This window comes from Diaphorina citri, unplaced genomic scaffold (genome assembly GCF_000475195.1).
Source record: "Diaphorina citri unplaced genomic scaffold, Diaci psyllid genome assembly version 1.1 scaffold893, whole genome shotgun sequence".
NCBI classification, from domain to species: Eukaryota; Metazoa; Arthropoda; class Insecta; order Hemiptera; family Psyllidae; genus Diaphorina; species Diaphorina citri.
This window is the reverse complement of record NW_007378324.1, coordinates 44,984-117,072: the sequence shown is the minus strand read 5'-3', so window position 1 is coordinate 117,072 and position 72,089 is coordinate 44,984. Positions and strand designations below refer to the sequence as shown.

The window sequence follows — 72,089 nt, the reverse complement described above, 5'->3', positions numbered from 1 at the left end:
CTAGTGTCCTAGAGCTACCAGTGGCGTAGACCGAGTTCCTCCCCTAATCATCCAGTTGGTTTTCCTCCGTTCTTCGCCACCGTTCTTCATCGCCTGAAACAAGAAAAGGCAAAATGAAGAACGAGAGTATACGAAATTCAAATTTCCGACACATTTTATGAGCTCCTTATGACCCCTCGAGTTATTTACACAAAATACTCCCCAGTATCGTTTATAGTCTCGGACAGCGGGGTTTTCATCTTCGAAAAAAAAAAAAAAAAAAAAAAAAATAGGAAAAACTTTATAAAAAAAATCTGGTGTAAAAATCACACCACTTTCCTTATCCTAATTGATTATGCGAAAAACCGCCAAAAAAGTGGTCAAAATGCGCGCCAACCGTTGACCACCGATCTTGGACCAAAAGTTTCGTGTTGCCCAGTCTTGTCACATTCAGATACATAGCCAAATTTCAGAGTCTCTAGGCTCTTTCAACGTTCTCGAGATATTTTGGTTTACAGATAGACACAGAACACCACACACGGACAATGGGCTGGCAAACTTTGCTTAGGCTTTAGGAAGCCTCGAAACGGTTTTAGCTCTGTTAGCCACAAAAAAAAAAAAAAAAAAAAAAAAAAAAAAAACTGACCATCGAAAATTTCGAACGAATAGATTTTATTCTTACTTCCTATCAAGATAAGGAAAGTAAAAAGCTCTGTCCGTGTGCCTCGGCGCAAAGAAACATCAAGCGGACGAAGGATAACTTCGTTCTCGCCGCAGGCCTACACGTGGTTTTTACTTTCTATTTTCTCCTTATGGCTGTGCCGGGATGGCTCCGTTCTTATCCTTGTTTGTTTTCCTACCTATTCGTTTGGGGTCTAAAGATCCTTTTCAAGCACAATGGGCGGAAACGTGTGTCCGGTAATCAGCCTTATGAGCGTAAAAATTAAAAACAAAATTAGAGAGACGGCAACCACCCCCCCCCCTCAAAACTTTCGTCTGTTGCGTAACGGAGGGAGAAAAGGACTGGTGGAGGTATGGAGAAGAATAGGCAAATGGCAGAGAGAGAGGATGAAAGAAGACGTGTGTGCTGTGTATGAAATAGAAAGCCAGAAGAAGAGAAGGAGGAAGTGAAAGTAAGACGAAAGAAGTAAGGCAGGTATGAAATGAGAGGATGATGTGTAGTGATGCAAACAGGAAGAGGAGGAGGGGAGGAGACGGCAGAAAAAAGAAAGATAGCAGGATTCACGCCCAAAAAAATTTCGAAAAAGATTAAGCGGAGGAGGATTTGGTTTATATTTGGATTTTTGATGCAGGGAGGCGTCCTACCTATCTCTGTAAGATGCACTGGTGGTGGGAATTATGTCTTCCAAACAGGGAAGGAGGCAGGGTCTTTTCAGCCTACAATGGGGTCCCGGGGCCAATGTTAACAAAGAGCCTTTCTTCGCAGCCAGCAATTTTTACGCAACCCAAAGCGAATACTTACTAGGCAGTTTTAGCCTAAATTAGGAACAAGGACTGCCGGTTCCAGGCCCCCTCTTTAGGGAGTTCGGGTCTGTGGCAAAGGGGACGCGAACGACCCCCCCCCCCCCCCCCTGTGGATGGCCCTGGAAGAAGAAATTCTAGAAGGGGTACATGAAGGATGGAGGTAGGGTTAAATGGGATGAAAGGGGAAGAAGTCTCTCTTCTCATGTGACAAATACACGGGCTTTCATGGGTTCAAACAAACTTTTAATTTTCGAAACAAAATTCGCATCGTATTTTCAGTATTTTCCTAAATACATAACTTCCTCTTGTAGGAGTAGGACACGAACTTTTCGTTTGAGTACTATTTTGAGTTCAAGTTCAAATCGTTTCTAGATTCTACCTGTGTTGTGGATTGTGGACACCAGAGAATCTCTGGTGATGTCCTGATATAAAAAAAAAAAAACTTTCAAATAGCCGAAACACAACAAGCATCAGAAAACGTAGAAAGTTGGAAACAATTTTAAAATTTTAACTGATGAGCTCAGTTATGTTTCTCTTTGACCAAATTTGGTCCAGTGCTAAAACTGTTAAAAATTTACTTACTCTATGATGTGATGAAGTGCCACCTAAAGCTATGTCCACACTCCACAAATACCTAGTCGACGCCGTCGAACGACGAGGTGGAATCTATGAATATACATGTAATATGTTGTCGAGGCAGTGTACGGTTTAAGTCGACGTCGCGTCGACTATGACGTGTGGACACAGCTTAACGTCGTGGTACCTAAATGCAGTGGTACTAGAATTCAATGTACGTACACCGAAGATGAACGTTAAAAAGCCGCCCCCCTTTCTGAAGTGTGACAGTATGTAGATATTTTTACACCTCTCCTCCTTCCTCCATTCCTCTTACTCTCAGGTTTATGTAATTAATTGAAATGAAAAAAAAGCACAAAGATTAAAGGCCTTTTGCCCCCTCCCCCTTTCCTCTTCCTAGGCTTCCCTTAGCTCCCTTAACCCTCACCCTTTGTACCAACCCTACCCATTTCCTTCCAAACCCTCCCTAACCCCTCTATCCTTCTCCCTAACCCCTCTATTCTTCTCCATAACCCTCCCTATTATTTCAAAGAACAAATTACTCTCTGACTTCCTCTTTCGCCACCCTTTATGAAATTCCCTTCCCCTCTCCCCCTCTACTTCCCTTCCCCTCTTCTTCCCTCCTCCTTCCTCCCATCTTTCACACAGTATAATTTCACAATTTCATTACGATTGCCTACGTCGACAGCACGGCTGGTGGGTTTCCCTCACAAAAAGGGAAGAAAAAGTTTCCTTTCCCTTTCAGATATTCCCTCCCTCCCAGCTCGTTCATAATTCACATGCAGCATTGTTATAAAATTAAAATTACTTGAGAAACAAAAGTTAGCGGCTGAAAAACTCGCGGCAATACAGTGAATAGAGGGAGGGAGAGGGAGGAAACAATGAATTAGGTGGGAGAGGGACGAAATGAGGGTCGGAGGGAATTACAGGTTGGGGTAGACCATCAGGGAAGGGGACTCACACTCTTTCCTCAAATTTTCCTCCGAGTCATTGCGGTTGAATCATGGAAAATTCAACACTTCTGTAAACTGAATCACTCTCAAGAGGTCCTTCTAATTTTGAGGAGGTGTACCATTGGTAAAACATCCCCTAGGTGTGCCACCGTAACTGCTATGGTTTTTAGTGTATAGAGGGTTTCCCATTTACTCTTCATTCCGCGACAATCTACCCTCCTCCTTACATTAACCTCACCGTCACAAAAAGGGGAAAAAAGTTTCTTTTCCCTTTCAGATATTCCCTCCCTCCCAGCTCGTTCATAATTCACATGCAGCATTGGTATACAATTAAAATTACTTGAGAAACAAAAGTTAGCGGCAGAAAAACTCGCGGCAATACAGTGAATAGAGGGAGGAAACAATGAATTAGGTGGGAGAGGGACGAAATGAGGGTGGGAGGGAATCAGGGAATTACAGGTTGGGGTAGACCATCAGGGGAGGGGAATCACACTCTTTCCTCAAATTTTCCTCCGAGTCATGGCGGTTGAATCATGGAAAATTCAACACTTCTGTAAACTGAATCACTCTCAAGAGGTCCTTCTAATTTTGAGGAGGTATACCATTGGTAAAACATCCCCTATAGTGTGTCCAGATCAATGTGGCAGCAAAAAAATAGGCATTGTTGCCAAACATGTCACATGTGGAATTGTAGAGAATCTTTAAAAGGGGAAGATATATTGCACAGTGCTTCCTCCGACAGTGAAACAAAGTCAGGTAAGGCGATATCCACCTTACCTATTCTGGAATCCAACCTCTGAACTTAGAGCTACCTCTGCATTTTAAAAGAGAGAGTTTATCAAAAATAGTTGCAACAATGTAAGGATTTCCTGCAATCTGATTGGTTCCTTCATTTTGGGTTGATGACTCATTGCTGTCATATTGATCTGGATGAACTATAGGTGTACCACCGTAACTGCTATGGTTTTTAGTATATAGAGGGTTTCCCATTTATTCTTCATTCCGCGACAAGCTACCCTCCTCCTTACATTAACCTCACCCATGTTTACACAGGAGGGAGCGAAGGACAACAGTAGGTGTATGAAAAATAGAGAGACGGAAGGAGGGAGGGTGATAGAGAGAGTGAGAGAGGGAAACTTAGAAAGGGAGGGAGAGAGAGAGAGAATAGGCGAGGGAGAGATAGAGTTAGAGGTAGAGAGAAGACAGAGGGAGATTAAGTGACACAGATAGAGGTATAACATGATGGAATGAGTGAGAAAGAAAAAAAAAAGGGAAGTAAAGAAGTCAGAATAAGAAAGGTGGATGCATGGGAGGGAAGTGAGATATTAAAAAAGAAGGTAGAATTGAGAGAGAAAGATGCCAATGAAGGAAGGGAAAAGAATGGGAGCTGCTGGGGAAGGGGGAGGGAGAGAGAAAGAGAACGAGATGGAGAGATAAAAAGAAATGGGCGTTCAATTATAAAAAGAACATTAATTATAATCCTTTTCTTATTAGATTCTCCCTCCTTCCTCCGTCCTGCTCCTCCTCTTCCTCCTTCTTCTCCTCCTCCTCCTCCCAACCCCTCTATTTCGATTCCTACTCTCTATATTTTTCTATAAACCCTATTACTCTTCATGTCTTTCCTTAGCTCACCATTGTGTTTGCTAGCCTTTTCTTAGCCTTCTACCTACGCTACGTTCAGTAAATTCCGCTTCAATCTTGCCTTTGAATCAAATCCTTTAAGCTGAATGCTAATCAGAGAAGTCAAACTTTGGTTTACTTTTCTGGCGCAGCCTGCGACCAACCAACAACCCAGAAAACAACAAACGGAGCGCATTACCGTGCGCTCAGATGTTTAGAATGGCGCACTTTGAATCTGGAGTTTAGTTTAAAAGACCAAGTGAAATCGGAAAACTTCCCGAGTAGTTAGGTGTACGTATAATAATCCGGGAACGATATATCCCTGTCCAATCCCCTCTAAAATTGAGATGTAAGGTTAGATATATCCCCCCCTCCATTCCCCCCCCCCCCCCCCCCCCCAGAGCAATAAAACGACACTGCGTGCTACGCCGAAGCCGTTATGCTGGTATATTTCCTCATAAAACCTAAGCACCCTCTCTCATATCTCCCTTTACAAACGTCCCTCCTAAACTAAGCACTTTCCCTTCCATCTCTCTTTACATTCGAAAACAGTCCCTCCCAAACTAAGCACCCCCTCTCTATTTACATACTAAACCTACCTCCTTCCTCCCATATCCCGTGTAAAACACTAACACCTAAAAAAAAAAAAAAAAAAAATGTAGAGAAAGCTGTTTCGAAAAGTAAAAATGGGCTCGAAATGTTTGTACAAAAAGTGTTTCAGTTTTATCCTGTACTTTTCACTTAGTGTGTACACAACTCTGTCAAATCCTTCGTCTTGCTCACAGTATTTTACATATTGTGACAATATCTAGTCATAGTCAAATACAGTGGAACCTGTCTAAGTGGGACCCGTCTAAATTGGAAACCTGGGTAACTGGGAAAAAAATATGGGTGATATGGGTTTCTTTTGGAGTCCCAATTAGACAAGTTCGACTGTTGCAACAACCACCGTGTATCATCTCTCTTATCTTTAGTGGTAACCTCTTTGGTGGCTATTACCATTAATACCTTTTTTATATTTATAATTTTCTCCATCCTTTTCATTGTTAAACCTATGTATGTAGTATGTACTTTGTTTGATGTAAATAAATGAGGCCTGTTTAAACTGTTGGCATAATGGGACTTTTTAGTCTTAGCCGACAGTATAAATAAGGTATATTAAATAAATAAAATATATAAATTAAAGACTTAAATTGTATGTATGACTTGAATTGGATTCAAAGTCCATTGTGCTAACCATTTCCCTATCCTCTTTGAGGTCGTGGTTATGTACAGAGTTAGGCGTGGATATGCCTGTCCCGGTACAGCACACTAAAGAGATAGGAGCCTAACCCTGTACATAACCACGACCTGGGCTACTAGTGTCCTAGAGCTACCAGTGGCGTAGACCGAGTTCCTCCCCTAATCACCCAGTTGGTTTTCCTCCGTTCTTCGCCACCGTTCTTCATCGCCTGAAACAAGAAAAGGCAAAATAAAGAATGAAAGTATACGAAATTCAAATATCCGACACATTTTATGAGCTCCTTATAACCCCTCGAGTTATTTACACAAAATACTCCCCAGTATCGTTTATAGTCTCGGACAGCGGGGTTTTCTGCTAACCATTACACTACTAAGGTTGGCACCTTGTTTCACATGTTTCATTAGTAAGATCTTGTGTTTCCATATTAAGATATGACAAAGACCATGGGAACACTATAAAGATAATAACAAGAACTAAGGGATCTTGTTTTTCCTTTGTACGGTTGCGCTCATCCCAGCAGAAAGGCAGCAAAGTTTCCTTCCATGAGCTTTCCGCTTTCAGTACCGTGCTGTAGCTTACTGACGAAACTTCTTCGGGTCGAAGTATCGTCGCTCGCTTTCTATTCGCGTTTTTCGCCTGCGGAAAAATTTAAACCTCGTGTTTTTATCGTTAAATAAAAAGTTGTTAGTTTCTTCTTATCGTGTAACTATAACTACTGCTGTGTTTCCGAGGGATGATGTTTGGTGCAAAACATGGAAATGAGAAATAAAAAAATATAAAAAAAGTTACAAATATTATTTCCAGATTTTTCAACTCAGATAACGAATTACTTTTGTTTCTATAGTAAATCTCATTATTATACAATTTCGTTTTTTAATTTCTTTTATTTTTTCTGTTTTTAACAATATTTTTTCCTCCTCTCTGTTCCTTTCTTTTTTATCTTTATGACAAAACGTGTTCATTTAAAAATTTAATTACTTTCCTTTTTGTAACTTCAAAAAAAGCTTTTTAATTTTGAAGTAATGCCAAATGCTTTCTACTGGATTGCTTTTGCCCTATTTTGTTTGTGACGTAAATCGTAAAGAAAATCCGAGAGAAAATAGGAGATGAAAGAGAATGAAATTGTGTTTTTGTGTTTTGGTGTGAGTTTAGAAAATTGGAAAGCGTGTCCTTCCACTTTAAACAGGCGACATCCAATTGAATGTGTTTTCTAGGTTTACCGAGAAAAACGTATTGGAAATATGTACATTGTTCATACATAGTTGTATGTGAGTTGTGAGCTTGATAGCATCGTTCATTCGAAGATTCCAACGAGTAAGTTTTCCATCAGAGCAAGACAGCATTGAATGCACAAGTTCCCGATAGATCACTGAAGTTAAGTAACATTGAGCGTGGTTGGTATCCCGATTGGTGACCATTTTTTGGTTAATCGCGTGCTGCTGCCTTTTTCAGGTCCCACTCAGGTTGGGTGAGTTTTGACGGGGTGGGCAGCTTTTATCACCGCATGAAGGGTATAATCCTCGTCTCTAAAAACCCCAGCAGTTTACATTCAGTTTATTTTTTCCATTACTTAAGTGTTTTATTGAAAAGAGCGGAAAAATGTGGTTTTCTAAGAAAACTAAATACTCATCAGGAATTTTTATCTGAAATTTTGTCGGGAAATAAGTAAGAATCTGGAACTTGATTGCTATACATATAAAACATAAAACTCATTTGGAATTTTCATCATTCCATATGATTAGCAAAAGCAGGATGCGTAAGTCAACCCAATACGAGTATGTAGTGGTATGTACATACAAACATGGTATTTGTTTACTTCAAAAACGGATTTTGTATTTCTGTAAAGCAACATGATGTATAGAAAACATGATGGAAATGCTCATAAAAGATACCCACCTAAAACATATTCATGCAGCTCTCAATTCAATCCCGTTTCAGTAACTTTGATGGAAAAAAGGAGAAAAAAATAGTAAAACATATTCATGCAGCTCTCAATTCAATCCCGTTTCAGTAACTTTGATGGAAAAAAGGAGAAAAAAATAGACACACACACTGGCATTACTTCACTGAATACTGAACTAGAACGAGTGTTCGCAAATGGTGAATTGGGTTCCGATCTCCGTTTTATAGTCGAGTTGGGGGCTCACAAAAGACTTCGAAATTTCGAATTACTCGTATATTACATGCATGAGCCTAAATCTAAACCTTCATTGATTTCGAATTTTTATTGTTACGAAGGAAAACATGGAAAGCAATGTACCTAACCACACGCATAAATAGTAGATACTAGATACCTATACTAATTAATAGTAGTAAACATGTGTGAATTATATAGCTCGCCGTTTCTTCAACATCATAGATACGACAAGATCACAAGACGCAAGGTCTCGTTATTTTTCAAATTTTTAACGCACTCGAATGAAATCTCCCATCTCCCATCTACATACTAAGTTTCAATAATAAGGTATGTAGGACTTGTAGGACGCTTTCATGAGAGGATGGAAATGATGGAATGACCCCCTCACTTGGACTTAAACCCCCCTTGAATTTCATGATAAGCACTAAAAAAATAGAAAGTTAAAAAAGCACATTAGCATTTTAATAGCGCACATTGAAAATCTCAGGCACTTGCCTAGGGGACATTTAGTTTGTGGGCGTTAAAGTCAAAGGTACGTACGTACCTACGTCACTAGGTAAATACATCATCATTTTGCCTACCTATGGGACATTTAGTTTGTGGGCGTTAAAGTCAAAGGTACGTACGTACCTACGTCACTAGGTAAATACATCATCATTTTGCCTACCTATGTAGATGTAGGTACCTATAATAAAGCACTGTCCATTCATAGTCAATCAACCGTCGCATGTCGATCGACTGTGGGGACACAGCGTTAGAAAGCATGATAATCAAGAAGAGTCTACCCAAGTTACGGCCAACTCAAATCAGGACTTTGGTTCCATAATTTTATCTCGTGGTGAAAGTCTGGCCTACTCACAATCAAGGCCGATTTAGGACCCCAAGAAAACAGCATCGGATCAAAGATCCTTCGAAATATGAGAGAATAATGAATGATTTATACTCGTACGGGGGGGTACCCTATACCCTAGCCTAGTATGTACTAATTCTTTTGATATCATTCTCACATACCTACCGTCCTTTTTGCCCCTTTCCCATAACCGGCCCTGAATATCCGAACAGCATCAAGGAGAGAGAGAGGGAGAGAATGAGAGAATAATGAATGATTTATACTCGTAAGGGGGGGTACCCTAATATACCCTAATAGTATGTGGGTACTAATTCTTTTGATATCCTTCTCACATACCGTCCTTTTTGCCCCTTTCCCATAACCGGCCCTGAATATCCAGATTATACTATTACCTAGCATAAGTACTTAGTAAGTATAATAGAGTCTAGGTGCCGTTTTAGTATAAATGTGCTGATACCATTTCATTATCAAAAACAAACTTTCCCTTTCCCTCTGCTCTTTACCCCTCCTTCCTCTCTTTTACCTATTTCTTATCCTTCTCCCTTCTAACTTGGGCCTGGAAATTTTCTATTTTTCTCCTTTGGCAAAGGAGGTCTGGGGAGAGGTCAGAAAAATCGCCTGTTTCTCGATGTACAATATTCATATCGGATAATGCCCAGATCTTGAGATCACCTGTACAGTGGATGACTTAGCACGGGCAACAAATAAGCAGTCAGTGTGTCCCAACACTGGAAAGGATCAATTTAGTCATAACCGGACACGGAAAGTAAATTAGGCATCGGATAAACTTGGGCCTGGAAATTTTCTATTTTTCTCCTTTGGCAAAGGAGGTCTGGGGAGAGGTCAGAAAAATCGCCTGTTTCTCGATGTACAGTATTCATATCGGATACTGCCCAGATCTTGAGATCACCTGTACAGTGGATGACTTAGCATCGGCCAACAAATAAGCAGTCAGTGTGTCCCAACACTGGAAAGGATCAATTTAGTCATAACCGGACACGGAAAGTAAATTAGGCATCGGATATTTGCGGTAGCTTACCTTACTGTTTGGTGTCCTTTAAACCAGCTCCTCCAATGACTCTCAGTGGTCCCCAATTCAGCAGCTGACACTCCTCCACTTACACACCACGCTTGACGTGGCTTAACTAGAGTGTTCTCGAGCCTGGAACGTCATGGGCAAGTTTCCATACAGTTAGGGCACGTTCAGACCACCATAGCTACCTGAAACACAAACAAAAGCATGAGTTTTTGAGAACGCTAACTTTCTGCCGATTTCTGGTCAGAGGACTTTGTGAATTCCTTGGAGACCAATGATACAAACGAATAATTATGTGTATTTTGAAGTTGGAACTTTAGGTAGGCCTTACTTTCAAGTTTTCTAATCTAGGAACTTCAAGTTTAACCTAGTTTTTGAGAAAGAAAAGTAAAAAAATATTGGTATAGAGTGTTCTCGAGCCTGGAACGTCATGGGCAAGTTTCCATACAGTTAGGGCACGTTCAGACCACCATAGCTACCTGAAACACAAACAAAAGCATGAGTTTTTGAGAACGCTAACTTTCTGCCGATTTCTGGTCAGAGGACTTTGCAGTGGGCTTTGTGAATTCCTTGGAGACCAATGATACAAACGAAGAATTATGTGTATTTTGAAGTTGGATCTTTAGGTAGGCCTTACTTTCAAGTTTTCTAATCTAGGAACTTCATGTTTTCTAATCTAGGAACTTCAAGTTTAACCTAGTTTTTGAGAAAGAAAAGTAAAAAAAAATATTGTGTACCTATACCTATAATAAGTATTGTATGTTTTAAGAAAAAACTGTCGGCATCAATTATTCAGAGGCCACGACAATGAAAAAGAAAAGAAAGCTCTTTTTTTGTGTTTCACCTAACGCTAACCCTGTAATAACACTGGTTACTGCTCATATTGTGAATGTATACCTAAAGGTAATAATGTTATTTTTCAGACATAGACATAAGTAGCAAAAACAGAAGCACAGAAGGTATACCTTTACCTTTAATAAGTATTGTATGTTTTAAGAAAAAACTGTCGGCATCAATTATTCAGAGGCCACGACAATGAAAAAGAAAAGAAAGCTCTTTTTTTTGTGTTTCACCTAACGCTAACCCTGTAATAACACTGGTTACTGCTCATATTGTGAAAGCTTCTCTTTGCATTAAACCTAACTCTAGAAAACTGGTCACTGCTCATTTGTGACAGCTCCTTTTTGTAGCAATTTTCCACTGACGTGACTTCTAAACAAGTACCAGATCCTCAGTTGTCCTAAAGAGGCAGATGAGAGTGATGACTTGAGAGTACCTAGCTATAAATTTCCTTTTAATTTCTTAGAATGCATGTGGTGGCGTGATAATCAAATTGTGAAGTTATAGGAGGAGGATGTTAGATTACAAACTTGCTTTTTACAAAGTAATACCAAAGTTTTCACGCCTTTGCATCCTGTAAAAGTAAAAAAGTATTCGACTTTTGCGAAAGTTACTAAAGCACGATGAATCAACATGATTTTGACACGGCTTTTTCCCCCGCGTCAAAAAGGGAAAAAGTTTTTTACTCTCGTTTTCTGTTAAATCTAATTTTGAATAAACAGTTGACTTTTCATTACAATTAAAATTTAAAATACGAGTAGGTGTTGTAATTTTACAAATAGGTCAAGTGGTAGTTGTATAATTAAATAATAACGGTATGGAAGGTTTTTGATGTCAATGGTAAATCTTGATTCTATTAATTTGTGATATTTCGTCAATTAATTAGATTCAGAGAACTGACAGCATGATTATGGAATGATTACCTACTCTTGTCAACATGTCCACTAGAAATTAAATAAATTTGTCCCATTTTATTATACCTAATCAAACGTGTCAAAATTAAGTTAGTCAAGTGAATACAAAGGTCGCATAAATATATTCTATCTAGGGGCACGGTCGCGATTTCTCCAGTGGTAACGTCCTTGTTTGGCATGCAAAATGTCAAGGATTCGATTCTTACAATGGGCATTTACAATAATGTGCACTTGTACTTGTAGCAAAATAAGACGTAGATATGTATACTGTCAGTAGATAGATGACCTGCTGACGTAAATCTTGATTCTATTAATTTGTGATATTTCGTCAATTAATTAGATTCAGAGAACTGACAGCATGATTATGGAATGATTACCTACTTTTGTCAACATGTCCACTAGAAGTTAAATAAATTTGTCCCATTTTATTATACCCAATCAAACGTGTCAAAATTAAGTTAGTCAAGTGAATACAAAGGTCGCATAAATATATTCTATCTAGGGATTCTAGGGGCACGGTCGCGATTTCTCCAGTTGTTTGGCATGCAAAATGTCAAGGATTCGATTTTTACAATGGGCATTTACAATAATGTGCACTTGTACTTGTAGCAAAATAAGACGTACATATACTGTCAGTAGATAGATGACCTGCTGTTTGGGAAACTAGAGTACCTACCTATTGTGTCCCTCATTGGTTATCTGACGGGAGACATACTACAGGGTGGACATGCTATGACACAGACGCATAAATAATCAAATCATTTGTCCATCCAAATACTACCCCATCACCCCTGTCAGTCATATTTCTTTTATCTGATTTCCAAGTCGGAACACTGGGATGTGTCTGACATTATCTGACGGGAGACATACTACAGGGTGGACATGCTATGACACAGACGCATAAAAATAATCAAATCATTTGTCCATCCAAATACTACCGCATCACCCCTGTCAGTCATATTTCTTTTATCTGATTTCCAAGTCGGAACACTGGGATGTGTCTGACATTTATTATTATTATTTTATTTCTTTTTTCTCTTTACTTTAGTTTCTTGAAATTTATTTCTTCGTGTTACTTTTCTCTTGCTCCTATATTAATCATGAACGTTTCGTTGCTTTCTCAGTCTCTCGCGCTCTTTTGTTGTCTCTTCCACCTCTCCTTCTTGGGGGAATCTCTCTTTACTCCCTCTTTCGCGTCCCTCCCATTCCTGGTACTTTTCCAACGTTCACATTTTCTCCTTTTTGCTCTCTCCCATTCTCTCTTGTTTCATGTTCCGTCATTTTCACATTATTTATTATTTTCCTTCTCGCAGTTCACATCATTAATATTATTCAATTCCAAGTTTTTTCCACCCTCCTTCGTCGCTTTATTCTTCTATTTTTACACCCTCTGCTTTATTCGTCTCAAGAAACTCTTCAACTTCAAACGCTCATAGTTCAGAGGTTCAGACTGTTCAGAGATTCAGACTGTTCAGAGGTTCAGACTAGTTCAAAGAATGTGTGGGAAGGTGGAACCTTCAACTCTGGCAATACTTATCCTTAATGTTAGATCTTTAATGCCAGCCATTCACTATCAGGTAAATCTGATAGGTACGGCTGTAAAGGTCCACTTATCAGGCCTACCTGATGAGCACAAACACTATATCAGGTAGACCTGACAGGTACGGCTGAAAAGGTCGAATGTCAGGTATACCTGATAACTGATGAGGACACATACTATCAGGTAGACCTGATAAGCGTAGACCTGATCAGGTGTACCTGATAGTGAGTGGCTGGCCTTAGACCTTTGACGAAAGTAAAGGAGGTCAGAATCGCCAACTTTAGGTGGTATTTGTACATCTTCAAATTGGAAGTTTGTTGATTCAGAAATTACCTGGAAATTCCTATACTGTAACAATCCAACTCACCTGTTGAAGAGTGTTGCAATTCCTAGGAATGACCTAATGAGTAGGTAGAAACAGAAGACTGAAGATTGTTTCTTTGGTTGGTAAAAATTGCTGCAAGAAAGGGCTCTTTGTTAACATTGGCCCCGGGGCCCCATTAGGCTGAAAAAGACCCTGCCTCCTTCCTGTTTTGAACATATTCCACCACAGTGCATCTTACAGAGATAGTAGGAGGCCTCCCTCGCATCAAAAATCCAAATAACCAAATCCTCCTCCGCTTAATCTTTTTCGAAATTTTTTGGGCGTGAATCCTGCTATCTTTTTTTCCTGCCGTCTCCTCCCCCTCCTCCACTTCCGTCTTCTCCTCCATACCTCGAGTTTCTTCTCTTCTTCCTCCTCCTCCTCCTTCTCCTCTTCCTCCTTCTCCTCTTTCTTCTTCTCACCCCCTCCTCCTACCTCTTCCCTCTTCTCCTACAAACCTCCAGTTTCTTCTCCTCCTCCTCTCCCTCCATTTCCTTATTCTTCTCCATACCTCCACCTCCTTTTCTCCCTCGTTACGCAACAGACGAAAGTTTTGAGGGGGGGGGGTGGTTGCCGTCTCTCTAATTTGGTTTTATTTTTACGCTCATAAGCATGATTACCAACACACGTTTCCACGCCATTGTGCTTGAAAAGGATCTTTAGACGGAAAACGGAATAGGGAGAGGACGGACATCCCGGCATACATAAGAGAACTAATAGAAAGTAAAAACACAGTGTTAGCCTTCGGGAGAACGAAGATTTGGTTTTATTTTTACGCTCATAAGCATGATTACCAACACACGTTTCCACGCCATTGTGCTTGAAAAGGATCTTTAGACGGAAAACAGAATAGGGAGAGGACGGACATCCCGGCACACATAAGAGAAATAATACAGTGTTAGCCTTCGGCCTTCGGGAGAACGAAATTATCCTTCGTCCCTTGATGTTGTTTTTTCCGAGCACACGGACAGAGCTTTTTACTTTCCTTATCTTATAGGAAGGAAAATAAAATGTATTCGTTCAAAATTTTCGATGGTCAGTTTTTTTTTTTTTGTGCTAAAACACGTTTCGAGGTTCCTAAAGCCTAAGCCAAAGTTTCAGCCATTGGTCCGTGTGTGTGTGTCTGTGTCTATCTGTAAACAAAATATCTCGAGAACGGTAAAAGAGCTAGAGAGTTGAAATTTGGTATGTAGTCCTCAAATGTGACAAAGATGCAACACGAAACTTTTGGTTAAGATCGGTGCAACGGTTGGCGGCATTTTGACCACTTTTTGGCAAGCCAAAGTCGTATCTTTTGGTCCGTGTGTTTGTCTGTCTGTAAACAAAATATCTCGAGAACATTAAAAGAGCTAGAGACTTGAAATTTGGTATGTAGTCCTGAAATGTGACAAAGATGCAACACGAAACTTTTGGTCAAGATCGGTGCAACGGTTGGCGGCATTTTGACCACTTTTTGGCGGTTTTTCGCATAATTCAATAGGATAAGGAAAGTGGTGTGATGTTTACACCAGATTTTTGTTATAAAGTTTTACTCGATTTTTTTTCGAAGATGAAAACCCCGCTGTCCGAGACTATAAACGATACTGGGGAGTATTTTGTGTAAATAACTCGAGGGGTCATATTAAGGAGCTCATAAAATGTGTCGGAAATTTGAATTTCGTACTACTTTCATTCTTCATTTTGCCTTTTCTTGTTTCAGGCGATGAAGAACGGTGGCGAAGAACGGAGGAAATCCGCGAACAAAATCGCGAAATCCGCGAACATAATCGCCAAATCCGTGAACAAAATTGCCTCATGTTCCGTCATTTTTACATTATTTATTATTTTCCTTCTCGCAGTTCACATCATTAATATTATTCAATTCCAAGTTTTTTCCACCCCCCTTCGTCGCTTTATTCTTCTATTTTTACACCCTCTGCTTTATTCGTCTCAAGAAACTCTTCAACTTCAAACGCTCATAGTTCAGAGGTTCAGACTAGTTCAAAGAATATGTGGGAAGGTGGAACCTTCAACTCTGGCATTACTTATCCCTAATGTTAGATCTTTGAAGCCAGCCATTCACTATCAGGTAAATCTGACAGGTACGGCTGTGAAGGTCCACTTATCAGGCCTACCTGATGAGCACAAACACTATATCAGGTAGACCTGACAGGTACGGCTGAAAAGGTCGAATGTCAGGTCTACCTGATAACTGATGAGGACACATACTATCAGGTAGACCTGATCAGGTGTACCTGATAGTGAGTGGCTGGCCTTAGACCTTTGACGATAGTAAAGGAGGTCAGAATCGCCAACTTTAGGTGGTATTTGTACTTCTTCAAATTGGAAGTTTGTTGATTCAGAAATTACCTGGAAATTCCTATACTCTAACAATCCAACTCACCTGTTGAAGAGTGTTGCAATTCCTATGCAATTCCTAGGAATGACTTAATGAGTAGGTAGAAACAGAAGACTGAAGATTGGCACGTGACTTTATTTTAATTAGAACTCAGCACTACGGACAAATAAACGAATAAAAAATAGGTAGGTAATTTACATAGGATCATAGGAAAAACAATGAATAATCGAATAATGTAAATAAAGTTCAAAGATGCCTAAAAAATCACCACGTGGAAAAAAGTAGATTACAAGAAAAGAAAAAAAAGAGAGAAAAAAAAAAAAAACACCTACAAAACCTCCGAACCAATCGACCACGCCCGCAAAACTGAAAACTGTACTTTCTAGCCGATTCCAAAAAATGCAACGAAGGTAAAAGTTTACGGGGTAGAAATTTTCCTTGATTCTGATTGGCTGTGGCTGTCAGCATATCGTTTGATCCAAGCCAAATGCAACTCGTGGTTCTATACTGTTTTATAAGCTGCGTCCACACTTTGTCGATCCAAATCGCCTACCAATATCATGTCGGGGTCTATCAAAGGATTTTGGGTTGGAAAAAATGAAGTTTACTAGTGTTGAAACTGTGGAGTTTTTTAGGCAATGTCGATCGACATCTCACTTGTGCTCTGTTCTTATCTGAAAGAAACCGACAGAACAGATAAAAGTAGATTAACTAGACTCCAGACAAAACATTTTTTTTTTTTTTAAATGGCAGTTCTTTTGCTGGGATTTTAACCTAGATACACCCTAAAATAAAACTGTCCTCACGGTTATAGCTAGCAGTACTCCAGACAAAAAAATTTTTTTTTTTTTTTTTTTTTTTTTTTTTTTTTTTAATGGCAGTTCTTTTGCTGGGATTTTAACCTAGATACACCCTAAAATAAAACTGTCCTCACGGATATAGCTAGCAGTACGTGTTATCCAAAAGGTCACCCGACTAGATAATTACCATGCACAACGTTGCTTAACTCAAGTGGTACGTCGGTAAGTGTTGCATTCAGCTTGCTATAGCCTCTGACTAGAAACCTATCAGCTGACATCAAAATTATTTTTTTTCGAACCTACTTACCTAGGTGTCTATTGACAAAACAAAAGTGTGGAGTCGGCTTTATTCAGCTACCAAGTTCCTACTATTTTAACTAGACTCCAGACAAAACATTTTTTTTTTTTTTTAATGGCAGTTCTTTTGCTGGGATTTTAACCTACTCCCTAAAATAAAACTGTCCGCACGGATATAACTAGCTAGCAGTACGTGTTATCCCAAAAGGCCACCCGACTAGATAATAACCATGCACAACGTTGCTTAACTCAAGTGGTACGTCGGTAAGTGTTGCATTCAGCTTGCTATAGCCCCTGACTAGAAACCTATCAGCTGACATCAAAATTATTTTTTTTCGAACCTACTTGCCTAGGTGTCTATTGACAAAACTAAAGTGTGGAGTCGGCTTTATTCAGCTACCAAGTTCCTACTATCTAGATCAGGCTTGTCCAACCCGCGAGCTCATTTTTGCGGCCCGCGAAGGCCCGCCTAAAAAAATGAACGAAAATAAGAAATAACAGTAAATTTTGCGGCCCTCGGGTGCCCTAAGGTTGGACAACCCTGATCTAGATACCTAACTAGGGTGCATGTGATTCAAATTTTACCTCCCCTCCCCTCCCGAACGCACAGAAATTTATCTCTCGAATTTTTTCCTTGTTCGCACCAGTGGCGTGTGCTTGATGTGGTGCTTCTCAAAATTTTCTTTTTACATATTTTGTTCTTGTCAGTGCATTGTTGTAATCAGAACCAAAGAGACGGGTGTTCGAATCCCAGTAATGACATGAAATAACATAAAATTTTAGTCTTATACTATTCAACTATATTGGGTCCAAGTAATCCCAGTAGAGTTGTATTTTCGTTTCGGAAACGGAACTCATCCCCACGCCACTGATGACGTTGAGCGTGGTTGGTATCCGAATGCGTGATGCGTGACCATTTGGTTGTAGTATCCGTCATCAAGGTCTTATCGCTCTAGCGGTTTTGTATTTTCTAAAGTCTTCCAAATTCCTCGATGGAGCCATAAAAAGACAATGATTGAGAGAAGAGAGAGGGAGAGAAGAGAGAGAGAGAGAGAAAAGAAGAGAAAGAGAAAAGAAGAGAAAGAGAGAGAAGAGTCATGAATATTAAAAGGGAGGCAGCGAATGGGTGGGAAAGAGAAAAGTAGGTATAGGAGTGAGAAAGAGAGGGGGGGGGGTAGAGAAAAAAGCAGTAGTCATGAATATTAAACGGTTTGTAAGGTGGGAAGAGAGAGAGAAAGGAAACGGGAGAGAGTGCGAGAGAAAGAGGGAGGGAGGGAGAGAGGGAGAGAGAGAGAGAAGGAAAAGGTCAAATCCAAGATTCAAAATAGAAATCCAGAGGGGGGGGGAGTAACTCTCTCTCTCCCTCTCTACTTTTAACTCTCTCTCTCCCCCGCTACTTCCCTCTCTCTCTTTCACTTTCCAGCATTTTTTCTTGCTTTTTGTCTAAATTGGGTGCGAAAAGACTCTTGTTTTCTCTTCCGACAATGTTTATAGGGACAAAAAATAGGGCGTATTTACAACAGTCGGTGTAAAAGGGGTTTTACGAACAAGAAATGTTACTTTGCCCCTTGTTGGATGTTGTACCAAGTTCGAATTAGGTTAAAAAAAGTTCAAGATTTCTTTGGTCAAAATAAACTTAAGAAAAGAGTTCGCCGAATTTTTGGTTTCAGAGAAATTTAAAGGAGAAAGAGGAAAAGGAGGAGGAGAAGGAAGAGGAGAAGAAGGGTGGAGGAGGAGGAGAAAGAGGAAAAGGAGGAGGAGAAGGGTGGAGGAGGAGGAGAAAGAGGAAAAGGAGGAGGAGGAGATGGAAGAGGAGAAGAAGGAAGAAGGGTGGAGGAGGAGGAGAAAGAGGAAAAGGAGGAGGAGGAGGAGATGGAAGAGGAGGAGAAGGGTGGAGGAGGAGGAATAGGAGAAGAAAGATGAAGAGGAGGAGGAATAGAGGGAATAGAAGGAGAAGGAAGAGGTGGAGGGTTACGAGGAATAGAAGGAAAAGGAGGATGAGATGGAATAGTAGAAGGTGGATGGATAGGGGGATGAGGAGAGAAAGTAAGAGGAAAAGGAGATGACGGAGGAGGTGATGGGAAAATCTACATTTTCTTCATCTCTATTTTATACAAGGGCGGTGTTTTTCTCGCTGCTAGAGAGCAGAGAGAGAGAGAGAGAGAGAGAGAGCTGTGGAAAATGTAAATTTAAAAATTTGAACTCGAAGAAAAAGTAGAACTTTGCAAGAAGCAGAATGAATTTTTCCTCGTATGACTAGAAGACTACGCATCAGGGAGAAAATGATAAGATAACATAATAGAAGAAGGGAGGGAGAGAGAGAGGGAGGAAGAGAGAGTAAGGGGGAGAGAGAAACTGGTAAATAGGAAGATAGGTATTTAAACATTTTGAGAAAACATATTTACTTCTCAAAATTTAAGGACAGATAGATCAACACAATGTGTATCCGGGGGGCTCGCTCCCGATTTATTTCGGGAGAGAGTATCCTCGGATACGAGGATGGAGTATCCTGGTTTGGGTGAAGAGTGGTCCCCGTTCGATCAAAGAAGAGATGAGGCTTTCGTTTGTTCGACTGAATTTTTAATAAATCTTACTTTATTTATTATGAAAAAAAAAAAAAAAAAAATGCATATCCTACAAGATTTTATTTTCTTTTAAGTGTCAGGGTTCTCCTGGAGGAGCTGTTCCATCCAACCACTTTCCCTATAGGGCCCACCCAAGATATCATTCTTGGGCCCAATAGAGGGTTGGGACCTTATTATCTGTCTGAAGTCTGAATTTACCATCGACCATAGTACTAACTAGCATGTAAAGTTGTAGGTAAATACTCTGGGGTTCAAAGGACTTCCAGTCCAATAGTATCACCATTCTATTACCATTTACTACAATGTAGGATGTAAGTAGGTAACTTTATTACCAAAGTATTACAAAACCACTTGAGGTGGCCTAGTGAACATGCCTCACAGGGCGCGCAGGGCGTACCTGATAACTGATGAGGACACATACTATCAGGTAGACCTGATCAGGTGTACCTGATAGTGAGTGGCTGGCCTTAGACCTTTGACGAGAGCAAAGGAGGTCAGAATCGCCAACTTTAGGTGGTATTTGTACTTCTTCAAATTGGAAGTTTGTTGATTCAGAAATTACATGGAAATTCCTATACTCTAACAATCCAACTCACCTGTTGAAGAGTGTTGCCCACTCTGTTATGAATTCCCACATGCCAGCATGTAAATTATCTCGACAAGTTAGTGAGGTTACCACGTTCCTATTTGTTGAATAAAACACTCTGCCTGGCAATTTCCTCATTATCTGGCGACGAAGTAATGTATTTTCTTTGCGGAATTAGCATATAACATCGTAAACTTGCTTGAGGTGTTTTTGTAGGAAACCAGAGGGGGAGAGGAAGTGGAGGAGATGAAGAAGAAGGAGGAGGAGAAGAAGGAGCAGTAATAGGATAAAAAGATGAGGTTACCACGTTCCTATTTGTTGAATAAAACACTCTGCCTGGCAATTTCCTCATTATCTGGCGACGAAGTAATGTATTTTCTTTGTGGAATTAGCATATAACATCGTAAACTTGCTTGAGGTGTTTTTGTAGGAAACCAGAGGGGGAGAGGAAGCTAGAAAGTGGAGGAGATGAAGAAGAAGAAGCAGGAGGAGAAGAAGGAGCAGTAATAGGATAAAAAGAACGAATAAAAGGAGGAGGAACGCGAGGAAAAGAATGAAAGGAATGAGTAGGAGGAGAAAGAGGAAAAGGAGGAGGAGGAGGAGGAGAAGGAAGAGGAGAAGAAGGGTGGAGGAGGAGAAAGAGGAAAAGGAGGAGATGGAAGAGGAGAAGAAGGAAGAAGGGTGGAGGAGGAGAAGGAGGAATAGAAGGAGAAGGAAGAGGTGGAGGGTTACGAGGAATAGAAGGAAAAGGAGGATGAGATGGAATAGGGAAGAAGGAGGAGAAGAAGGAGCAGTAATAGGATAAAAAGGACGAATAAAAGGAGGAGGAACGCGAGGAAAAGAATGAAAGGAATGAGGAGGAGGAGGAGGAGGAGAAAGAGGAAAAGGAGGAGGAGAAGGAAGAGGAGAAGAAGGGTCAAACCTTTATAAAGACAAAGGAGCAGCATTTTTTACCACCCCCCACTCCCGAAAAAAAAAGAAAAAAAATTCTTGTACAGGGATTCAGGGAACAATGAATAACAAAAATTCTTTCAAATTCATAACTCCCCGCTACAAAAGTTTATGGGAAAATTTCGAGGAATATTATTAAAAATAGGATACACTCCCCCCCTCCTCCCCAAGGCACCAAGTTTTAGTCCCTATACCTGTATATTGCGGATTTATTGGGGTTTTTCTGGGAGGTGTATTTGATCCCGAAAATCAAGAGAATAGGTGTGAAGATGTGAAGAAAAATTAGGGAAAAGGAGGAGAAGGAGAAGAGGAGGGAGGAGGAGGACATGAAAAATAAAGAGGAGGCAAAAATAAATAGATATAGGTAGCAGACTTTAAGAGATGTAAATTGTAAATTTGTAGCACGTGATGTCTGTTGTAAATGTAAAGGAAAATGTTGACTCGTTTTGAAAAATATTGTAATTGAAAGTAAAAAATTAAATTTAGTTTGAAATGTTGACATCATTAAGAGCACGTGTATTTACCTATACCTATCTATATGATACGATACTGAAGAGAGAGAGGTAGAGAAAGAGAGGGGGGGAGAGAGAGAGGGACGGAGGAAGGGAGGGAGAGAGAGAGGGAGGAAGAGAGAGTAAGGGGGAGAGAGAAACTGGTAAATAGGAAGATAGGTATTTAAACATTTTGAGGAAACATATTTAATTCTTAAAATTTAAGGACAGATAGATCAACACAATGTGTATCCGGGGGGCTCGCTCCCGATTTATTTCGGGAGAGAGTGCCAAGATATCATTCTTGGGCCCAATAGATCCTTGTGAGGGTTGGGACCTTATTATCTGTCTGAAGTCTGAATTTACCATCGACCATAGTACTAACAAGCATATAAAGTTGTAGGTAAATACTCTGGGGTTCAAAGGACTTCGAGTCCAATAGTATCACCATTCTATTACCATTTACTACAATGTAGGATGTAAGTAGCTAACTTTATTACCAAAGTATTACAAAACCACTTAAGGTGGCCTAGTGAACATGCCTCACAGGGCGCGCAGGGCGTGCAGCCTGCAGCATGCTTTCCACTCTGTTATGAATTCCCACATGCCAGCATGTAAATTATCTCGACAAGTTAGTGAGGTTACCACGTTCCTATTTGTTGAATAAAACTCTCTGCCTGGCAATTTCCTCATTATCTGGCGACGAAGTAATGTATTTTCTTTGCGGAATTAGCATATAACTTGCTTGAGGTGTTTTTGTAGGAAACCAGAGGGGGAGAGGAAGCTAGAAAGTGGAGGAGATGAAGAAGGAGGAGCAGGAGGAGAAGAAGGAGCAGTAATAGGATAAAAAGGACGAATAAAAGGAGGAGGAACGCGAGGAAAAGAATGAAAGGAATGAGTAGGAGGAGAAAGAGGAAAAGGAGGAGGAGGAGGAGGAGAAGGAAGAGGAGAAGAAGGGTGGAGGAGGAGAAAGAGGAAAAGGAGGAGATGGAAGAGGAGAAGAAGGAAGAAGGGTGGAGGAGGAGAAGGAGGAATAGAAGGAGAAGGAAGAGGTGGAGGGTTACGAGGAATAGAAGGAAAAGGAGGATGAGATGGAATAGGAGAAGGTGGATGGATAGGGGGATGAGGAGAGAAAGTAAGAGGAAAAGGAGATGACGGAGGAGGTGATGGGAAAATATGATCAATTTTTGATCGCTGAAATCTCCATAAGAAATACACAGAGTGCAGAGACTGCGGGAGAGAAATGTTCCGCTCTCGACCAACTTTTTGAGTTTCGTTTATGTTTTTAGTTTGATAAATACAAGTTCGGCCATGCCTTTTCCAGAAGTTTGGCCATGCCTCGGGATGAACTAGCGGGCTTCCGGAGCGAAGCGACGGAATTCAGCTAGTCTTATATTATAAGAACAAGATCCATTCACTCATTCACAGTTCACATTTCACATTTCACACACTGATCGCTCTATCTCGAGAACCACACCACCTAGAAAGCTGAAATTTGGTAGGAATATTCTTTTTATGGTCTAGGTGTGCAATAAGAAAGGATTTTGCGAAAATCTACACCGATCCTGAGATATGATCAATTTTTGATCGCTGAAATCTCCATAAGAAATACACAGAGTGCAGAGACTGCGGGATAGAAAACTTTTCCTCGCTCGCCTAATATTTGAGTTTCGTTTATGTTTTTAGTTTGATAACTACAAGTTCGGCCATGCCTTTTCCACAAGTTTGGCCATGCCTCGGGATGAACTAGCGGGATTCCGGAGCGAAGGGACGGAATTCAGCTAGTATTTCTATAAACGCCTGACAACACAGAAATTATGCAATGTGCAACACACAATTGGAATAAGTGGATTAGTGGAGATGTCAAATAGGTACTTCTCTTCAGAAAAAAAGTAAATTTTAAAAAAACTCAATGGGAAATGAAATTTATGTAGATCAAAAATAACCCTGGGTCTTATTTTCAGTAGGTATGGTGCGGCTACTATTTAATACCAAAATGTTGAAAAAGCTCAAAATCCTTGACACTCTCCCCCACCCTTCAAATGGTTAACAGCGCTTGTCCTGAGATTCATGCATCTCTCGTACTCAAAAATGTTTCAATTTTCTTCACAAAGAATTCTCGTAGCAGGTAGGTAGGGTACCTATGCACACAGTTTTTAATTATTTCCATGGGGAACTGGTGCATTCAACGTGCTGTCAAGACCCTCGAAAGTCGAATCCCCATTTTAGCACCATGTTTCCATCTTTTGAGATAAACGGACTACATGTCCTAATTTGACAGTCTCAATAAAGCACTATACTATAATTTTGTTCTGCACATTGGCCTTGTCCTCGCAATATTGTCCTTAGCAAGAACAAACTTGGCTCAACAGTTGTTTGAGAATATTTCGACAATTTTGTCGTAAAAGTTGAGTTATGGCTTCCCCCCGCAGCCATTCTTACAATATTTTCGCCATAATAAGGTCAAACGCTTCTTAAGTGGTATATTTGATGTGCTTTTATTATTCTCTCATATTTTATGTTAGAGAACTCGCTATGAATGAGAAATTTGTTCTCTTTGTTATGATCAGAGGACGTATAAGATAAATGACATTAGTTTTGTGTGTCCACACATGATCGCAGTAAAAAGTTGATGTGCTTTTATTATTCTCTCATATTTTATGTTAGAGAACTCGCTATGAATGAGAAATTTGTTCTCTTTGTTATGATCAGAGGACGGATAAGATAAATGACATTAGTTTTGTGTGTCCACGCATGATCGCAGTAAAAAGCTGATTCGATGAGACATCCGCGGAAGCGTGTAAATTATGTATTGGTTGTTGATAATCGTGTAGCTATCGTGTAACAAAGAATCGAGAAATTTCCTCTCATTTCCTCCACTCCAGTGCTCATGTTCTGGCACAAGAGTGACTTCATGTCCTGATTTTCTAAATGGAATTTTCAGTGGAGTGGAAAGATGGAAGCGAAATTCCAAGCCATCATGTCTTCTGACAAAACTATTACTATACGAGTAGTAGGCTTGTTTGTATTAGAGTTTGTAAAATACTCGTATATTGAACTAATGGCTTCATTACAGGAGGCTTGTAGGCAGTTCAGTTACTTGTCTCATGTGAACACCAGTGGTAATAGCGTCTAGTGACATTCCAATCCAGTCGAATGCACTTCTTTACAGCCAATCTAAGAGGACTGAAATGTTACCATACGTAGTGGTGCTTCCCCGAGGCTAGTAGCTGGACTAACTAATGTTTCTTGTAATCCAGTAGGTAATAAGTTGACTTAGATTTGGAAAAATGCAAGAATTCACCAGCTGGACTACCTACTGTTTCTTGTAATCCAGTAATAAGCTAATAAGTTGACGTAGGCCTGTGGAAATGCAAGAATTCACCAAAGTGTGCATAATTCTCAACCTCTTTTGCGAATTAGATTTTACAAAGAGCAATATTTTCCGAGAAATACAATTTTCTATTCACCAGCTGGACTACCTACTGTTTCTTGTAATCCAGTAATAAGCTAATAAGTTGACGTAGGCCTGTGGAAATGCAAGAATTCACCAGCCCGAGCATAATTCTCAGCCTCTTTTGCAAGCTAGATTTTTCAAAGAGCCGTATTTTCCGAGAAATGCAATTTTCTCCTCTTGAAAGTTCAGAACTTCATCTCCCTGATCTTATTATCTTTGTGAGGAAGCAAGCGCATTTCTCTTCCTCCAACTTGACATGGAAAATTCATATAATATAATATAGTATACATGTTTCAATTGCTTCAGCCTAAAGATTATTAGATGAAGAACAAGTATAAAAATATTGTAATTAAAAAAACTTATTATAATTCCATGACATGAAGAAGTTGTGACATCCTGAGTCTCATGACATGGGTCTTATATTTATAACACTATGAAAAGTACATGACATGTAGAAGTTGTGACATCCTGAGTCTCATGACATGGGTCTTATTATAACACTATGAAAAGTCTCTTACATGACATGGGTCTTATTATCACTAGAACATAAAACATAACACGGTGGAAGTCGTATAATGAGCTAAGTGGGCACATACAAGTATGCGACACCATACACTTCATTGAATTTTGAACAAAAGCTAAATAATAGAGACATGGTGTACAAATTGTACAATGTAGATGTACCTACAACCTACATTTATACATTTATCCAATGGGTAGGGTGCCGATCCCGTCAAATTAATTAGACGCCAATCTGAGAAGATAATCCCAAGGAAGATTTAAACTAGAGTTTCAGGAAATACTTTAGACATTTCCATATTTTCTATTTTATCGAAACTTTTAGTTTTTGTGGTTTTTACTTTCCTTACTTTTCTTGCGATAAATATTTAGGTCTTGGAGCACGAAAGTTTTATACCTCTCCAAGTGTACGACCGTGTAATAAAAACGACGCCAATCTGGGAAGATAATCCCAAGGAAGATTTAAACTAGAGTTTCAGGAAATACTTTAGACATTTCCATATTTTCTATTTTATCAAAACTTTTATTTTTTGTGGTTTTTACTTTCCTTATTTTTCTTGCAATAAATATTTAGGTCTTGGAGCACGAAAGTTTTATACCTCTCCAAGTGTACGACCGTGTAATAAAAATGTAGTTTTTCATTCACAAGGCACAATATTTCTTTGCACTTATTTTTTACAATGCATGTTCTAAAAGTATTCGAGTTTCCTTTACTAGAAAGTCAGCAGCGTTATTAGACTACAACTAACAACTTTATTATTCACCTTAGTGGTTCAGAATATTACAGTTCTCTCGTTTTATTTTCTTGCAATAAATAAAGTTAGTGTTAAGTTTCTCGGTGAAATTGAACATTTTGTTGTTCTTTGCTGCTCAAGTTGTTTTTATAATTTCTTTAGAGAAGGTTTCGTTTCCTCCATATTGTTTAACTTTATGTTCAAATTGTCTACATATTTTGTGTTAAGTTTCTCGGTGAAATTGAACATTTTGTTGTTCTTTGCTGCTCAAGTTGTTTTTATAATTTCTTTAGAGAAGGTTTCGTTTCTTCATGTTGTTTAACTTTATGTTCAAATTGTCTACATATTTCATCATTAGTAGAACATCAACAGATACAACAATAAAATTGGTTGGTTTACTAGAACTAGAGAGACTTCCCAATATCCAAAAACCTCTTATGACAAGTAAATTTTTGCTAACATTATTCTGTTATTTTCATTTCCTACGTCCATTGCGTCGGTATTCTCTACGAGTATTTCGATCCATATTTTTTCACCTTGAGAAGAATTGCTGATTAAGTCAGCAGAGTGTCGAGAATTTTGATAAATGTTTCACCCAATTCCCATCAGAAATGCCGCCAGTTGTCTTCCCCTTCTCGTCCTCCCCTCTCGTAATTCTCTTTCTTACCTTCCTTCCCTTTTCTTCTCCGCTTCACATGGTTCTCCCGTCACTCCTCGTTGTCTTCTTCCTATTCCTCTTCTGAATTTCTCTTCTTGCCCTGTTTGTAATACATCCATAATTTGACACGCAACATCAAGGTGAGAAGCGATTTTTCTTCTTTTTCCCCTTTTTGCTTCCTCAAAACCCTGCAGGATAGAACTCGGTTTATACTTACAGTATTCCAGCCTGCTACAGTTCGTATTTTCCTTTTTGATAGAAAGGAAGAGTTGTCTTCTTCCTATTCCTCTTCTGAATTTCTCTTCTTGCCCTGTTTGTAATACATCCATAATTTGACACGCAACATCAAGGTGAGAGGTGATTTTTCTTCTTTTTCCCCCTTTTTGCTTCCTCAAAACCCTGCAGGATAGAACTCGGTTTATACTCACAGTATTCGAGCCTGCTACAGTCTACAGTTCGTATTTATTTTCCTTTTTGATAGAAAGGAAGGAAATACGTACGTTCTCAAAGAATGGATCGAAAATGCCTCTACTATCTTTCAAATTATAAAGGTTCTGTTCAAGCTTTCTAATTTCCACTTTGGGCAGTTAGCATTATCATCGGATTGAGCGGTGTGAGGACGGTTCAAGCGCGTTACAGAATGCTTAATTGAAAAGCTTAGTGAACCGAATTAGGGTAGGGTTATTTCAACCAGAAGTCAAAGAATGGATCGAAAATGCCTCTACTATCTTTCAAATTATAAAGGTTCTGTTCAAGCTTTCTAATTTCCACTTTGGGCAGTTAGCTTTATCATCGGATTCAGCGGTGTGAGGACGGTTCAAGCGCGTTACAGAATGCTTAATTGAAAAGCTTAGTGAACCGAATTAGGGTAGGGTGAAACAAGATTATTTCAACCAGAAGGACAAGAATAGACGAGAAACTTTCTTGGAACAAAATTATCTGAAGAACACAGTTTCATCATCTTTGAAGAACTCTGAGTTCTTCGAATCAAATCTATTTGGTGGTTTCATACATACTCATAGTCGGTTGCATTCAGATTGGTCTAGCAATAATTTTATAATTTTTAATTATTGAAATTTCTGAGAATTTTACTTATGTAATTCTAGTTTATCTCAATTAGAAATAGATTCTATCGCGTCTGTGCAGTTTCAGTTTCTTCATTAAAATATTCATTCTATTTTCCTTTTCTGACGAGAATGTTTCCTTCCTTCAAGGAACCTTTAATTTTTAGGTTATCTCTCCATCTTCATTAAGGACTGATGCTGTTACTTTGATCCTTTGAAATGCAAAATAGCTACACTGGTGTAATATTAATCCTTTGTGGTAATTCGGTCTAATTTCTCACTTCCTTCAAGGAACCTTTAATTTTTAGGTTATCTCTCCATCTTCATTAAGGACTGATGCTGTTACTTTGATCCTTTGAAATGCAAAACAGCTACACTGGTGTAATATTAATCCTTTGTGGTAATTCGGCCTAATTTCTCGTTTGACCTCCATCTTCAAAGTTTGTTCTTGATGAAAAGAAATTCGTTATCAATCTTGCGAATAACAAAGTTTCCTTCGTCTCTTCCTCAACTTTCGGAGCAAATTTTTATTGATTTTGAATTTTGAGAACTTAATTAAAGTTTCTTATTTTTTCCCTCCTTTCGTTGTGAAACAAAGTTATTTTTTTCCTCCTAAATATTTGCTGAAGCTGTCGTATCCGAAGGCTATTGGTTCAGTGATTAGATGTTGAGGAGAAACCCTTGCTTTTATTTTTCTTGGAGGAAAAAAAAGTTACAGGATTTTCAGTACAAATTGTTGAAAATTAAGATGAATCACTTTTAGAACTTGAAGGCCTCAAGGCAAAGTTTTCTAGAAAAAAATTAGGAAGTTAAGAGTTTTCTTTGTAGCCATTCTGATATCCTCAAGCTTGAAGAGCCTTTTTTTTTAGAATAAAGTGGGGGGAGTTAAAAAAAAAAAAAAAAAAAAAAAAAAACGCTACTCACATGAATATGATGCTCGTTAACAAACGTGACGTCATTAGGGGATTCGGAACAATATTCAGACCCTGTGTTAGAGCTGCTTTTCCTTTTATTTTGCCTTTGAACTTTGCATTTTCTTCACTTTCTGACCAAAAGAAAAAAGGTTTCCTTTTTAGGTACAGGGTGTTTGCTGATGGCAGTCAATTTTCCATCCTCCAGAGACGAGGTCATGTTATAGGATATAGGGCTTTAATCCATTCTCCTGGTTCCAGAGTCGAGGTCCAGGGCTTTAACGTTACTTTGACCAACTAGGGTCTTCTCAAGATGGCGGTTTACCCTCCATTCGGCGACTAGCTACCCGGCTCCTCAATTTAACCTCACCCAGCCTGAATGGAGCCGGGAAACCAGCAGCACGCGATTGTCTGGATGGTCACCCATCCGGGTATTAACCACATGCTAATCCATTCTCCTGGTTCCAGAGTCGAGGTCCAGGGCTTTAACGTTACTTTGACCAACTAGGGTCTTCTCAAGATGGCGGTTTACCCCCCATTCGGCGACTAGCTACCCGCCTCCTCAATTTAACCTCACCCAGTCTGAATGGAGCCGGGAAACCAGCAGCACGCGATTGTCTAGATGGTCACCCATCCGGGTATTAACCACATGCAACGTTGCTTACCTCCAGTGATCCATGGAGAACTGGTGCATTCAACGTGCTGTCAAGACCCTCGAAAGTCGAATCCCCATTTTAGCACCATGTTTCCATCTTTTGAGATAAAGGGACTACATGTCCTAATTTGACAGTCTCAATTAAGAACTATGGTCGAGGTCCAGGGCTTTAACGTTACTTTGACCAACTAGGGTCTTCTCAAGATGGCGGTTTACCCTCCATTCGGCGACTAGCTACCCGCCTCCTCAATTTAACCTCACCCAGTCTGAATGGAGCATCACGCGATTGTCTAGAACTCTAGATGGTCACCCATCCGGGTATTAACCACATGGAACGTTGCTTACCTCCAGTGATCCATGGGGAACTGGTGCATTCAACGTGCTGTCAAGACCCTCGAAAGTCGAATCCCCATTTTAGCACCATGTTTCCATAAAGGGACTACATGTCCTAATTTGACAGTCTCAATAAAGTTAAATGTTAATGCTACTTCAAAGTTCAAATGGATAGAAAAAGAATAGTGGAAACATGTACTGTACTCTCTACTCGTATCATCTTTTGAGGAAGTTAGGTACACACCTAGAAACTATTGCTCTTGCTGTCTTGTAACATCTTTCATCATGACTTTCAGAATTCTTCATCATGTACTATTTTTTAACATGACATTTTTTCGATTCTTTGTTACACGATAGCTACACGATTATCAACAACCAATACATAATTTACACGCTTCCGCGAATGTCTTATCGAATCAACTTTTTACTGCGATCATGTGTGGACAAGCAAAACTAATGTCATTTATCTTATACGTCCTCTGATCATAACAAAGAGAACAAAATTCTCATTCATAGCGAGTTCTCTAACATAAAATATGAGAGAATAATAAAAGCACATCAAATATACCACTTAAGAAGCGTTTGACCTTATTATGGCGAAAATATTGTAAGAATGGCTGCGGATAACAAAAAAAGAAACACAAACCTTTATAAAGACAAAGGAGCAGCATTTTTTACCACCCCCCACTCCCGAAAAAAAAAGAAAAAAAATTCTTGTACAGGGATTCAGGGAACAATGAATAACAAAAATTCTTTCAAATTCATAACTCCCCGCTACAAAAGTTTATGGGAAAATTTCGAGGAATATTATTAAAAATAGGATACACTCCCCCCCTCCTCCCCAAGGCACCAAGTTTTAGTCCCTATACCTGTATATTGCGGATTTATTGGGGTTTTTCTGGGAGGTGTATTTGATCCCGAAAATCAAGAGAATAGGTGTGAAGATGTGAAGAAAAATTAGGGAAAAGGAGGAGAAGGAGAAGAGGAGGGAGGAGGAGGACATGAAAAATAAAGAGGAGGCAAAAATAAATAGATATAGGTAGCAGACTTTAAGAGATGTAAATTGTAAATTTGTAGCACGTGATGTCTGTTGTAAATGTAAAGGAAAATGTTGACTCGTTTTGAAAAATATTGTAATTGAAAGTAAAAAATTAAATTTAGTTTGAAATGTTGACATCATGAAGAGCACGTGTATTTTCCTATACCTATCTATATGATACGATACTGAAGAGAGAGAGAGGTAGAGAAAGAGAGGGGGAGATGGAAGCGAAATTCCAAGCCATCATGTCTTCTGACAAAACTATTACTATACGAGTAGTAGGCTTGTTTGTATTAGAGTTTGTAAAATATATTGAACTAATGGCTTCATTACAGGAGGCTAGTAGGCAGTCTCACGTAAACACCAGTGGTAATAGCGTCTAGTGACATTCCAATTCAGTCGAACAAAATGCTCTTCTTTTCAGCCATTCTAAGAGGACTGAAATGTTACCATACGTAGTGGTCCTTCCCCGAGGCCAGTAGCTGGACTAACTAATGTTTCTTGTAATCCAGTAGGTAATGAGTTGACTTAGATTTGGAAAAATGCAAGAATTCACCAGCTGGACTACCTACTGTTTCTTGTAATCCAGGAATAAGCTAATAAGTTGACGTAGGCCTGTGGAAATGCAAGAATTCACCAAACTGTGCATAATTCTCAGCCTCTTTTGCGAATTAGATTTTACAAAGAGCAATATTTTCCGAGAAATGCAATTTTCTCCTCTTGAAAGTCAGAATCCCATCTCCCTGATCTTATTATCTTTGTGAGGAAGCAAGCGCATTTCTCTTCCTCCAAGTTGACATGGAAAATTCATATAATAATAATATAGTAAACATGTTTCAATTGCTTCAGCCTTTAGATTATTAGATGAAGAACAAGTTAGTATAAAAATATTGTAATTAAAAAAACTTATTATAATTCCATGACATGTCCTAACTTCATCAAAAGATGATACGAGTAGAGAGTACAGTACATGTTTCCACTATTCTTTTTCTATCCATTTGAACTTTGAAGTAGCATTAACATTTACAACTCCCGCCCCACATTCCATCCTGTATGACATCAATAATGTATTTTTCTTTTGTACTTTCATTTTATTTTATTGTATAATAAGTATTTTTCTTTTCTTTATTGTATATTTCTTTCTCTTTTTTTAAAAGAAGAGAAAATAATAATACACTGAAAACTTTTCCATTTTCGAACGTATTGTATTTTTCCTTCATTTCATTTCAAATAATGTTATTCTTCCCCCTCATTCTTCTCTGGATATTTAAAAGAAAATCCAATCCAACCGCAAAGTGCGCAGTATACGCATTTCTTCTTGTCAACACGAATTTAATCTTCAGTTATATCCTTCTCCGCATTATGTTCTTGTTGGAAAATTTCAAGCTCTATTCTTTGTGCAGCTTCGTGTTGTTTTCCAAGCACAATACGATTCTTTGTACCGAAATCACAAAACCAAGGAATGTAAACACAGTTCTCCAATCCAACCGCAAAGTGCGCAGTATACGCATTTCTTCTTGTCAACACGAATTTAATCTTCAGTTATATCCTTCTCCGCATTATGTTTTTGTTGGAAAATTTCAAGCTCTATCCTTTGTGCAGCTTCGTGTTGTTTTCCAAGCACAATACGATTCTTTGTGCCGAAATCACAAAACCAAGGAATGTAAACACAGTTCTGTGGAAATTCAACACTCGAAGACAACTTTCGAAAGTTCTAACCTTCTATACATCTAAAAGCTTTCCTCGTCTGTGGAAAGTGGAAATTCAACACTCGAAGACAAAGGTTCTAACCTTCTATACATCTAAAAGCTTTCCTCATCTGTGGAAAGTGGAAATTCAACACTCGAAGACAAAGGTTCTAACCTTCTATACATCTAAAAGCTTTCCTCAAATCCTCCGTAAACGGTTTTTGTCAGTAACTTAGTTTACAAAGTCCCAGACCTGATTTTGCAGTCTGTCCTATAAATAGAACTGAAAAAGTTTTTGCTGTTTGGTATCAAAATACCGTTGGGAGTTTAATGCCCATTTCTTCATCTGATGATGGAAGACAAGAGATGTGCTATATTTGTAGTATCTCAATTCAATCGTCAGGGAGGGAGGAAGGGAAAGAGAAAGAAAGAGAGAGAAAGGGAGGGAGAGAGAGAGAGAAAGGCGGAAAGAAGGAAAGAGAGGAGAGGGATTTAGTTCAATTAGGGGGTGAAAAAGAAGAGAAACCTACATTGTAGATATATTTTTTCTCTCCCTTCCAATATTTATGGGAGTCGAAATTTATATTCACCGTTTTTGGACGGCCACCAAAATCAATAGTGTTGTGTCCGTGACTTCTGGCTAGCTACCCGATGTGTAAATTTATGATGTGCCTCTCATTGGATATTAGAATACATACTTCACTTAGGGGTGGGGGATTTATTAGAATACTTTAGTGGGAGGGGAGGGTTGGGGGATTTATTAGAATACTTGGAGGGAAGGGTGGGGGATTCATTAGAATACTTCAGTGGAAGGGGAGAGTGGGGGATTTATTAGAATACTTGCAGGGAAGGGTGGGGGATTCATTAGAATAAAAAAAAAAAAAAAAAAAAAAAAACAACAACAACAACAACAACAACAACAACAACAACAACTGCTTTTCCCTCATTAGGTATATAAAAAAATTGATTCCCTCCCCCTCCGGCGGTTGTTTGCTTATTAAATTGTGAGCATAAACGCAGAAACAGTGTCTTTACATGTAAGCTTTCTCTATTTCTCTTCCCCTCTCTCCCCCTCTCTGCTCTTCTTTCCCCTCATCCTGCTCCTTCTGTCTTTCCCACATTAGCTTTCTCTATTTCTCTTCCCCTCTCTCCCCCTCTCTGCTCTTCTTTCCCCTCATCCTGCTCCTTCTGTCTTTCCCACATTAAAAATAAATAAATAAAAACTTTCCAAGAGATTTTGCGTTCAAAGTCTCGTAAAAATAAACAACTTTGGCGGAAAAAAAATCTTTTGAAGTTGTATGTATAGTTATATTATTATTATATTCCTTTTATGGTCTAGGTGTGCAATAAGAAAGGATTTTGCGAAAATCTAAACCGATCCTGTAGATGCATCAATTTTCCTAAATTTATAGTTTATGACCCTCAGTTTTTTGCAGAGTTGAATAACATGCGGCCTCATTTTAAAGTCATCATCAAGAGAGAGAGAGAGAGAGAGAGAGAGAGAGAGGGAGCATTTTGTGTTATGCATAACAAGATCTGGCATAAATTTCATTTTTTTTGAGAAACCAGAAACCTATATCTTTTGAAGATTTTTGGATTTTTTTTTTTTTTTTTTTTTTTTTTTAGGAACAAAATGTTTTACATTCCCAAGAGGTTGGTAAGGAATTTTGGTAGGTATCTAGTGCCTATCTACCCACAAGGATGTTGAAATATGTAGTGAAAAATGTAGGTAGGTATACATATATATAGGTTTTAAGGGAAAATTTAATTCGCTATTAAGTAGGACTCCATTTTAGATCAGAAAACCTTGTCAGGACTGGAGTCTGTACCAAGAATAAGAATTTTTGTATTATTAGAGAAAGTTAATAAAAGTGTTGTTGAAATATGTAGTGAAAAATGTAGGTAGGTATACATAATTATGTATAGGTTTTAAGGGAAAATTCAATTTGCTATTAAGTAGGACTCCATTTTAGATCAGAAAACCTTGTCAGGACTGGAGTCTGTACCAAGAATAAGAATTTTTATAATATGTATTATTAGAGAAAGTTAATATAAGTGCACACACAAGTACATAAATATATACTTTTGTATGTGCATAAATTTTATCTACATAAAGAGTTTCGCTCTAAAATACCTAGGTACATAATAAATTGCGGTCGTAAAATCTTCCCCCAAGTTCTTTTGTACCTTTCGGAATACATTCACAGTTCGAAATGCATTTACAAAACATACAATGTAATTATTTATGTTATGTTGTATTAACATTAATGTATAAGTGGCCAAAGTCACTAAGGTTAGGCAAGCAGGTACTTTAAATTTATATTTACTTAAAACATAGGGTCCTGGGGTTCAAAATAAAGGTTCAGAGGTTTTTGAAAAGCACCATAACTATAGGGTCGTGCCAGCATTTCTGTAAATTCTCTCATACGGTGACGATACCTCAAATTTGAATTTTCTTCATGATAATCTAATATCTATTGTGTTGTTTTCATTTTCTTTGTTACAGGTAAATATTATGAATTTCATGCTTATGTTGTGGGGACTTAATTGGTGCATCTGATATTTATTTTATTGTAAGTATCCACTTTCATCGCCTCGGGTTCGGAATCATCCTAGAAATCTCTATAGACCTTTTCCGGTGCAATGGTAAGTATATTTTCAAAAGCTTAGGCTATAAAGCCCCCTCTGTGTCTGCTAGTTCATATGGCCACCCTCGTTTACATAAGACACATTTACATAAGACACAATATTTAAACTGTACGCCTGTACGGGCTACGGACCTTATCATATCTCACACAAATAAATTAGAATTGGTTATTTTTCTATAAAAGAGGAATTATTATTTGTACTAACTTTTATGTTTTCTGGGAAAAATTTCTTGTGCTTTTCTCGCAAGTTTGAATTTTGTATTTGTTTTGTTCGAGGGGCTCGGGTGGGGGAAGCTTAGTATAGTTAGGACTAGGAGAGATGGAGGGGGGGCTTTACAATTATTTATCTCCTCTTTTATTGTGTAACTTATGTTAGCTGGGGGAGAGATAAAAAGAGGTTTAACTTGTGTTGTGGGAAAAACAAATGTTTGGGAAGCTTTTCCGGATAGGAGATCGTAAAGCTTCGTTTTATATCTTCGACTGAGACTCTTATTGCGGTGCTGGGTAAAATGTCCCCGTCACAAAACAAAGGAATAGAATTTCTAGTTTTTGTCTTTATCGTTTCAATTCTAAACTGTTTCGGGTTGCAACATGGAGGGGAGGTTCTTGTAACAGATTTGAATTGTACGTCACAGTAATGATGTCTGAGAAAATTATTTAACAAGATGAAATACAAAATTGTAGTGCCGTAGCGTAGAAACAAAGGATCCAAACTTCGCCTATTTGCGAAATCGAGATAGGGCAATATTTGGAGTCACCGCCATCCATTTTATGACCCGTGGATGGTCCGCAGCTCTATTCTCCATTTAATAGAATCAAACTGATCCATGATTAGCAAAGGTAACTCTCATTAGCAAAGGCAACCTTCAAACCTTCATTAAGAAGTCTAAAATTCAATCCACTATCTCCTCGGGGAACAAAAATCGAAGAGCCGCTTGAAAAAAAAAGCTTTTAATTATAATGACTTTCAGTTTACCATCCACAGCCAGCTTATTTCTAGTTTTTGTCTTTATCGTTTCAATTCTAAACTGTTTCGGGTTGCAACATGGAGGGGAGGTTCTTGTAACAGATTTGAATTGTGTGTCACAGTAATGATGTCTGAGAAAATTATTAACAAGATGAAATACAAAATTGTAGTGCCGTACCGTAGAAACAAAGGATCCAAACTTCGCCTATTTGCGAAATCGAGATAGGGCAATATTTGGAGTCACCGCCATCCATTTTATAACCCGTGGATGGTCCGCAGTTCTATTCTCCATTTAATAGAATCAAACTGATCCATGATTAGCAAAGGTAACTCCCATTAGCAAAGGCAACCTTCATTAGAAGTCTAAAATTCAATCCACTATCTCGGGGAACAAAAATCGAAGAGCCGCTTTAAAAAAAAAGCTTTTAATTATAATGACTTTCAGTTTACCATCCACAGCCAGCTAGTCCGGGAGGTTTTGTCGGAGGGGAGGTTCTTGTAACAGATTTGAATTGTACGTCACAGTAATGATGTCTGAGAAAATTATTTAACAAGATGAAATACAAAATTGATAGTGAAACAAGATGAAATAGTGCCGTACCGTAGAAACAAAGGATCCAAACTTCGCCTATTTCCGAAATCGAGATAGGACAATATTTGGAGTTACTGCCATCCATTTTATAACCCGTGGATTGTCCGCAGCTCTATTCTCCATTTAATAGAATCAAATTGATCCATGATTAGCAAAGGTAACTCCCATTAGCAAAGGTAACTCCCATTAGCAAAGGCAACCTTCATTAGAAGTCTAAAATTCAATCCACTATCTCGGGGAACAAAAATTGAAGAGCCGCTTGAAAAAAAAGCTCTTAATTATAATGACTTTCAGTTTACCATCCACAGCCAGCTAGTCCGGGAGGTTTTGTCTTTCGTTTATTTAGCAGGGCGTCCGTATTACTTTACATAGGGTAAAAATGACTTGAGATTTTTTATATCCCACCCCGGGCCCTAACAACACTTTCCCACCTACCCTCCCATTATCCTCCCCAGCTCTCCCACAGGGCCATATCCAGGATTTTGCCGAGGGGGAGGGGGTCCAAACACTAATGGACGAGGGGAAAGGATGCTCCAAATTTTTGAAGTCTGACGTACAGTAAAGGAGAAAAATGGAGCTCAAGAAGGGGGGGGTCTCGGCCCTCCCTAAATATGGCCCTGCTCTCCCACCCAACCTAATTAATATAAAAATTTCCAACGAAGCTGAACGTTCTGTGTACATAATTGTTTCCATTATGAGAATTTTAATCTTTCGGAAATAAATAATGAAGGGTGAAATTTGAGGCTTTTGAACACCTACGCGGGGGAGGAATTAACATTAAAATGAGATAAGATGAGAAAATGAGGAGGAATATTGCTCGACTTTTCCGGGAATGGGGGTAAAAAATGAGTTATAATTTTCTAAACGCCAAGTTTTGACTTGAAGCTTTTTTTAAAAAAATTTTGATTGACTCTTGGCTTTCGGAGAGAAATATTTAAATAAATAAATATACCTACTTACCTTTACTTCAATTTTACACCCTTAGGGCCTTAGGTAACAATTTTTGGACGAATTTTAAAGGACAAATGAAATAGAATAATTATTCTTTCTGTCTCCTTTTCTTTCTTTCTCTCTCCCTATCTCTCTCTCCCTCCTTCTATCTCCTTCTATGTCTTTCTTTCTCTCTCTCTCTAAAGCGCATAATTAACACATGAGGAAGCACATTAGAGCTTTTCCTCTCCCTAATTTGTAAAAAAAAAGTTCTTTCTGGACTCGGGAAAGTTACATGCAGGGGATTAAAGAAAAGAATTCCAGGGAAAACTTAATACTTAATAGGGTATACATAATCTCTCCTCTCTCTCTTTTTTGTCCCTCCTCTTCCCCTCCTTCGTCTACTATATTTTGTCCCTCTAGAAAGTTCCTCTTCTTTCCTCCTTCAACTTCTTTTCCCCTCCTTTCTACCTTCACCTCCCTTTTTTTCTCTCCTCCTTTCTCCCCCTCCTTTTTCTTCCTTCTCCTCCCTTCCCCTTCCTTCATTTTCTTCCCTCGCTTCCTCCATTTTGTCCCTCCAAAAAATCTATTTCTTGCTTGTTCTTCCCTCTCCTTTTCTTCCCTTACTCCCTTCTCCTTCTCCATTTTCTCCCTTGTCCTCTACTTTCCTCCTCTCTTTACCTCCTCGATTTTGTCCCTCCAAAAATTCTCTTTCTTTCCTCTCCCTCCTCCCTCCCCTCTTTTCCTTCCCTTTCTCCCTTCTAATCCTCCCTTTTCTCCCTCGATTTTGTCCCTCTGAAAATTGTTCTCTCTGTTTGACGAATTTTAGGTTGACTAATTACGACACGTTACTTGCAGCATGTCCAGATACATTAGTCTCAATGTGGGAAACCTAGAGAGCTTTTTACTCCCTCTCCTCCCATCCTCTTTGTCCATCCCTTCCTTTCTCTCTCTCTCTTCCTCTTTAATCCTTTTCCTCTCTCCATTTCTTTCTGTCTCTCTTTCCCATCCTCTTGCTCTCGTTCTTTCTCATTTCTTTTTTTTTTTCTCTATCTCTTGTCCATGCCAATGAGTGCATTTTCAGGGGATTTCAGGGGAAATTTTCCTTCTCTCTTTTTTTCCCTTTTCTGGATGCTTCAAATTTTCGGAGTCTAGCCTATTGGTAAAGAAGAAAAATGAAGCTGGAGGGGCCCCTTCTAAATACGGTCCTGGTATCACCTACATCCTACATTCATTACTCCGGCTAATTCTCTTACATCTGAAACAAGATACTACCTACACATTTGTGCATAGTTTTACTGAGCTAATGGGTAATGGGACACAGGTTCATAACCTTTTCCCCTGTTTCTTTTCTCCTCTTCCCCCTTTCTCCTTTTTAGTCCGTCCTTCCTTTATTAGCCCGTCCTTCCTTTATTATTTCGATAGTAATAAAAAAAGGTATCGTGGACGGGCTATTGTATTCGCTTCGGTGCCTTCTGTCAGTCTGTCCCCATAGAAGGACTTATCCAAACCTGCTCGACCTGTATATCAAATAAAAGGTCTTTTTACCAGGAACACGATGGTGGTGGTGCAAATTTTGTCCTGAGAACCAAAAAGCCAAAAGAAGGACTTATCCAAACCTGCTCGACCTGTATATCAAATAAAAGGTCTTTTTACCAGGAACACGATGGTGGTGGTGCAAATTTTGTCCAGAGAACCAAAAAGAAGAAGAAGAAAAAAAACTGGTTTTTGGGGGATTTTTTTCACACTTTCTCACACAAATGAGCTCTGATCTTGAAATTTGTCAAAAATGGAGGTGGAGGAGAAAGTGGAAGTGGAGAATTCTCTCACACAAATGAGCTCTGATCTTGAAATTTGTCGCGACGACCTATGAACTCAAAGCGAGAAAGTTTTAGATAACACTTCAATAGTTAATTTAAGACCGGGTTTAGCGTCACCTGTTAAGCTACGCCGAGCAAGGCCAATAAATGGATGGGTGACTTAAAAGGAATAAAGGGAGAACGGGCTGTTGATTTTAAATCATTACATGAAAGTAAAATCAAAAAATCAAATCAAGAATAATAATAAACTGAATATTAAACAAATCTAATCACGATCAAATAAACTACCGGCTGAAAATTTCCGGAGGGACGGGCCCTGCTTGTTTATCTTTTTCCTCTCTTCCCCTCAATTTTCCTACCCTTGTTCTTACTTCTCTTCCTAGACCTCTCTCAACCTTTTCCTCCTATTCTTCCCCTCTTTATTCTCCTCCTCCTTCGGATGATATCATCTCTTCATCCCTTCCAAGAAGGAAGAATTGACGCTTTGTTCAGAAGAAGGGCCCCGGATTTTATTCTGGTCCAATTTGCTATAAACAAGAATATTCATGAAGATGTCTGATTTTTTTGTAATCATACTCCACATTCGAAGGTATTCATAATTTCATGACCATTAAATTTAACCGCGTTTTTGCAATGATTTCCCTACTTCTGTCCCTTTTCCCAACAAAGCTTCAATTTGCATTTTGCAATTTGTAGATATGCTTTAATTAGAGATTCTAGTCTGGTTGGCACGTAGTACACAATTCCGTCACATCTGTACCACATGTTCTTGATATCCAGGGTATTTTGTATACCCTGGCATCTGGTATGTTAGTTAACACATTGAACCCGTTGTAAAAAGGAGGAGAATAGAGGGGGAAATGTAGAAGGAGGGGAAAAGGAGGAGGATAGAGGACAAAGGTGAGAGGACGAGAGAAAGAGAAAGAGGGAGAGAGGTCAAGGAATTCACTTAAAGCTAATATTCAGTGCACTCATAGTTTCACTCAATTATGAGTGCACTCAAAGTTTCACTCAATAATGAATGCACTCAAAGTTTCACTCAATAATGAACGCACTGAAAAATTCACTCAATTTTGAGTGCACTAAAAGTTTCACTCAATAATGAATGCACTCAAAGTTTCACTCAATAATGAATGCACTCAAAAATGGAGGTGGAGGTAAAAGTGGGGGTGGGGGCGAAAGTGGAGATGGAGGTGAAACTTAAGGTGGAGACGAAAGTGGAAGTGGAGGCACCCAACCTAATTAATATAAAAATTTCCAACGAAGCTGAACGTTCTGTGTACATAATTGTTTCCATTATGAGAATTTTAATCTTTCGAAAATAAATAATGAAGGGTGAAATTTGAGGCTTTTGTACACCTACGCGGGGGAGGAATTAACAATAAAATGAGATATTAAGATGAGAAAATGAGGAGGAATATTGCTCGACTTTTCCGTGAATGAGGGGAAAAAATGAGTTATAATTTTCTAAACGCCAAATTTTGACTTGACGCTTTTTTTTAATTTTGATTGACTCTTGGCTTTCGGAGAGAAATATTTAAATAAATAAATATACCTACTTACCTTTACTTCAATTTTGCACCCTTAGGTAACAATTTTGGACGAATTTTAAAGGACAAATGAAATAGAATAATTATTCTTTCTGTCTCCTTTTCTTTCTTTCTTTCTCTCTCCCTATCTCTCTCTCTCTCTCTCTCTCTCTCTTCTTCCTTCTTTCTTTCTCTTTGTACTCTCTTCACAGAGACGGATGGCATAATTAAGCACATAGAGAGCACATTAGAGCTCACCTAGAGATGTAAACCAAAAAGAGTTATAGTCTGACACGGGAAAGGTTTACATGCAGAGAGATAAAGAAAAGAATTCCAGGGAAAACTTAATAGAGAGACTTAAGAGAGAGAGAGAGAGAGAGAGAGAGAGAGAGAGAGAGAGAGAGAGAGAGAGAGAGAGAGAGAGAGAGAGAGGGAGAGCAAATCACATCATTTCACCAAAGTGATAAAGGTGAATTCCCCCCTCTTCTCTGGGTATATTTGAAACTTTTGATTTGGCATTCACAAAGGTTTGATTGTCCACAAGTATTCCAAACTCCCTCCTTCTGGGTATCTGGGTAAACATGAAGTAGCTTTAATTTATTCCTCCATTTCCTTCCACATGGATGTTTGCTCATTCTGCCTGTTATAGGTATCTGTATTATTAGCATAGTCCTTTACGAGAGTGTCTTTTGTTATACGTTTTATTCCCTTCTCATCTTTTAGTCCCGTAAAGGAACTTTCCTTTTTTTTTTTTTTTTTTTTTTTTTAATTACCAAACAGGAATATGAGAGGTGTAGACTCTGTAGGTATTTTCCCTTTCGGAAACGGAACCGATTCTGATGATTTCATGACTTTACTGAGAAAGGATGACATGATTAGTGGAGTCACTTCAGAAGTTCACCGCGTCGTTCACTACACACACCACTGAAGTGGGTGAAGTTCACTGATGGTTTCAAAGAGCTTTTTGCTGGTCGAGCCATTTTTACTACAATGTAGAGGTTATTACGAGTACATCCTTCGAATTTCAACAATTTTCAAGTAATTTATTACCAGCAAAGCATCTCCATCATCAATATAGAAGGTAATCTTGTACCTAGGTATTACGTATTACAGGTGGTTGCCTATACTATGTATGTACCTATGCACCTAGGTACCTTAGTATGTACTCCAGACTCCAGAGGTTCCTTGACGATGATTAATTCTTCCTGTTTTCTCTGTAAAGCTCGATGGAACAGGGATGTAAGATATAATACCACCTCCTACAGGATCAAAAGTGAAGAATTTATGATTCTTCCTGTTTTTTCCGTGCTTTTGGAAAAAGGAACCCGAGTAGTTAATATCGAAGAAGAGAAAGATAGGGAGAAGGAAGAAGAGGAAGAGGAGAAAGAGAGAGAGAGTGAGAGAGAGTTAACGTCGATGAGGAGGAGGAGGAGGAGAAGATGAAGGAGTGGTGGGGGAAGATAAGGAAGAAGGAAGAGGAGAAAGAGGGAGATGAGGAGGTTAAGAGGGTGGGGGCCAGAAGAAGAATCAGGATGAGGGATCTGATCCAGAGAGCGAAGGTGGAAGAGGGAGAAATGAAGGTAGGAGGGTTGGAAAAACAAGAGAATTGAATTACACATGTTTTTATTTATAAATTAAAACCTTTCTTAAATTCCAAAAAAAAAAAAAAAAAAAAAAAAAAAAAAAAAAAAATTGAGGGGGGAAAAAAAAAAAAAAAAAAAAAAAAAAAAAAAAAAAAGACGTTAGGGGGTTTCATTTTAAATTAATAAAATTGAGAACATGATGGAAGACGAATTGCATGGAAATTCTACCCCATTTTCTCCTAACGAAAAAAAAGATGGTGTTTTTGCGTTAAATTATTGGAAATTCTTACGATCCATCAAGAAAGAGCGTAGGAGGATGCATTGCTGAAGGAGTGCGAAGGCACTAACTAGGTACTCCTATCTAAACACCAAATGAGAGAAAAGCAGTAGTGTATAGGAAAGAAAGGACCTCTATAAAAGCTCAAAATTAGATTTTGAACCTCTATAAATGTTCAAAGTTAGATCTTTGCATATTATGAATATCAATAGTATTAGAGGCTTTACAGTCGTCAATACAAATTAAGAAGTTAGAAATTGAAAAGTTAATACTGGATACGAAGCACGAATGAATGTTGTTCGTACAATGTTAGGCTGTAGGCACTGCAAAAGTTTCATCCTCTGAAGAACTTGCAAACAAAACAATCAGGCCTCCATTGAGAGAGTTCCGGATTTCATTAAACAGAAAGTTTTCAGAGATAACTTGGACACCCCCATTTAATATGTAGAAGGAGGTATACCTCTGGTTACCCGGGGAGATTAAAATGGGATGCCAGAAGAGAGAAAAAAAAAAACATCAATAGAATACTTTATATGATAATACTAGCCGTACATAATGGAACGAAATGGGTAAAATGATTTCCGAGTTCTTCATTAAAAAGTAATGCCATGGTATTAGGTGTGTCTGCTCTCTTGAGTCCTTTGTAATGCATTCTTCAGTATAGAAAGTCAGATGTTGCCAACATGTGGAGGTGAGGCTTGATTTATTATGATTAAAGTGACATGGTTCTCCTGGAGGAGCTCTATCACCCAACCATGGCCGCTGATTTTCTTTCATTGTGAGCCTTTAAGATATTACTCCAGTATGGATTGTTTCTAGACTTTGTGAGTCGCTTACGTCCCTATCTCCCTATGAGGAGAATTTCATATGTAGGAAGATTATACAGTGTTTTTTTTTTTTTTTTTTTTTTTTTTTTTTTTTTTACCAAACAGGAATATGAGAGGTGTAGACTCTGTAGGTACGAGTATTTTTCCTTTCGGAAACGCGATTCTGATTCATGACTTTACTGAGAAAGGATGACATGATTAGTGGAGTCACTTCAGAAGTTCACCGCGTCAATTACTACACACACCACTGAAGTGGGTGAAGTTCACTGATAGTTTCAAAGAGCTTTTTGCTGGCCGAGCCATTTTTACTATAATATAGAGGTTATTACGAGTACATCCTTCGAATTTCAACAATTTTCAAGTAATTTATTACCAGTAAAGCATCTCCATCATCAATATAGAATAGAAGGTAATCTTGTACCTAGGTATTACAGGTAGTTGCCTATACTATGTATGTACCTATGCACCTAGGTATCTACTACCTAAGTATGTACTCCAGAGGTTCCTTGATGATGATTAATTCTTCCTGTTTTCTCTGTAAAGCTCGATGGAACAGGGATGTAAGATATAATACCACCTCCTACAGGATCAAAAGCCATTTTGCCATGTCTTACCAACTTCTCACTAGGATGTCTTACCAACTAGAATGAGTTGAAGTGTGTCCTGGAACTCCTGGACCTCAAAAAATCTGGAGTGGGATTTATGAAAATTTGCAAACCGACCTTTGGATTCCTCTCATAACAGACTGTGTGTTTCTGTTTTCGCTAGTCTCGCGATCTATATCAGTTTCTTTTCTGCCACCTTGTTAAAAAAATCTCAAATCATCATGTTTGGTAACAAAAACAGGAATTTAGACGATCGAAGAAAGTTAGACTTTGGATAAGTTATGTGATGTTGTTACTTCCCTTGTTTCAAACGTGTATCGTTCCCTATTCTTCCCTTCACTGGAATATTTCAAGCTTACTGAATTGAAAATTGAAAGTTTTATTGAAATTTGATAGAATGTAATATTATGACGGAATTTGTAAACATTTGTGACAGTATATCATTTTTTCTCGTTCTATCTCCCACGCTCTCTATCGGTGTCGCACATTTTGCCATGTCTTACCAACTTCTCACTAGGATGTCTTACCAACTAGAATGAGTTGAAGTGTGTCCTGGAACTCCTGGACCTCAAATCTGGAGTGGGACTTATGAAAATTTGCAAACCGACCTTTGGATTCCTCTCATAACAGACTGTGTGTTTTTGTTTTCGCTAGTCTCGTGATCTATATCAGTTTCTTTTCTGCCACCTTGTTAAAAAAATCTCAAATCATCATGTTTTGTTACAAAAACAGGAATTTACACGATCGAAGAAAGTTAGACTTTGGATAAGTTATGTGATGTTGTTACTTCCCTTGTTTCAAACGTGTATCGTTCCCTATTCTTCCCTTCACCGGAATATTTCAAGCTTACTGAATTGAAAATTGAAAGTTTTATTGAAATTTGATAGAATGTAACATTATGACGGAATTTGTAATCATTTGTGACAGTATATCATTTTTTCTCGTTCTATCTCCCACGCTCTCTATCCGTGTCGCTGTCTCTTCTTCAATGGCTTGTTTTCTGATGTAATCCATACCTACCTACTCACAAGTTGGTGTTTTATGATGCCACCCACCCAGTTGATGTAAAATCCCTCACAAAATAGCTTACTGACGATAGAAATATTGTAGATACCGTGAACATTAACGTTGGGTTCAAAGAGAATTTAAAGTGGAGCACAAATACGTGTAGGCGGTGTAGGTAGTCACATAAAAAAGTCCGAGATAGCCTTACCAATCATGCTACAAGATGAGGAAAGCAAAGAAAATAAGTTCCAAGTCGAAACGAAAAGATAACGAACATAACTATACATAGAACATAGACTATACATACATAGAACATAGACTATACATACATAGAACATAGATTATAGTATCTATCTATAATAGCTTACCTCCTATAGATACAATTTTGAAAATATATACAAGATGAGGAAAGCAAAGAAAATAAGTTCCAAGTCGAAACGAAAAGATAACGAACATAACTATACATAGAACATAGACTATACATAAATAGAACATAGACTATACATACATACATAGAACATAGATTATAGTATCTATCTAATAGCTTACCTCCTATAGATACAATTTTGAAAATATATAAGAGAGAAATTTCAACGTTCCGAAGATGCTGTACCTTAAAGATAGCTTCATAAATAGAAATAGGTATTCCAGTCTGATCTTTATTTAAATATAAGTTATAGGAACTGATCAAAAAAAGCTTTCGACTGCAATTTTTGCTCCGCTATTACTGAAATATAGCCGAGCATCATCCTGCTCCTTCCATTTATCTTTATTTCCCTTAGGTCCACTTGAACATTTTTATGACTGAGGCGTTTAAACATAAACCAATTCTTTTTTATCTCGAAATTTTTCATTCACTATATTTTTTTTTTTTTTTTTGAAAATATTCCTAGTGCCTTATTCAACTTTCTCTCCCTCCCTTCAAAATATCTATTATGAAGATTGTGCTTACAAAAGGTTTGCTTTCAATAGGTGCCTCTCTGCCTCTATCTATTTACTTTCGTAGATATTCATGAAGGTGTACGTAGAAAGGACTATGTACTGTGGAAATGACCATTTTTAGCAATCACAACCTACTTCTATCCAAAATTACAAACAATGCTCGTTTAGTCACTCCGTCAAAGTAAATCTATTTTTACGAAAAGGTGGGTGATGCATGAATTTTGAAAGACCTCAACCCTGGTAAATCACACAGACACTTATGAGACATTGATGTAGGTGGTTGCTTTTAAAGTGCAAATGCCACTTGCTACCTACTTCTGTGATTTTATGAAACAGTGGAGCCAAATAAACAAATACATGATACATACACCACAATGTCCATGTACATAATGAAAGTTTGGATCCACATAGTACCTATTACAAATCCACTAAATTATTATCCCAATGTAAAATTTAATTTACAAAGTGTATATTTTATTTTATTTTATTATCGAGATTGATGATATGTTTGGGGGTTTCACCAATGGGGAGTTTATAAAAACTCTAATTAAATTTTCAAAATGTTCTTTTTTTCCCCCCGAAGTTGTAGTTTGTTTGGATGTACAATAATGTATGTTCAAAATACAGTGTGGATCAACCGACGGACTTGCGGAAAATGCATTTCCGTGTTTTCATAAATAGGAGCAGTAAAATTATTTTTTGAAATTCGGGTTTCTGAAAACTCCAATGACCGATTTATTCCTCAGTCAATCTCTCAGAAAAGAGGTTTGCCGAAGGGCACACATGTAGGTCTTCACAAACAAGCTCAACTCTCCTTCCTTTCGTATTATGTCAATGCGTGGGAATATAACGGCATTTGGTATGATGTACAGTATTGTACAGGAAGTAAGGATAATATCCTTATACACAAATAAATGGGTAAGTACATATTTACCAATGTATAATATACAGATGCATGTACATTTTATGTACCTACCTATATGTTTAAGTATTACCAGGATGGATGAATTGGAATCTTGTCAGTTTGAAGAATCTCCTGTCAAATGATATTTTGTTTCCATTTGATTTCTGAGAATTTGCTCATGAAATATTTACTTACTTTCCTTTTCATGCTGTACAAGTGAGCATTCCGGACAACTGTATTATTGTAGGTGAAGGAGCCAATACAATGGATATAGGTAAGACTAGCTCTAGCCCTGTGCTTTGCTATCGAGAAAAATATTGCCCGGTGCTCCGGAATACAATCCCTTAGGGTTTTTAGTCTTTTATCAATGGAGCAGTTGTATTTGGGTAAAAATTATTAATAAAATGTCGATTCCTACGTCAAAAGTTTTGAAGACTCCAAATTTGAAGTCAAAACTCCAAAAATGTGTCTTCAAAAGGTCGAACGTCAGATTATAACAATGCGCAGAAACGCATGTGCACAAACACCCTGCAAGGGAGCTTTGCTCGGGACAGTTAATGTGACGTCATCGTGTACGGGAGTGTATGCCGTGACGTAAATGAGATTTACGTGTCAGCTCCTATGGCGTAGTGGTCACTGCACTCGCCTTGCACGTGGGAGACCCGGGTTCGATTCCCGGCGGGGTCAAGAAATTTGTATCATGCAAATGATTGATTCCGTGACTGGATGTTGCGGAGCCCACTCAGCCTCGTGAGGAAAATGAGTAGCTATGACATATAAATGCGCATAGCGACCGGTGCCAGCATGGTAGTTCCCTCTGTCAAAACCTCTTAAAAAAAATCACTTAGAGGGTTTCAGCAGCCATGATAAATTTGTAAGTTCTGTGGGTCAGCTTTGAAACAAGAACCAAATATTATTTATATTAATACCAAATAATATTTATTTATATTTAGGAAGATATTTTTATAGTTACATTAAAATAAACCATTCTCATTATTATTATTATTATTACCATAAAAAAACCTATGTATTTTGGTAATTTACAATCATTTCATAAAATATTCCATTGCCAGGCTGTAGAGAAGATGATTCAGGATGAGTCAGTGCCTTTGAATTACTACGCGGCTATTCATGCTGTACAAGTGAGCATTCCGGACAACTGTATTATTGTAGGTGAAGGAGCCAATACAATGGATATAGGTAAGACTAGCTCTAGCCCTGTGCTTTGCTATCGAGAAAAATATTGCCCGGTGCTCCGGAATACAATCCCTTAGGGTTTTTAGTCTTTTATCAATGGAGCAGTTGTATTTGGGTAAAAATTATTAATAAAATGTCGATTCCTACGTGAAAAAGTTCTGAAGACTCCAAATTTGAAGTCAAAACTCCAAAAATGTGTCTTCAAAAGGTCGAACGTCAGATTATAAAAATGCGCAGAAACGCATGTGCACAAACACCCTGCAAGGGAGCTTTGCTCGGGACAGTTAATGTGACGTCATCGCGTACGGGAGTGTACGCCGTGACATAAATGAGATTTACCGGTATATTTTAAATCAATTTATCTCGGGATCTAGTCGTCGCGTTGAAGAAAAAGATTCCCTAGTTCCTCATTTTTTTCTGCTCTTTGAATTTGAGACCTCGCCTAAGACAGCTGAGTAAACGGAACTGGTCTATTATATCATGCAAACAGAAGGTGACTTCTTTTTCAGAATATCATTCCCTAAACCTATTCCAAATTTGTATACTCTGAAATTTATTCTCATTAAATTTTATTTTTACCTGCTGTTTTATTCCATTCCGCAGGCAGATCCCTGCTGCTGAACAATCTACCGCGCCATCGTCTAGATGCGGGTACGTTCGGTACAATGGGTGTAGGGCTAGGCTTTGCCCTAGCCGCTGCCCTATACTGTAACCACTACGCCCCTGGTAAACGCGTTGTATGTGTTCAGGGAGATTCAGCGTTCGGATTCTCAGGCATGGAGCTGGAGACTTTGGTGCGCTATAGATTACCTGTGATCCTGGTGATTGTGAATAACAATGGAATCTATGGGGGATTTGACGAGGCGACCTATGCATCCATTGTGGAGAGTGGCGAGGTTACTACTGTGTAAGTAGTTGACCGAACGATAGCGAGGTTTATGTTTTAACTCGACCGTTTTGCATTTAGTTTAGATGTTTTTTTCCGCTATAACTCGCGATTGTCTGGTCCGATTTTGATGAAATTAGGTACATGAGTTTATAAGATCAAGGAACATTGCTCCTTGAAATTTGGAGTCCCAGAACTGAGGTCTCCGTTTTCGGTCTCTCGAAATTATAGTCCTATTTTATTATCCGGAGGTTTTCCAGATTCGAAGGTTTTCCATAATCTTCAACTTCAACAATGGGTCAATGGAGCAGTTGCAATTGGGAAAATATTATTAATAAAAGGTCGATTCCTACGTAAAAAGTTGTGAAAAATCCAAATCTGAGGTCAAAACTCCGAAAAAGTAACTTTAAAAGGTCGAAAATTCAGTTAATTGCCGTTCCAATGAAAAAGTTCAAAGAGTTGAGACGTCAGATTTCATGTCAAAATGCGCAGAAACGCTTGCGCATAAACAAACGAAGCGGGAGTCAAGAATTATGACGTCATCGCCTACGAGAGCGTATGCCGTGACGTCAAACTTCACGATTTACCGGTATTTCTTAAATCAATTTATCTCGGTATCTAGAAGTCGTAGAGGAAAAAGAAAAATTCCGTTGGTCCTCATTTTTCCTGCTCTATGACTTTGAAATATCACCCAAGTAAGCGCAACTGATCTATTACCTATTTATCTATTCCAGGAGTCCCCCCACCTCGCTAGGTCCTAGTCTACGTTACGAGAAGATGATGGCTGTGTTTGGACATGATGGTTATCTCTGTACTACAGTACCTCAGATTAAGCAAGCTATGAAGAAGTGTTTACAGGTAAAAACAAACAGACACTATAGGGATAGGGGCTTTAAAAAAAAAAAAATCAGTTGGTGTTTTATGATGCCACCCACCCAGTTGATGTAAAATCCCTCACAAAATAGCTTACTGACGATAGAAATATTGTAGATACCGTAAACATTAACGTTGGGTTCAAAGAGAATTTAAAGTGGAGCACAAATACGTGTAGGTAGTCACATAAAAAAGTCCGAGATAGCCTTACCAATCATGCCAATAAGCAAAAAACTTAATGGAGTAATCGACCTCCAATAATTGGAGCCGTCTGGAGCTTTGAAAAATGAATAAAACAAAAAGTCAAAGGAGGATGGGAAAAGCAAAACAAATAGAAAAAGAAGCACAGAAAGAGAAAAGAATATTAAGAACACAGAGTTAATGAAGAAAGGATACGGAGAGGAAGGGAGAGAGAGGATAATGATTGATGACTGTAGGAAGGGTGTGAGGGAATAGGGTTCAAGCAAAGGTTTGAGGTTAACCCCAGTCGGGAATAAAAAGTATCAGAATGTTTTAGCAATGTATCATTAAGTCAGATTTTTTTTTGTACATGTTCATTTGGAATTCATCTCCAGCTTTACAATTAAATGAAACGTTTCTTTCTTTCTGTCGGCAAGTCTTTTTTTTTTTTTTTACTTTTTTTCGATAGCAATGGTTGCCCAACAGAGGGGGTTGTATTGTGGTTAACAGAGAAGGGAAACCACATTAAGTCAGATTTTTTTTTTTTTTTTTTTGTACATGTTCATTTGGAATTCATCTCGAGCTTTACAATTAAATGAAACGTTTCTTTCTTTCTGTCGGCAAGTCTTTTTTTTACTTTTTTTCGATAGCAATGGTTGCCCAACAGAGGGGGTTGTATTGTGGTTAACAGAGAGGGGAAACCACTGTAATGATGGCAAGGGATTAGATGACCACTTGTCCAGAATGTCCAGTGTATCACTTCAGATGCATTGAACACTTGTATTGATGTTGGATAACACGAGCAAAGGAAATAGAAAATAGCCTAAAGTTCTGTATCCATTGCTCTTGCAAAATATTTATCCACTCTACCAACAAATACAAGAAATTGATTCAAGACTTTGTGTTGGTAAGATTGTTAGCTACCTTTTTCACAATTAAGTCGTTTCCAATGGTCTGAAGATGAAAAAGAGTGGAGTATCTAATTAATTATTACCTCCAATTCCTTCACTAACATAAATGTAGGTTTTTTGCTCTTCAAACGAAGGGAAATTATGTTCGAGCACTTTATGTTTATGGTTTTGCAATATTTACCTCCAAGTAAAAGCTCTTTACTAAGGAGTCCTTAGCTGGAAGAGTAGGTACTTGTTTTCAATATGACCCACTTTCTAATTAATTATTACCTCCAATTCCTTCACTAACATAAATGTAGGTTTTTTGCTCTTCAAACGAAGGGAAATTATGTTCGAGCACTTTGTGTTTATGGTTTTGCAATATTTACCTCCAAGTAAAAACTCTTTACTAAGGAGTCCTTAGCTGGAAGAGTAGGTACTTGTTTTCAATATGACCCACTTATAGCAGATGCGTAATTCCGTATGTACGTATATTACTTTACTACGTATAAGACGCAATTGTACCGATAATTCAAAAGGACACAATTCATATGCAACGACTATACAAAACATTCATTGTTCCCAGAAGACCTACGTCAAAATCTAACTGATAGAGCACCTAGCATTCACTCTGTTCACAAAGGGTGTAGGAAGCAACAAAAGAAGGTTCGAATATTTGAAAAGATATTTGAATTGCCATTAGACAGTCGAATGACAAGTAGAATTCCAATACATGCTATTCCAATACATGTAGTGTAGGAAGCAACAAAAGAAGGTTCGATTATTTGAAAAGATATTTGAATTGCCATTAGACAGTCGAATGACAAGTAGAATTCCAATAGCAATATCCCTACATCATCAATCATCATTTGTCAAAAAGGTGAGGGTGGGGTATACCGGAGCCCTAATATTGATAACATTTATGAAGAGGAAAGAAAGGGATACCACAATAGGTATGACGCCCTATGGAAACTCTGTGGGGGTACGGAGGAAAAGAGAAATAGATAGACACCAGGGGGGAAGTTTTAAACGACTAGGTATTTCGGTATTTGTAGGAGAGCGAAAAAAAAAAAAAAAGAAATGGTGAGACTGACTGAAAGACAGCGTGAAATTCCAGTCTCCGAAATAAATTTCAAAGTTGTCTTTTTATTTGAGGTCTCGGTCTGTCGACTTTCGTTTTGTCTAAGAATTTTTAAATTATCTTTGTTTCTGGCGGAGGTTTTGGTCTGTGTCTTGTTGAAGAATGGCTTCAAGCTGTCTGTGCTCTGTAACATTTGGATAGGGAATAGGTGGCTTCAAGCTGTCTGTGCTCTGTAACATTTGGATAGGGAATAGTAGCTCTAAGCAAAGTCGGATAGAAGAAGCAGTATTGAAGAAAAAGTCGAAATTATTGCATACCTACTATTTACCTGGTACCTACATATTTGTAAAAACTAGATATCTATGTATTTGTAAAAACTTCGAAATACCTACATTCCCCATTGTTTACCCTTGTCATTTCATCACGAAAACGTAGAGGCGATACCTAACAAACTATAGAAGTCTGAGGGAATAGGTAGTAGCTCTAAGCAAAGTCGGATAGAAGAAGCAGTATTGAAGAAATTATTGCCTACTATTTACCTGGTACCTACATATTTGTAAAAACTTCGAAATACATACCCCATTGTTTACCCTTGTCATTTCATCACGAAAACGTAGAGGCGATACCTAACCTAACAAACTAGAAGTCTACGTTCAACATTCTAAACGTCAACACAGATAAACTCGTCAACAAAAACAAAAACAGGACACGTACTGATGATAATGAACATGTTAGTACAAATACTGGCATTAGAAGCAAATACGCCGACCAAAACTTACTTCTAGCTTATAGAAAGTAAAGAGGGCATAACTTGGGTGAAGTGAGTAATGAATATGTTGTCATGTAGACTTATCAAGAGGAACAAGATATAGCCAGGGCTATAAAATAGCTGACGCTAGAGGCTGTAGAGGGATGTCCCTTTTATTTATGGCTATTGATAAAGACGTTTCCAGCTAGAAAGTAGAAAGAGATCAACTGGGACGATAATGTATGTCCAACGTCTGAATTACAAGTATTTATGTACCTACATACGTATATCTTATGTTCAGACATTATGTCTTTATTGATGTCGTTTAATATCACCACCCATTGTTTATGGAAAGAGTAGGAAGGATAAAATTGTCGGCTTTGGTAGTAACAATGTAATATGTTATTGCATTACTTTGGAATCGATAATCGATACCTTTCATAAAACAGTATTGGCCCGTTATAGTCTCAAATCACCACGAGCTTTTTCCTCGTAAAGTTTCTGAAGATTTCGGTACGAGCATACACTCGATTTACTTTCCACAATTGCATTAAACAAATCTGTTATGATACGAATTTTTGAAAAAGAGAAAATGGAAACACTCCTGTAGAAAACCCCCCGGTAAAATAAAAATTTCCACAGAAAACTGATCCGAACACTTTAAAAAATCTGGTGTGAACATCACACGACTTTCCTTATCCTATTGAATGATGCTTATTTTTATGTTCTATAGTAATTTTTACAATATCTCTAACCGTTTAGTCAGTATAGCTGAAAACCCCCCAAAAACGGTCGAAAACCGCCAAAAAGCGGTCAAAATACCGCCAACCGCAGCACCTATCTTAACCAAAAGTTTCGTGTCGCATCCCTACATACGTATATCTTATGTTCAGACATTATGTCTTTATTGATGTCGTTTAATATCACCACCCATTGTTTATGGAAAGAGTAGGAACGATAAAATTGTCGGCTTTGGTAGTAACAATGTAATATGTTATTGCATTACTATGGAATCGATAATCGATACCTTTCATAAAACAGTATTGGCCCGTTATAGTCTCAAATCACCACGAGCTTTTTCCTCGTAAAGTTTCTGAAGATTTCGGTACGAGCATACACTCGATTTACTTTCCACAATTGCATTAAACAAATCTGTTATGATACGAATTTTTGAAAAAGAGATAGGATAGTTTCATTTCCCATGTCACCTGTTATTTGAACACCCTGTATATATGACTCCTGTCATTGTGTCTAGACGGAGGACATAATGTGATAATGACCATTCTCCATCATACCCTCCCTCCCTCCTCCTCTAGGAGGAGAGGGGAGGACAAATAATAATAGATAAATTAATGTGATAATGACCATTCTCCATCATACCCTCCCTCCCTCCTCCTCTAGGAGGAGAGGGGAGGACAAATAATAATAGATAAATTAAAATGGGAAAAAACGCAAGAAATAAATCAAGCCCTAATCAAGTTAGAGTCGAGAATTGCCTGTCCCCGACTGTCTCCACCTATTTGGTGTTTTTATTTTCCAAAGTGGAAACTGGAGAGGGGAGGGGGAGCGATGGAGGAGGGACGGGAGGAGAAGAAGTTTTGGGGATGAGAAATCATACAGTAGGAGATATAATGGGAAAGAAGGGTACGGGAAAATGAGGGGAGAGACATATTGGTGAATATGAAGGTAAAGAAATGGTATGGAAGGAGGAATTTCATTGTTCATATTTCAAAAGAGGGGAGGTAGGAGAAGGAGGGGAAGAGTACTCGTATACTTGTGGTATTAGGAAGTAGAGGGAGAAGAATGAAGGAAAAGTATAAGTGAGGAGAAGGAGGAGGGAGAGGACAAAGGATATGAAGAGAGAAGTATATAAATAAGAGAAATAGATGAATAAAGAACGAGGACAGATAACAAGGGATGGAAGTAGGTAGATTGGATGTAAAACATAAATAAGAGAAATAGATGAATAAAGAACGAGGACAGATAACAAGGGATGGAAGTAGGTAGATTGGATGTAAAACTAAAGGAGGAGGAGGAGAAGGGGGAAGAAAGTTATTATACACCATGATGAGTACACAAAACATAGCAATAATAGATTACACAGATAGACGTCTCTGAGTAATATACAGCGAGCTGCTGTATAATTATTACACGGATCTTTCGCTGTATAACTACACAGATATTCAGCATGGAAGTGAGCGCTCTTCTGGATTGGAATTTATGTCCCTCTCGGGAGATTTTGCTGCGTGAAAAGCTGCTGCACCTCTTGTAATTCTACCTACTTGCTGTTTCCCTTAGCTATTTTTTCTCCTTAATCTTCCTTGTGCTTTTTTCCCCGTCTTAATAGCACCAACGCCTCTTCAATATTTCTGCGTGTTAAAATGCATGTTGCTTGTGAACAATATCTATGAAGGTGAGGAAACCCCTGATGGAAGGGTTCGTGTAAAGATACACAGGTGTGCTTACTGGAACTTTGCTTGGGAAAGAACAGTCTAAGCTCACTGGCCATGAGCTTAGAAAATTGGTTCCAGGAATTTTTATTCCATTCCAGGAAAATTATTATTCCAAAGTACTCTCAACGTAGGGCCGAAAACTCCCTTTATTGAATGGCCCAGCAATAAATTATTTATACCTGATTCTAGGGAATATAACATCAGTAGGCCAATAAGCAAGTATATAGCTAGCTAGACTGAAATAGAATAAAACTCTTGTGCTTACTGGAACTTTGCTTGGGAAAGAACAGTCTAAGCTCACTGGCCATGAGCTTAGAAAATTGGTTCCAGGAATTTTTATTCCAAAGTACTCTCAACGTAGGGCCGAAAACTCCCTTTATTGAATGGCCCAACAATAAACTATTTATATCTGATTCTAAGGATTATAACATCAGTGGGCCAATAAGCAAGTATACATATAGCTAGTTAGACTGAAATAGAATAAAACTCTACATAGGAACATAGGGTAATGGATTATTTTCCAATAAATTGACAATACGTAGGTAATGTACTTAGTATTGAGATCGATCAAACATCATGTATAACTATGGGTGAATATTCTAAATCTGAATGGATGTACTTGAATAAAACGTAGATATGTAGATAAATAATGGAAACCTAACTTACTAGGAAAAGAGCTGAAAGCGATACACTCTATACTCGATGGCAATTATGTTCTTGTGAAAACTGAAATATTTCTGAAAACTAAAAGATTATAAGCTACGTATGTTTCTGGGAAAGCTGGGAAATTTCTAAAAAATAAAAGATTATACATAGGTACATAAGCAACGTTTTTTTCTTCAAGTTCACTTTAATCCTTCTCTCGTAAAGAGTATTAGGGACTCGATATATATAAATTTCTCTTCTCTGCCTTTCTATCCTGAAATCCTCTGATCATTGCTGGAAAGCTCACCGTATACCTTATTAGCTGATTGGACGTAGCGACGTCAACAGCAGTGGAGGAAAATGGGAATGGAAAAACCTGTACGTATATATAAATAATGGAATCGAAATAACTCCAATTTATTGAATTCTTATGTAATAATACCTAATGCTTGGGATTTCCTTTGCTGGAATCATCAGAGCCCAGATTAGCCCAGTTTCGTTTGCCTTTTAGAAATGCAACTGTGCACAGTACACACTACACATACGAGTAGATATCGGATTAAAAATCAAAGCGAATGAATGTAAATTGAAGTTAGAAGTTAGATGTTGTATGATCGGATACAAAACATTTGATTTTAGGTAAAAAGTCACTGTTAGGTATATTGTAGGCAGTGCAATAGTTCTAAACTAAAATGGACGCGGCACATCAGGGATCAGGAAGAAGAAATGCAACTGTGCACAGTACACACTACACATACGAGTAGATATCGGATTAAAAATCAAAGCGAATGAATGTAAATTGAAGTTAGATGTTGTATGATCGGATACAAAACATTTGATTTTAGGTAAAAAGTCACTGTTAGGAGTGTTAGGTACCTATGTATATTGTAGGCAGTGCAATAGTCCTAAACTAAAATGGACGCGGCACATCAGGGATCAGGAAGAGACCGACCGCCTTAACATATTGGAACATTTTGATCTTCTGAAGTGATTCTTTCTGTCCAACCTCCCAGTACCAAAGAGGAAAGAGGTTATTTATATTTTCAAACATCGGTAAAAACTTAATTGTCTTTTTCTTCCTCTCCCTCCCATGTCCTCTTATCTTGTTATGAGGGATTAATAACATTTTCTTTTTTCTTCTTTCTTCCTCCCTGAACAGAGAGTGACTTTTTTTGTTCCCAAAGTTAATATTTTTTCATTCCGAGCACACACGATGTATAATATGAAGTTTGCTGGAAGCAGAACCATCTTGTAACAATGATAAATGGCTTTGTAAAAGTCGTCAGGGAACTCTAGGAGTGGCTTATGTTGTGGAGACTTTGGAGAGAGTTCGGGAGCAAAGTTCTGTGGGTATGTCGTTTCGTTCCTGACACTTTTTGAATCCCAAAATTGCGTTATTGACGAGATTGTGCCTGATAGTAGGACTACATAATATGACAACAAATGCCAACTATCAGGTTCCTAAGCTTGATAATTGCATCTTCATATAGCTTGGACGATTAACCATGGTTCAGACGCTGATTTAACATTCCAACACCATTGTATTGTTTGTTATACTGTTATACATACCTAATCTCTTTGTCTTCTTTGAATTATAGTAGCGAGAATTAGCAGCAAATCAGCAACACAAAGAGAAAATATCACTTCATTGTCAAAATTCGAAAATTTCAAACGAAGATTTCTCATCTTAGGAAGCCTCAAATGAAATTTTAAGCATTTCTATTGAGATCAGCGTGTTTGGAACTTCCTTTATCAGCGAAGAAAAAAAAAAGTGGTTGAGCCCCATTTCCACGAAATTCCAATATGAATTTTGAAAGATTTCACGATTTCATGGGCCGCTCTAAACTTAGGTATCAATATTATTTCAGAATACGCAGTGGTGTGTCGTGAGTTTTGAAAACGGGAAGCAAGAAATTCATAATATTTTATTTTATAGTATGCCGATCTACTAGGGACGTTAGAATCATGGTTGACTAATCAGTCTACTGAGTTTTTTTTTGTAAGTGGTAAGTAGGGATTAGAGGGAAAGGGGGTTTCCCCTAGCAGAACAAGCCTAAGCCACTGAGAATATGGCGTGCAATGCTCTGACAATAATTATCTTGTTGAAAGCTTACACTATGGTAATGCTACTGCGAGGTGCGAGTTTCCACACATGCTGAAAAGTCTTGTCTACATGAAGAATATCTAGAGATCTAGACATGTTAGAATATCTTCTATGTAGTAAATGTATAGTCATACTTCATTTAAACATTAAATATTGTATGTTTATGTACTCAGCTATAGTATAGCAGTGAGTAAATATTGCTTTCCATTTCGGTCTTATTGGGAGATGAAAATTTCAAAGGAAAACTGCAAGTCAAGGGTTTCCACATTGTAAATGTTCCTTGTGCAGTAAACGCACGTGTAGCGTGTAGAGAGGATGATTCCTATTTTATGACTGTGAAGATATACGTAGACATGAAGAAATGTAAAAGAAATTTAAATTCCCAAATAAAATAAATATAATAATATATGAAAGAAAATGTAAATAAAATAAATAAATACAATTTTAAAATTAAACCACAATTTATAGCATTTCCTAAAATGCCACTTGCTACCTACTTCTGTGATTTTATGAAACAGTGGAGCCAAATAAACCAATACATGATACATACACCACAATGTCCATGAACATAATGAAAGTTTGGATCCACATATAGTACCTATTACAAATCCACTATATTATTATCCCAATGTAAAATTTAATTTACAAAGTGTATATTTTATTTTATTATCGAGATTGATGATATGTTTGGGGGTTTCACCAATGGGGAGTTTATAAAAACTCTAATTAAATTTTCAAAATGTTCTTTTTTTCCCCCGAAGTTGTAGTTTGTTTGGATGTTCAATAATGTATGTTCAAAATACAGTGTGGATCAACCGACGGACTTGCGGAAAATGCATTTCCGTGTTTTCATGAATAGGAGCAGTAAAATTATTTTTTGAAATTCTTTTACGAAAAGGTGGGTGATGCATGAATTTTGAAAGACCTCAACCCTGGTAAATCACACAGACACTTATGAGACATTGATGTAGGTGTTTGCTTTTAAAGTGCAAAACTATATACCTACCTGTATCAAGACTTAAGAGACAGTTTATCTTGGATGACAGCTTCTCTCTTCTCCAAAAGAGAAAAGAAACACATAGGTAACCACAAGATATGAAGATATGAGTTTATTCCAGAACCTAATAATAATCAAGCAAGTAGGGAAAGCAAAAAATCTGGCGAGGCCAATATTAGGTGACAAACGATAGCAAATAAACTCTACAGCCCCCCTTTTACCTCCTGCGATGTTCTAATTTATATTTTCCAACAAGTAGATGATGGGGTATGTATGTGCCTGTGTTTTTCAGTATGTAAATTGCTTTTCTGGGGGAAAAAAGAGAAACCCCCTTCCCCCACGCTTGCCTGTTTGGAAAATAAATTTCTCTCCAGAAAGGTGTAAAATTTCATTTTTTGAGGATTCGTATTTTCTGAAAAATAAATATTGCTCTGATAACTTTTCAACGACAGGGAAAATAATCAGGGGCGCGGGGGGAATTATACGGGGAAATGTTTTCGAGTTGCTTTACCCCATTTGATCCCTCATGTTAATGACTGCTCACTGAGAGGGAAAATTTTACGAGAATGGGGCCAGAGGGTTCCCCCTCTATCACCGACCACATGTATGCTCCACTGCCCTTCCCTATATCATACATTTTACATCAGTACGCGAACAAATTGTACACAAAGTGAACGGTGAAATCAGGTTAGTAGAAAGTAAGGTCAGTAGTGTTATGAGTTATGGACAACTTTATCTTTTTTTTTTTTCAACATGTATTAGGTACCTACAAACCTACATGGATAAGATCATGGAATAGAAAGAGATAGGTTATTAGGTTCACAAAAGGTCACAATTAATGGTATCTACATATGGATGCAAATTATGAGGGAAAAATCAAAATGCACCGCGAAACACCATTAAAGCTTAAAGCTCCAAGTTGTAAAAGAGTCTCAGCATGTTAGAGGAAATATATATAACTTCAGGTTTAGAGGAAATAAAAGGGCGGCTGAGTCAATCAGGTAAGAAGGGAGGAATCATGTCTTTGTGAAAACTTTGGGATTTATAGTTGAGAGTACTCACACTTCCCATTCCTTCCCTTCTATACTCACTTTTCCTTCCCGTCGCTCAGATGTTTGCAGGGGGAGTTTTTGTTCGGTTTTTTAGCTTTTTGGGTGGATTTTTAATGCACTCATGATGTTCCTTTGTTTATACTGTGATGCCTTAATATACCTACCTTATTTATACTGTCGATGTCGGTGATACTGTCACGAAAGCAAAGAAAAAGTCGATCTATTCTCACTAAGCTAAAATATCAAAAATGACCTACCTGCTCTGATAGAACAAACATCAAGCATCTAATATTCCAAACACTAATAATCAGGTCATAGTAATTATCAGAGGAATCAGAAATTATTAACAAATTACCTGTTGCCAATGAGCCTATTATTTCTTTGGCGAATGAGAAAAGAGTGGGTGAGAAGGGAAGAAAATTAGTTCGTTTTCCTGTTGGTATAAAATTCCACTTCTGCTGAGGGAAAAGCTTTGAAAAGAAAGTGGAAAGTATAGCTAGTTAGACTGAAATAGAATAAAACTCTACATAGGAACATAGGGTAATGGATTATTTTCCAATAAATTGACAATACGTAGGTAATGTACTTAGTATTGAGATCGATCAAACATCATGTATAACTATGGGTGAATATTCTAAATCTGAATGGATGTACTTGAATAAAACGTAGATATGTAGATAAATAATGGAAACCTAACTTACTAGGAAAAGAGCTGAAAGCGATACACTCTATACTCGATGGCAATTATGTTCTTGTGAAAACTGAAATATTTCTGAAAACTAAAAGATTATAAGCTACGTATGTTTCCGGGAAAGCTGGGAAATTTCTAAAAAATAAAAGATTATACCTAAGCAACGTTTTTTTCTCCAAGTTCACTTTAATCCTTCTCTCGTAAAGAGTATTAGGGACTCGATAGGTATATATAAATTTCTCTTCTCTATGAAATATTTCTGAAAACTAAAAGATTATAAGCTACGTATGTTTCTGGGAAAGCTGGGAAATTTCTAAAAAATAAAAGATTATACATGAAATATTTCTGAAAACTAAAAGATTATAAGCTACGTATGTTTCTGGGAAAGCTGGGAAATTTCTAAAAAATAAAAGATTATACATAGGTACATAAGCAACGTTTTTTTCTTCAAGTTCACTTTAATCCTTCTCTCGTAAAGAGTATTAGGGACTCGATATATATAAATTTCTCTTCTCTGCCTTTCTATCCTGAAATCCTCTGATCATTGCTGGAAAGCTCACCGTATACCTTATTAGCTGATTGGACGTAGCGACGTCAACAGCAGTGGAGGAAAATGGGAATGGAAAAACCTGTACGTATATAAATAATGGAATCGAAATAACTCCAATTTATTGAATTCTTATGTAATAATATCTAATGCTTGGGATTTCCTTTGCTGGAATCATCAGAGCCCAGATTAGCCCAGTTTCGTTTGCCTTTTAGAAATGCAACCGTGCACAGTACACACTACACATACGAGTAGATATCGGATTAAAAATCAAAGCGAATGGATGTAAATTGAAGTTAGATGTTGTATGATCGGATACAAAACATTATTTGATTTTAGGTAAAAAGTCACTGTTAGGAGTGTTAGGTACCTATATTGTAGGCAGTGCAATAGTCCTAAACTAAAATGGACGCGGCACATAAGGGATCAGGAAGAGACCGCCTTGGAACATTTTGATCTTCTGAAGTGATTCTTTCTGTCCAATCTCCCAGTACCAAAGAGGAAAGAGGTTATTTATATTTTCAAACATCGGTAAAAACTTAATTGTCTTTTTTCTCCCTCCCATGTCCTCTTATCTTGTTATGAGGGATTAATAACATTTTCTTTTCCTGTTTTCTTCCTCCCTGAACAGAGAGTGACTTTTTTTGTTCCCAAAGTTAATATTTTTTCATTCCGAGCACACACGATGTATAATATGAAGTTTGCTGGAAGCAGAACCATCTTGTAACAATGATAAATGGCTTTGTAAAAGTCGTCAGGGAACTCTAGGAGTGGCTTATGTTGTGGAGACTTTGGAGAGAGTTCGGGAGCAAAGTTCTGTGGGTATGTCGTTTCGTTCCTGACACTTTTTGAATCCCAAAATTGCGTTATTGACGAGATTGTGCCTGATAGTAGGACTACATAATATGACAACAAATGCCAACTATCAGGTTCCGAAGCTTGATAATTGCATCTTCATATAGCTTGGACGATTAACTATGGTTCAGACGCTGATTTAACATTCCAACACCATTGTATTGTTTGTTATGTTATACTGTTATACATACCTAATCTCTTTGTCTTCTTTGAATTACAGTAGCGAGAATTAGCAGCAAATCAGCAACACAAAGAGAAAATATCACTTCATTTTCTTCTCTCTTCTCCAAAAGAGAAAAGAAACACATAGGTAACCACAAGATATGAAGATATGAGTTTATTCCAGAACCTAATAATAATCAGGCAAGTAGGGAAAGCAAAAAATCTGGCGAGGCCAATATTAGGTGACAAACGATAGCAAATAAACTCTACAGCCCCCCCTTTTACCTCCTGCGATGTTCTAATTTATAATTTTCCAACAAGTAGATGGGGTATGTATGTGCCTGTGTTTTTCAGTATGTAAATTGCTTTTCTGGGGGAAAAAAAAGAGAAACCCCCTTCCCCCACGCTTGCCTGTTTGGAAAATAAATTTCTCTCCAGAAAGGTGTAAAATTTCATTTTTTGAGGATTCGTATTTTCTGTAAAATAAATATTGCTCTGATAACTTTTCAACGACAGGGAAAATAATCAGGGGCGCGGGGGGAATTATACGGGGAAATATTTTCGAGTTGCTTTACCCCATTTGATCCCTCATGTTAATGACTGCTCACTGAGAGGGAAAATTTTTACGAGAATGGGGCCAGAGGGTTCCCCCTCTACCCTACCGACCACATGTATGCTCCACTGCCCTTCCCTATATCATACATTTTACATCAGTACACGAACAAATTGTACACAAAGTGAACGGTGAAATCAGGTTAGTAGAAAGTAAGGTCAGTAGTGTTATGAGTCATGAACAACTAGATATCTTTTTTTTTTCAACATGTATTATGTACATAGTACATACAAACCTACATGAATAAGATCATGGAATAGAAAGAGATATTAGGTTATTAGGTTCACAAAAGGTCACAATTATTAATGGTATCTACATATGGATGCAAATTAGGATGTTACCTAGAAAGTTGAAGCTGAGGGTAACGTCACTAAATTTAAACTTATCGCCTAAATTTCACTTTTTGCGGTCAATGTAGTCAGCCTTTTTGAAGGACAAAATATTGAATTCGATAGCCTGACATTTTTCCATTAAACAAATTGTGCTCATATTTTAGCAAATATGGGTCTCGCATTGATATGTGTCATAATTATTAACTACTTTGGAGGCAGTAAACCCCGCTAGGTAAGTACCACATATAAAATTGTGCTCATATTTTAGCAAATATGGGTCTCGCATTGATATGTGTCATAATTATTAACTACTTTGGAGGCATTAAACCCCGCTAGGAAATTGTGCTCATATTTTAGCAAATATGGGTCTCGCATTGATATGTGTCATAATTATTAACTACTTTGGAGGCATTAAACCCCGCTAGTTATAATAAGTACCACATATGTACTTATTACTTATCCTCCAGAAATGGCGTGCTTTATGCTGATTACATTATTAGGTCAAATGCTAATTAATATTTGGAAAACAAGCTTTTAGTTAGTCAAATATTTATACCTCTAATCAAAAGTACTCGTTGAAAAGTGGGGATTGAGTTAGGAGAATGATTAAAAACTTGATTGCCTGTCCTATATTACTAACCGTGGAAAGCTGAACTAGGTATATTGAGGTATTAATAAATAATGTGAGACTTCTCATCGACCTTAAACTACTCACACTTCCCATTCCTTCCCTTCTATACTCACTTTTCCTTCCCATCGCTCAGATGTTTGCAGGAAGAGTTTTTGTTCGGTTTTTAGCTTTTTGGGTGGAATTTTAATGCACTCATGATGTTCCTTTGTTTATACTGTCATGCCTTAATATACCTACCTTATATTTATACTGTCGATGTCGGTGATACTGTCACGAAAACAAAGAAAAAGTCGATCTATTCTCACTAAGCTAAAATATCAAAAATGTCCTAGCTGCTCTGATAGAACAAACATCAAGCATCTAATATTCCAAACACTAATAATCAGGTCATAGTAATTATCACAGGAATCAGAAATTATTAACAAATTACCTGTTGCCATGAGCCTATTATTTCTTTGGCGAATGAGAAAAGAGTGGGTGAGAAGGGAAGAAAATTAGTTCGTTTTCCTGTTGGTATAAAATTCTACTTCTGCTGAGGGAAAAGCTTTGAAAGGAAAGCGGAAAGCGTCATTAAAGAGGAAAGTTAATTACTTTAAGTTTACGCCAAAGTTATTAAAGTTATGCTTTTTATATCGGAGAAAATATTTATTGAGAATATCGAGAATAATATCGTGATTAAGATTTTTTAGAGCGCCGTCAGTGGCGACTGTGCTTTTCTTTGGGGATTATGTTGAAATCAAGCTTCAAGTATGTTGCCTCACGATTATGATACCTATTTACCTAATAATACCAGTATCAGTTATATTGTTTTATTAATCAAGGATGGAATTCAATTGTGGTACCATAATCGCCCTAATTTTTGTTGTACTTGCAAAATTATTATTATTATTACATTGATAATATTAATGTATTGCCCTGATTACGCCTTTCAGTACGTACTTTTGATGTAGGTAAGTCAAATAAGTTCCTACCTTTTGAAGTAGGTAGGTTAACTAGCTACCTGACTTTTGATGTGGGGGTAGGCAGGTGCCATACCTGCCTATTTATGTTAATACCCCCAAATTTTTAAACCTATTTAGTTCTTATCCAGTGAGCACAATTACTGCCCTGATTACGCCTTTCAGTACGTACTTTTGATGTAGGTAAGTCAAATAAGTTCCTACCTTTTGAAGTAGGTAGGTTAACTAGCTATACCTGACTTTTGATGTGGGGGTAGGCAGGTGCCATATACCTGCCTATTTATGTCAATGCCCCCAAATTTTTAAACCTATTTAGTTCTTATCCAGTGAGCACAATTATTCCTACATATGTTTAAGTGCTTTTGTTTCGAAAATATTTGCAATTCATTTGCATATCAAAGGAGATCGGGAATTACAAATTTCTTACACGGGTAGGAGTACTCACGATAGAGTTCGCGAAGTACACTCTCAATACATATGTTGTATACTCAATACATATGTTGTATACTCAATACATATGTTGTATACTCAATACACATGTTGTATACTCAATACATATGTTACTCACGATAGAGTTCGCGAAGTACACTCTCAATACATATGTTGTATACTCAATACACATGTTGTATACTCAATACATATGTTGTATACTCAATACATATGTAGTATAACGTCACGAGGGTGTGATTAGAGCTGTTTCCAAAACGAAACGGTTTTATGTCGTGATAACGGCTAGGTAGGGTCCAGGGAGCTAGGAGAGGTCCAGGGGGGCTAGTCAGGGGTGGGGGTAGCCCTCATTATATTTCTCCCAAGATTACCAGGAGGAAGGGGCAGCTGGGTATTACAGTCGTGGTTAATTATTACATAACAATTATTAACCGGTGGTGACTGCCCCCCTTTCTTTATCCCCATTTAGAGCTGTTTCCAAAACGAAACGGTTTTATGTCGTGATAACGGCTAGGTAGGGTCCAGGGAGCTAGGAGAGGTCCAGGGGGGCTAGGTAGGGTCCAGGGGGGCTAGTCAGGGGTGGGGGTAGCCCTCATTATATTTCTCCCAAGATTACCAGGAGAAAGGGGCAGGTGGGTATTACAGTCGTGGTTATATAATTATTACATAACAATGAACAAATTAGGTAGGTACATAGGTACTGATTTTCTCTAATCACTACGGGCTAAAAAATTCCCGGAGGGACGGACCCTGCTTGTTTCCCGTGAAACCTGTGAAAAAACCAAGTTGTGAAGGTCAAAGAAAAAGAGTACAGTTGTAAATCGAAATATTCTTCAAGGTTGTTACTTTCTATTATTAAACCAAGTTGTGAAGGTCAAAGAAAAAGAGTACAGTTGTAAATCGAAATATTCTTCAAGGTTGTTACTTTCTATTATTTTTTTTTTTAGAATCCATAAAAATTCTACCTACTTTGATTTTGTTTTCGAATAACCTGGCAACACTGCGTATACTTCTTTCTTGATAAAAGACAAGACTCTTCCATTCTATTATTCTTCCTCCTCAAAACTTTGTTTTTTAGATTTTCAGGGAGGTTTTTTCCTCTTAAAAAAATTTATCACTTGAAAAAAAGCTGAAATTTTTTCCTCTACCACAAGGGCTGAAAACTTTTCATTCTTTTGCCTTTTATTTTATTCTAAAATGCCTCCTAATCTGATTGAGTCTATCTGTTTACTTGAGAGAATGGCGCAGACTTAACTCATTATTTTCCACTCTATTCTCTAAACCATCTCATAAATTTTAATCTCATCCTCTCTTAAAGTAGGTATGAACTTTTTTTTACCCGTACCTAAACCCACTTTGACTTCTATTGAATTTCTTGAATATGGCCCAGGGATACTTTCGATCTACATCCTAGAATGAAAATCTCTGCAAAGATTGAACGACTTGGGCCGATAACAAAAGTTCCTTCTTCGAGTCTATTCCAAACTTTTGTCTTGAACAGTGACCGAATAGTGGCCGAACTGTACATTTCTCAAGCCTCGACTGGAGGACACTTTTGATCAACATTCTAAAAAGAGTCTCTCTGCAAAGTTTAAAGCTTTGATCTGAAAGCTAACGTCCTCAGAAACGTGACCTTTGACTACTCTAAAGTCCAAAATTTGAGGCCAAACGAAAGTCCAAGTTTAGCAATAATTAGGAAACAAGAGCCCTAGCCTTGGTCACGTACTCACCTTCATTTCAGTTGTTGTAGGCAATTTTCCAAAAGTCCGTAAGTGTGTCAAACGATATCTGATATGGAAACTGTGGGACATTGGCATTTATTAAAGCCATTTTAGGTCGGTGGGGAGAGGGACAGATTTTACCTCTATATCGGACAAATTGGAAAAAGGTTTGAGGCGTCTAGATTCGAGTATTAGAAATTAGAACAGAGATGAATATCACGCTTTGTTTTCTGGGCATTGATTGCATTTTGTGCGCTACCTACCTCTAATTCGCCATACTGGATGTCTTTGTAGATACACTTTCCAAGAATGCTGACTGCAAAATTTCTTCGAAATTTCAATTTCCTTTTCTCAAAATCTCTCCTAAAGGAAGTCATTATTAGGGAGGAAGCTTATTTCTGATGTTCAAGCTATTGTCCCTTTGAACTGTTTTCTTTCAACTGATCTAAATACTGACTCGTTCTAATGAATTATAACTCCAAGGCCAAGAAATTAGTACCTTTAGGTATGTACCGGTACTTAAATATATCTACACACTTATTTACTAATAATAGGTAGGTAGGTATGTATTTTTATATTAAAAGTGAGTTATTCCTATATGTATTTCCAAGTTTAAAGCTTCTTTGCATAATAATTACTATACTTTTGCAAAATTTTCATTTCAGCACAGCTTAAAGTAATAACTGTAATATACACATTATATGTATGTACATAGACTTGACTATGTTAGAAATGCATTTCATAATATATGCTGATGAAAACAGGGTGTGTCAAGGGCTTACATGTTTCTAAACATCTCAAGTATTAATTTGAAGAAAAAATGTAAAAGAAGAGTCTACCTTCTACCTTTTAAGCGCTAGGTTGATCCCCACCTGGGGTGAGTTTTATCCCAAACAGATAAGGTTCGTTCTCAGAACGGCTGGCTTCTTCCTTCTCTCTTCGCTTTCGGGATATTAGTGTCTTTATACATTAGACTGCTGAGGTAAACGTCGGTAGGTACTTTCTAGTCCTAGTTGGGTAGGATAAACAAGCTTTATTTTATTCCATTAACCCATTATACGTAGAATTCTATGAATATTATGTTTTAGTGTCCATCTAAATTCTAAATATTCGAAACAAACGTAAAGAACACTTTGCGTTACCCTACCCTGTAGTGGCTGAGGTACATAATGAAAGTATGCTAGAACAACTACTTCAACTACAACTACAGTTAACTATAATCTAATGAACTCTTCTGTAGTTGCACGGCACCGTTATGAAATTAGTCGCCATTTAGAAGCTCCCCTATGTTGTACAATTTTATTTCATACAAAACCATCATCCATATGAAAAGGTCTAATGGTCCAATAGCTGTCTCTTTAGTACCGAACACTGCTGTAGTTGACAGCTATAAAATGTTAACCTTGAAACATTTTATAACTATGTATTTTTTGCTCTCTTGGTTATCGAACGTTATAACTTTTGAATACCTGGTGTCAAAGAGGTTCTCCCTAGTGAGTTGTACATGCAGTTTTAGGAAAGGCAGCAAAAGTCACCAGGGACTCGATATCCGAAGACTTGTTAATAAATTTTATCTTCAAAATGCACAAATTTCACCATAAATTGAATAAGCTCTTGGCTTAGGGTTCGTAGAAGTGACTATAAAAATGTTTCGTTCCATTTAGAAATTCTTAGAAAAGTCAATCTAAATAATTAACCAAAAAGAAGAGGAAGAAAGCTCTCAAAAGGGGCTGAAAATTCAGGAGGGTATTTCCGAAGACGTGCATTTTTCAAACGTATTTATTACTTAGTATGTCATGTGACTTTTCTATTCTGATAGTTGGGTATAAACCGTATAAAGAAATAAATATTGGAACTGGAAGCGGTGGTCTAATGAATATTTGACTGAATTACAAGTTAGAGCAAAGTGGACCACTATGGTCCACTTTGGATTGGACCATCTGGTCAGTCAACTGAAACCTAGTCAACCTATTGGGGTTAACGTCCAGCATGTCAGGGGCTGGTAAATATTTCAAATCTGTGAGGTTCAAAAAATGATTTGGGGTTAATGACCTCAGATCAGACGGATCCGAGCTCAGAGCACATAGGGGTCTAGAATTTAATATTCCTTCAATTTGTACAGTTACAGTCAAAAGTTCTTCGTAAGTTAACAATTGTAACCCAATGACTTTCATGAAGTGAGTTTTAAAAGACTTTACATTAGCCTCAAACAATCCACCCCACCAGGGCGTTGACGGGGGGTTAAATGACCAATCTATTCTATGTTCCATTAACAAATCAGAAAATGCCTTTTTATACTCATTACTAGTCACAAGGGAATAAAATTCATCTAAGTGATTTTTCATACCTACAAAATTTGTACCATTGTCACTAAGCATTGTTTTTATAGGGCCCCTACGGCACAAAAAACGTTTGAAGGCACAACAAAAGGCAGGAGTACTCAAGTCGGATACCACTTCCAGGTGGACCGCCTTAGTGGCCAAACAAATAAAGAGACAAATGTATGCTTTAACCGCCCGACAACCTCTCTTTCTTTCATGAATAATTTTAATTGGACCAAGGAAATCACAGGCAGAATTATAAAATGCTTTGATTCCGGTCACCCGAGCAGCAGGTAAATCACCCATTTTTGGAGTCACTAACTTGGGGGAAAACTTAAAGCATACATTACAATCCCTTACAACCTTCCTAACCAAATTGCGTCCACCAATAATCCAAAATTTTTGACGCAAGATTGCCAACAATAAATGGGGACCAGTATGAAAGTTTGATAAATGTACATGGGTTACTATTAATTTAGTAACAATATGATGGGCAGGCAGTAACATTGGATGTTGCTGTTCAAAGGTTAACTCTGAATTACTTAATCTACCACCTACTCTCAATATTTTATCCTTATCTAGGAATGGGTTAAGCTTTCCAATAGCACCATCACATTGATTAGTTTTTTCAATACTGCTTATTTCAGTGAAGAATACTTCTCGCTGAATAAGTTTTACAATAACCTTTTCAGCCACATCTATTTATGAACAAAAAAATCAAACAGCTTTTCCTGATGAACTATTAAGTCATCAACAAAATAAATGTCAAGAGTACCAAAACTCTGATAAATTTACTACTAAAATAAGGGGGTACCATTTTCATACCTATACACAAAAAGGCAATACCTACTTTATCTATGAAATAAAACAAAGTCCATCTTACAAAATAATTAGATACCTACTCAGATCCCAAACTAATGAAGTACCTACCCCAGAAACAATGTCTATTGAGTAGGAAGTGGAGCCAATTTACCCACTGGTCTCTTAAATTGACCTCTGGACGTCCTGACAGAAGCCACCCGAACCACACCATCCTTTCCGGGGAACACCTCTGTCACAACTCCCATTGGCCAACTCAGAGGATGTTGGTTTTCTTGTTTAATCAAAACAACCAACCCAGGTTCCATGTTTTCCACCATAGTGGTCCACTTTGCTCTAACTTGTAATTCAGTCAAATATTCATTAGACCACCGCTTCCAGAAAAATGAGAGGGCAATTTACGTCTCAAATTACTGGGGAAGAAAGATTTGATGAGAAAGAAGAGGACACGGAAAGTAAAGTAAGTAAGTACTACCTATAACGGCCCTGGTGATGTCGACTCTAACTCACGGCCCTGACATACAAGAATGGCCAGAGTTCGATACTGCAGCAAACATGCTGCCCATACCTATACCAACCAAAGCTAGCTCTCGCTGAAACAAATGCGCTTAGATCCATTCCAACCCTCACCGAATTCGTAAGTTCCGACGTTTCGTTCTAAAAAAAAAAACTTCAATTTTCCAAGTCCTTTCCATATACCGAACAGTATTGAATACCTTCCATACCTGAACCCAGGCCCTGAGAGCTTTCTACAATCTCGTTTCGTCGAAACAAAAACAAATGTTTTATTCATACGGTTCTTCCCCCGTATTCCTACAGGAAAATATTCGCAAGGAAAATGAAAAGAGAAATTCCCTCTTGATGCGCTCTCCCCAAGTCGGAAATAAAATTATTCAAACCGATAATAATGAGAATGAAATTGAAGGAAAAAAATGAGGTATCAAAAGCGTCCATTGAGAAAGTAAAAACACTACACGAGGAGTGCCTTACCTCCCTTTCCAGGAATGAAGCAAATCAGGCAACAGCCACATCCAAATTATTGCCTGGCCTTTTATTATCCAAAGGTAATTTTTTCATGAATTTTAATACAAGAATAATTATTTTAATCAACTTAAACCAATCAGAAATTTTTTCAAATAAATCCTTAAAGGGATTTAATAATTTAGGAATTTTAGTTCCCACCAAAACAGGAATTGCTTTACTTTCAGGGCCCTCATTAGTCACCCCTTTTAAGTCAGCATATTTTTTGATAGGCCAATTTGCCATATCTTCCATTAACCAACTTGGACCATGAAAATAAAGCTCATTCTCTACAAACTGAGCAGGTAACTCGCCACGAGATACACAATCTGCTGGATTGTCTGTCCCACTCACATGAAATAAACGTCCACAATCTATGGTTTGTTGTACTTTACTGACTCGGTTGGCCACAAAAACATTTCCCTGAGGCGGGGTTCCATGTACCCAACACAAAGCCACTGTAGAGTCAGTAAAGCAAACATAGTTTTCTACCTTAAATCTAGTAGAGTAACAATCATAGATAGGTTTTATCAAATTAGCCAATAATAATATTGCACAAAGTTCTAAACGAGGAATGGTTTCCATTTTTGTAG

General features: G+C 37.9%; 1 protein-coding gene across 1 annotated transcript; it reads left to right on the top strand.

Moving 5' to 3' along the window:
• Positions 1–48,333: 48,333 nt before the first annotated feature.
• Positions 48,334–52,569, top strand: LOC103512858 (2-hydroxyacyl-CoA lyase 1-like). The gene is made up of 4 exons (XM_026826218.1): positions 48,334–48,472; positions 49,073–49,376; positions 50,090–50,244; positions 52,517–52,569. The coding sequence occupies exons 1-4, from the start codon at positions 48,358–48,360 to the stop codon at positions 52,567–52,569; spliced, it is 627 nt and encodes a 208-aa protein (XP_026682019.1). The 5' UTR covers positions 48,334–48,357.
• The last annotated feature ends 19,520 nt before the right edge of the window (positions 52,570–72,089 follow it).

What these genes read in the sequence shown, in the direction of transcription:
- LOC103512858 (XM_026826218.1), top strand. Translation starts at nt 48,358, where the DNA reads ATGATTCAGGATGAGTCAGTGCCTTTGAATTACTACGCGGCTATTCAT. An exon ending in AGCCAATACAATGGATATAG is followed by an intron (nt 48,473 to 49,072) that starts GTAAGACTAGCT and finishes TCCATTCCGCAG; the next exon opens with GCAGATCCCTGCTGCTGAAC. An exon ending in CAGACACTATAGGGATAGGG is followed by an intron (nt 50,245 to 52,516) that starts GCTTTAAAAAAA and finishes TTTCTGGCGGAG; the next exon opens with GTTTTGGTCTGTGTCTTGTT.